We start from the raw sequence: 72,089 nt of genomic DNA, 5'->3' as shown, positions 1-72,089 counted from the left end.
GAGGGAATTTTTCCTAATTTTAGAGAAATACCATGAAATCAAGGAATTTGATGAATTCAAGGAAAACTAATAATAAAATAATAAAACAAAGGGGCGTGTGGGACCGGCTAGGGCATGGCCGTCCGGCCAAGGCCCGGTCCCACAAGTTTTCATAATTTATATTATTTTATTATTATTTGATGATTTGTGCAAAAATACCATGAAATCAAGGAGTTTTTTCATGAAATTGGAGAAATAATATTAATAATAATAAAATAATAAGGAACTGTGGGTGTGGGGCCGGTTGGGACCAAGGCATGTCCGGTTGGACAATGGTCACGCCCCACACTCTTTTCCTTAATTTATATTATTTTTTATGGATTTATGGAAGTACCATGAAACCGAGGAGTTTCCTCGAGACGAAGGAGATTTGATAAAATAAGAGGATTTTCATCAAATCATGGAAAATAATAAAAATGCATCAAAAATATAAAACTGGCGTGGGATTGACCACGACATGGTCGGTCGTTCGTGTGCCCGTGCTCCCAGCATCCTGGTCAATATTTTTAATTATTTATTATTTTCTTCTCTATTTGTCATAGGTTCATCGTTTTGTTGTATTTTTGAAATACTCGTTCGTGCGGTGACTGTTAGTGTATCTTCGTTGAATACACCTTCACCATTCGAATCGGGTCTTACTTAGAGGTAGCTCAGACTCCCGGTTGTTGATTATTTATTACTAATTGTGGAATTCAGTGGAGAATAATTCGCAAAACTGAGTAATAAGATGTTTATTATTAATTCATAGGATCAGCTGAGGATTCGACTACAAATTCAGAATAATAAAGTGAGCATTACCATTCCATGGGATCGTAGATTCGACCATAGAATCGGAGTAATTAAGGTTTATCTATTACCCTTTATGAGACCAGTTGTGGATTCGATCATGAAATCGGAGTAATGAGATAATATAATTATTGTTATTCTATGAGATCAAGTTGTGGATTCGATCATAGAATCAGAACAATTGTTATTGCCATTCCATGGGACCAGTTGTGGACTCGACCATGGAATAGGAGCAATAATAGATTATTCCGGGAATTCAGTAGTGAATGTCACGGCAGAATCAATCTTCATTAGGAATAATTAACTTTGTGGCTCTATACTAGCAGAGCAAGCTGTCTAGGAGCATTAATTATCCCGATATGAGCTTGTCGGTAAGTCATATCCTTTATATAGTCAGGGTAAACTCGTTGTTTGTTCCTGAAGATGTTATCGCTCTATATTAGCAGAGCAAGCTGTCTAGCAGCTGTCCATCTCGTGATTCTATATTGAAATAATCACTGAAATTATTCAATATTCATGAGATATGTCGTTGTCCAGTCGTGAGACTACATATATACATGTACTCTGAGAGAAAGTACTCTCCGTTGAGAATTCGATGAGAGACTCTTGTCTCGATACTCACGTCCGATTGCTGAATCGAAGTTTCGTATAATTATGAGTTTACGAATTTAGCCTTTGTCGAAAATCCTCCATCTACATTAAGTGCCCTGCTTACTGAGGAAAGCGGTGTTCCTTAGTCAGCATTAAATGGTGATTTTCCGACCATAAATAATAATACCAGTAATTGAACTTAGTCGTAAGTTGAGACGTTACCGGATTTAGAGAGCATGAGCAAACCACGACTTGATGAAGGATTCAATGTCATGATTGGAGCATCATTTGATGAGCATAAATTGGTGTTGAACCGCTGGTTTGGATGACGAGTCCGTGGTCGGTTAGGATTCGCTGGTCGGGCCCAATAAGGAAATCCTTAGAAAATTAGGTTTTGGAAATAAAATTGATATAAAAGGGATTAATATTTTTTTTTATTATTTTCCTTCACACACGGCCAGCGCCTTCATCACCTCTCCATCACCTTCACGTCAGCAGCGAGTGGAGGAAATTTTTTTTGCCGAAGCTTCGCCGCCGGCCAACTTCCGGCCGATTCACCCAGGTGCGTTTTTTTTTGTTGATGTTTGTGATCCTCATGAGTTGTTCATGCTTTGATCATGATGAATTTATATACATGTGTGTATATTAGTGTGAGTTTTATGAAAAACCCCTCGTTTTTTGAAAACGTATGTTCGTTCGATCGATAGTTTTGAAAACTAACTATAATCCCTGATTTAGGAGAGATTTTTTTAAATATGAACCTAGGTCCAGTGATAAAACTTAGTGTATGAGTTTTCATGTATACCAAGGTTTCATCATAAAAGAAGTGAATTTTCATGAAATTGGAAAAATCTTTCGTTTTAAAGACAAATAATGATGACACAAAGGAAAATATGTATGACGAACTTGTGTCCAGTGATAAAATTTTGCTTATGATCTTTCATGTAAATACAAAACTTTATCATATATATGAGATGTGAGCTTTCACAATATTTTTTGAAATAAACCTTCGTTTTAAAGACAAATAACGACGATAAAGGAAAAATAATTTTTTTTTATATATATGTATATGCAGCCGTGACATATATTGTGCAAAATATGATGATATATTTTATTTTCATGAGTTTGTTTTCATTAAATAAAATCCTCGAGAGTTTATGTATGCAAGTTGCATTAATTGCTGCTTTTTCGAAAAAAAAACCAGAAACGTGGGTTTTGAGGAACTTTCGAAGATAGACAATATATTTATGATGAAATATTTTATTGTTGTAAACTTCATAGGTCAGTTGTGTGAATGTTCACATTATGAAAATTGTGTCCGTGATTTCATGAAAAATCAGTTTCGGAAATTAAATAAAGTTTTGTTCGTTTTCGCAGTTTTCGAAGAGACGAACGATTTTGGGGTGTTAACTCTAGCATTACTATCACTATTGTTAGTGGAAGTATAAAAGGTAAGAGTTACCATTTTTGCTCGTATTTCCTTGATTTACATCTGGACGGCATACTGAAGTAGAATGTAGTGTGAACCTTTTCAGCTACTTAGCAAAGATGTCTAATTCCCAAGCTGACGACGCCTCGAGGGAAGAGATGTGCGTTGATGATGGCATCTCCAGAGATGAGACATGCATGGATGAAACTTCTTTTGGGGGAGACAAAGACGAAATCCCTGGGATTAAGAATGTCCCGAACGTAGATGATGCATTCTTTGAAAAAGATATCCCAGGAACTGAGCAACATTTGAAATCCCCAGTGTATCGTATTTTGATAAATCCCAGAACTGTTACTCAGAAGAAATTGGTGACTCCTAAGTCAGTGATTCGATTTTTTCTTGAACGAGGGGTCTTCGCCCCATCAATCATAGAGTTTAAGCTTTCTCGACGACCTTTGGAGAAATTTGCCGGCTGGGCGAGGCATATGTTGGGTTTTCCTCATGTGAGGACTATGCTCGACCAGGCGTAGGTGACGAGAGTTATTCAAGCTTCTGGAGAGTTGTTCATTTATCATGACGCAAGTGGTATTGCGGCTCTGTTTGCTCGCTGGTGCATTCCCACTCACACTTTCATATGTAGATGGGGAGAATTTACCATTACCTTGGAAGACGTGGCGGCTATGATACATCTCCCGATCACGGGCAATCTTCCTGGGGATCTTTCATATGAGGAGACCGCCGTTTCTCATGTCTTTACAGCTGCAATGGAGAAAGCGAATAAGGCTGGTAGTAAAGGATGCGATGCTTCCTGGTTGACACACTGGTGGCCCAAAGACGAGGTTTCTGATAAATCCATCGACGGTATGTTACCCATTGCTGCTTTCTTATGTTTATGGTTGTCAGAGACGTTTTTGAAGACAGTGGAAACTTGTTGAAGCCTTTTGTGATTTCCTTTGCTATTAAGATGGCTCAAGGTGAGCAACTTCCGATAGGTAGTTTACAACCTGGACTCCTTGTATTACAACCTGGACTCCTTGATTATAGACTCCAGTGTGTCGAACGGCTCTATGAAGATTGAGTGTTATGCCAACACGATGTTTCTTCAAGCTTTGATGTGGGAGCATTTTAAGAATATGCACCTACTCCACGTAATGTTCTGCAAGGACCGAATACTGATGCGCGCCATACTTTCCCTGAGAAAGATAATGTTAGGATCATGCGTTGGTCCACCAAGCAGCCTCGTTCTAAAATACATTTTATTGATGTGTTAGATGAATAATCTGAGTTCAATTTTCGCCCGTGGGTGTCAGTCCCTTATTATGTTTCTCAGCCGATGACTTTCAATAATGGAGAAGGCACGAGTTTGACGTCTGATGCGCATCTGAGTGATGGCGAAAGATCTTTCATGTTGAGTTGCACTCCTGGTCATTTGCTATCAGTCACGTTTGGAGAGCTTTCAGTGGAGGAGTATAATATTGATAGAGCAGCTCGACAAATGGGTATGGATCAGTGTGTTCCAACCATACGGAGAAGGAAGCCATCAGTTGAGCAACTCAGGACTCATTTGGATCATACTCGCGTGGAAGGGAGTAGCTACTGGTTTCCTGGTTCTGATAGATTCGCCTATGTAACCCCAGGTTATGTAGAATTCTGGGACCAGCAACTTGGGCGTTTTCGTGGCTTTGTAATATTTCCCAGACCTCCATTCAAGGATCTTCCTTCGGCTGAGATGATTTCTAGTCGACCCAGATTGAAGTATCTTTCTGGTGATAAACGAAAGTCGTCTCTAGGATGCTCTCGGGTATGTTTCTTCATATGATCTTCACGAAATTATAAGAACTGTATTCTGATTACATTACTGGATTCCACCACAGGACGGTCGTAATATACGACCTCGAATCGGTGTATATTTCTCAGAGACTGAGGCGGTTATTCATGGTGGGGAAGGCAGGCATAAAGGTTATAAGTTGTTACCCAATACCGTAAAGTCCCCAGTTGGTGCTTTGGTGAGTTCCCAATATTTCTCACTGTGACTTTCATTGCTATTAACATTAGAATCATGAAGCCAAAGTTGTTAATTTTGTTGCAGAATTTTACTCCATCGAGTCTTGAAGGTCTTTAATTTTTTGCTACTGAACAAGCAATCGCTGATTTGAGTGACGAAGAAACTGTAAGTATTTCTTCACATGTTCAAATGTGGTGCTTCATAGATGAAAATATTTATTGTAGAGGACATGTACAGGAGGATGTCGCCATGGAGATGGAGAATTCTGGAATTCAATCATCCTCTGGGAATGGGATGGAGGTAATTCCCAAGATTCGGAGCCGGATGGAAGTGATGTTCCTCTTGTCGTTGATGTGGACAACTCCAACCCCTTGGACACTTAGGAGACTCCTCAAGTAAGTATATATCCTGTATATTTTTCATAGAAGTATAAAAGTGCTGACTTGTGAATGGATGAATGAGAACCCATGTGAATATATGAAAACTTAGTCGAATTTCATCGTCAGAAAATTCAGAACCCAGCCTTTTAATAGAAACGTTGTAGAATCTTCGTCCGGAGTTGGATTTTGATGATCTGCATGTGCAAATTCAAGCCCGGAAAATTTCCAAGCTTTAGAAGAGAAGATTTTTAAGTTTTGAGCACGTTCAGAGCCTGAAAAAGGCGAAATAGTAAACTTCCAGGAGACTTCCAGAACTTTTTCAGGTTGCGCATCACTTAATATTTTGGCCACATCTACTTGCTCGTTCATCGGATTGCCATGAAATTTTGTCATGTCATAAAGGACATCCATACGAAGAGAATGGCATATGAACCATCCTAGGATTCCTTTTAGATTGCTCCCAGTTCGTCTCCTAGTACATGGCAGAGTTCAGTTTCTTCAGACGGACTCATCGTAAAATGTGTTTTCATGACTTTCATGTTATTTTCTCGTGCCTTGAATGTAGTATGATGAACCTTGATGATGTTGCCTTGATGGTATACTGTGCTTCATAATCTCCTTTGGATTCGTGACTCTAACCTCATGCAATCTTCGTATTAGGTGCTAAATACCGAAGTTGAGGATACTGGAGCCAACGATGATAACTCTAACCATTCCGGAGTTATTGATGAAGAGACAACCATCCCTGTATTTCAAGGCCATGAGAAGGTCATTACTGCTGTTGTGGAAACCCAGATGGTTGTTGCCTCAGTGATAGAAGAAACCGAGACAGCAGCGGAGAATACCGAAGGAAATGTTGCTTTAGTCGTGGGAGCCACTCCAGTGACTGAGAACCGTATAATAGTGTATGAATATCCAAATGCAGGGGTCGCTTTCGATCCTCCCTTTAACACTTCACTCCCATATCATGAACTGGTCGGTGGATTCAGCGTTCCCATTGGATATGCACGCTTGTATGAGACGATATGGAAGAAGTTCGGCCATATGATCGTTGACAGGAACCCTGGGCGTGCTTATGCTTTAACCATGCAAGTAGGCGTTATCTTACGTGTCGTGAGTGATATGCATACGAGACCCAGGAATACCGTGACTCCAGATATACTCTTTGATTGGGAGTTTAACTTGGAGAATTCAGAAAGACTTGGCCTCAACGTGAAACGGCTTCGTAAGCAAATAAACGTTATCATGGATTCATGTGAGAAGAACATAACCTTTTCGAACGATGCTGTGAAGGATAAGGAGGACAAGATTACCAAGCTGACCGAGGAGTTGAATAGGGAGAGGGCGGCTTTGCAAATCTTGAAGCATGCTGATGAGCGAAAGCCTTTTCTTGCTGATCTTTTGAACTTCTGAACTTCTGAGAGATGTGAGGTTTATACTTGGTTTTTTGATATTTAGATTGTTTTGGATTGATTGATGGTTGAGGACTTTCTTGTAGATTTGATAGATATTTTCTTTTACGAAATATGAACTGAATTTTGATAAATTGCTGAATTCAAATACTGATTGCAAGTATTGCAAATGTTTTGGAGGAATTGAAATACAAATGAAAGAAAATCCTAAATGTTAAATCCCAACGCCATGAGTGCTTCAAACGCCCAATACATTAAATGTCCAATAATTTCAGATAAACGCCTTGAGCCAATTTTCGTGAATTACTGGTAGGGTTCTGCCATCTGTGTTGGTCAATTTGTAGTATCCTCCGTCCACGGATTCAGCGACCATGAATGGTCCTTCCCAATTGGAGTTCCTTGTAGAATGAAGACCGCGTTGAACTGCTTTGAGAACCAGGTCCCCTTCATGAAACTTGTTAGGCTTGGTCGATCGTGCCTTGAATATCTTCCGCTGATTCGGAATTTCCTGTTTGATGCAATTCCTCGATTGTGGCCCATATGGACACTCGCGCGGAAGAGATTATCCAGCATAGTGTTGATCATGCTTAGCCAAGTCTTCAGCAATAAACCTCTCGATGGAGTGACCGATTTGAAGAAGTTCTGAACCCAACCATTGAGTGTAATATTTCTGAGGTGAAGTTACCCACTCGTAGCTTTTGATGACTACTAAATTATTCATGGGGAGAAGTCCTTGGACCATAATAACGTATTTGAACATTGGTAATATTGGAGCAAGAGGAGGAATAAGACTTTCCTGAGCTCAAAACCTTCTGACAAAGGTGTGCGGATTATCTCCAAGTTCCTGTGTAAGTCCTATCAGAGTTTTTACTTCTTCCAGATGCTCAAACGATAGTGCGTCCTATGATTTGTCTTCCGACTCGGAATCCTTGTCGATGACAGGATGTGTTGAAGGCATCGCTGTCCTTTCAGCATGAATCCAAGTTCTCCCAAGGACCATGTCGTATCCAGGGTCTTCCCGGATTATGAAAAACTTGGCCTCAGTGCAAATCGATCTGTCTGTAACTTTGAGAGTGATGAAGCCGTATGCGTTTCTGGAGATTCCTTCGTGGTCCCTGATTGCTATGGGAGCGTGGGTGGCTTCCCGTCGAGTAATACCAACAGCTCTGAGAGTTTTCAAAGGGATGCTGTTGACGACGGTACCAACATAGATGAACGCCCTCTTGAACTCATTTCCTTTAATGTGCATTGTGGTGAGTAGTCCCCAGTCATACATTTCTGTGTCAGTGGCTGAAGGTCCGGTGATAGTCTCTTGGATCAGCGGACGTCTTCCGGAAACGATATGGTTCAGTGCAGCAAACATGTCTTTCCTTTGAGCTTTCGAAAGATACAACAGCTCGCAGACATGTTCGATCAGAGATTGGACCGTTTCCTTGACAGGAGGTTCGGAGATGGTAAAAGTTCTGACTGGGAGGGGGTTTTTGTGCACCCCCTCAGTCCCCAGGTTGAGCTCTCTTGATTCGACCTTTTCTTTAAATATTCGCTTCAAAATTTTGCAATCACTCGTGGGATGGCTGACGTATCTATGGAAGCGACAATACCGAGGATTTTCCATGGCCTCTTCAGTTGGTTCCTTCTTGACATAAGGCAATTTTATTGCGCCGTCTTGAATCCAGGCATCGAGTAGTTCATTAACTTCTTCCATTGAACAAGGAAAATCAGGTGCTTCTGGATCTTCCGTATGCTGAGGAGGGTTTTTCGAATTCTCCTTCTTGTGTGTCTTTGAAGGGGTGGAGGAAGTATTCTTGTGTTGTGGTTCTGCTTTTCGCTTACTCCCTTCCACGACAGCATTTGTTGAAGGTTGCAGGTTATACTGCTTGTTGATCAGACGCCTGCTTCCTTGAGTGTCTTTTGAATCTTCAGTCTTTGTAGACTTTGCTCTTTCCAAAAGAGCGGGTGCAATGGTTGCTGACCTATTCGCAGCTTCGTGAAGCTCTGAGAAAGTCTGGAATCGAAGGTTTTCTAGCAAGGCCCTGTAGACCGGGAGCATGCCATTGATGCACAAGTCCACCAATTATTGCTCCGTGACGTTTGGGTCATGATAATCCAGGGCTTGGACTCTGAACCTTTTCACATAATCATTGGGATTTTCACTGACCCTCTGAAACATTCTTCCAAGGTCGGAGAGGGTGACTTGTTCTGACACGAAGAAGTATTTCCTGTAACATGCGTTAACCATTTCTCCCCAATTGTCGATGATCCCTGGTGTGATGATGTTATACCAGGTGTATGCCCTGACTTTCAGAGATTTTGAGAATTCCTTGAGATGGACGAATTGCATGGTTGTAGGCATTATTGAAGTACGAAGTAGTGAAATAAGGTTCAGCAAAATCATATGGATTAGAACCAGACATTGTTATCGAAGAAAAAGCATGCACACATGAAAACCCATAGAAGCGCCACCTCTGAAAGGTACATTTCCTTGCCTCAAGGTTAACACAATGAGAACTCTCACCGCCTTCCACTTCATAAACATGAGTATCGGACTGTATAACCATCCAGGTTAAACCCTCATCAATAAGAGCATTCATCTTAGCATCATTCTTCGGAGTGAGAATCGTTATAAAACTTTTACCAGTATTCCTCCTTTCTAACATCATCCTCATCACATCCTTACTTATCATATCCAGAAGAGCATTTGCAGGGATATTCTTGTGTACTTTCATCCAACTATTGAAGGAATTAGCAAGAGTAGAAGATGTCATTCCATACCTAAATCCCTGAAAAAGGCATTTGACCACTTCTCGGGAGGGATATCTTCAATGTAGTCTGCAACCCAACCACAACCAAGACCCATAATCGTAGCGATGGCAGTTTGGAAACCTTTGGGACTAAGAGCATACGCAACAGCTTGAAATGCATCTATAATGGCACCATACCTTTCGTCAGAATCATTAATAGGTAAGTTCATCTTAAGATGATAATAGCAGAAACTATGGAAGGCTCCAGGAAAAATAACTGGAATCGCTCTCTTTAATCCTTCTGCACGATCAGATAAAAATGTGATTGTCCTTTGATCATGATCAAGAACATTACTCAAATTTCTCAAGAACCATTCCCAATTATCATTATCTTCACCATGTACTAGGGTCATGGCTAGTGGAAAGAAACATGCACAGTGTAGATGGGGAAAAACGATTTGCTGGTTTTTAAGGAATTGAGGAGACGACCGTACGGAGGAGACTCCTCGAACCGAGCGAAATGTTAAACCTCACACAGATGCACCGCTGCAAAGGGGGTGCTTTAGATTCTAAAGATCAATCTGTAGTACTCCGGCCTAAATCAAGATAATGACCGTTCCAGAGTAAATTCGGTCACAAGAGAGGATGGGTTGATCTGTAGGAGGGAAGCTGAGAAATGTGTGGAATAAATGGTAATCAAAGATTGTGGGTGTGTGAATTCTGAATACGATAAGCTCTGAGTGATTGAAATTGCTCAACTGAGATTAGTTCCTCAATTGATGAGTTGATGATCTCGTGTTGTCAGTTTGACGTGAGATTGATGATACTGATGATGCCTCAATCATGATTTAGAGACTTATTTATATTGCTGGAATTTTAGACACCATGATCCCATGAAGTGTGATAGTTGATGGTTTCAAGGAGTGGGGAAGTGGAGATCGTGTTTGAAACCAGTTGCTCAACGTGTGGAGGCTTGGTCGATTTTCCACCCACTACCTCGTGAATTCCTTCAGCTGATTGCACGACTTGCTCACATTCCATCGTGTGTTTGAACACACGTGCCGTAGACCGCCAGACCAAAACCCTAAGTGATATCCCCCCAAAGTGACACGATTGACGTCTCGTGGTATGTTAGTCTATTGATGACTTCGTGGTTTGATAGCATGATGAGTACATGTAGTTGCTGAGTTGAACATGATGTTCTGAAACTCATGAGTTTAACATGTCGTGAGACAGAGGTATAGTTCTTACGATAAAGTGAGCAAGTATTGCTCATTCGATGGATCGTTGAATATTGATTGTTGAACCAATATTCCTTGGTCTGAGAAAATATTTATCATCTGAGCAAGTGTTGCTCATGTGATGAATTGTTTGAATATTTGATCGTCTGAGTATGTGTTACTCATCTGATGGATTATTGGCAGCGTACCAAAAATATTAATTAGAATATTGGTCGTCGAACCAAGCATAATTAATAAAATTAATGACCATGAGGTCGTCGTAAAATTATTAAGGCTGGAATCTGGAATGATGATCCTTGGATTCAGAAACCCTAATTTGATCAATTGATGATCAATTCATGGTTCGTCAGAATTTTAACCATGGGACGAAGGAGGGAACGACTACATGGGACCGTGGATCAACCATGTAGTGTCCATATGCTCACGTGAGGAAATACGAAGAACTCCTGAAGAGTTGACGATTTTTTGGTGGAAGAATGATTAAATGATGGCTTAATCATTTATTCAAAAATGCTCGTCTGAGCCTTAGGTGAGAAAACCTAATTAATTATGACGAGGAGAGGGACCGACCATGGAGTCATGAAACGGGCCCTGGGTTGTCACGTGACCGCCTGACGATCACTTCATGAAAATCCAAAGTGTTTGGAAGAGTTTTGGACCTAATACGAGCAATTGTGCAAATTAGGTCAAAACTGTGAAAATTGATGGGATCGGCTTCCATGAGCCAAAGAGCCAATCTTGGTCGGTCAAGATAGAGTGCTCGTGTCCCCAAGGCGTCCGCGTCTCAGTCATGAGAATTTTGATATTTTCTGGCATGCAATTTAGCATCCATTCGGGAAAATATGCCAAAATTAGGGTTTCGACGAAACTGAGGAAAACACCGTGAGATGATGAAAAATAATTATAAAATAAGGAATGAGGAGGCGTGGGACCGCCGTGGTCAAGGCATGGTCATCCGGTCGTGACCACGGTCCCGTGGTGCCTTTTCCTTAATTTTATAATATTTTGATGATTTTATGAAAAATTCATGAATTTTGAGAAATTTGATGAATTTTGGGAGTTTCCATGAATTGAAAGAGTTTTCATGAGTTCAAGGAAGCAAAAAATATTAAAATAATAAAACAAGGGCGTGTGGGACCGTGGAAGGCATGGTCGGCCGGCTAGGGCCTGGTCCCACGAGTTTCCCTAATTTTATAATGATTTTATGAAAAATTCATGAATTTTGAGAAATTTGATGAATTTAGGGAGTTTCCATGAACTGAAGGAGTTTTCATGAGTTCAGGGAAGAAAAAAAATATTAAAATAATAAAAACAAGGGCGTGTGGGACAGTGGAGGCATGGTCGTCCGGCTTGGGCCCGGTCCCACGAGTTTTCATAATTTTTTAATATTTTTTAGGTATTTTGATGATTTGAGGGAATTTTTCCTAATTTGAGAGAAATACCATGAAATCAAGGAATTTGATGAATTCAAGGAAAACTAATAATAAAATAATAAAACAAAGGGGCGTGTGGGACCGGCTAGGGCATGGGCGGCCGGCCAAGTCCCGGTCCCACAAGTTTTCATAATTTATAATATTTTATTATTATTTGATTATTTGTGCAAAAATACCATGAAATCAAGGAGTTTTTTCATGAAATTGGACAAATAATAATAATAATAATAAAATAATAATAAGGAACCGTGGGTGGGGGCCGGTTGGGACCAAGGCATGGCCGGTTGGCCAATGGTCACGCCCCACACTCCTATCCTTAATTTTATATTATTTTTTATGGATTTATGGAAGTACCATGAAACCGAGGAGTTTCCTCGAGACGAAGGAGATTTGATAAAATGAGAGGATTTTCATCAAATCATGGAAAATAATAAAAATTCATTAAAAATATAAAACTGGCGTGGGATTGACCACGACACCGTCGGTCGGTCGTGTGTCCGTGCTCCCAGCACCCTGGTCAATATTTTTAATTATTTATTATTTTCTTCTCTATTTTGCATAGGTTCATCGTTTTGTTGTATTTTTGAAATAATCGTCCGTGCGGTGACTGTTAGTGTATCATCGTTGAATACACCTTCACCAATCGAATCGGGGCTTACTTAGAGGTAGCTCAGACGCCTGGTTGTTGATTATTTATTACTAATTGTGGAATTCAATGAAGAATAATTCACAAAACTGAGTAATAAGATGTTTATTATTAATTCATAGGATCAGCTGAGGATTTGACTACAAATTCAGAATAATAAAGTGAGCATTACCATTCCATGGGATCGTAGATTCGACCATAGAATCGGAGTAGTTAAGGTTTATCTATTACCATTTATGAGACCAGTTGTGGATTCGATCATGAAATCGGAGTAATGAGATAATATAATTATTGTTACTATATGAGATCAAGCTGTGGATTCGATCATAGAATCAAAACAATTGTTATTGCCATTCCATGGGACCAGTTGTGGACTCGACCATGGAATAGGAGCAATAATAGATTATTCCGGGAATTCAGTAGTGAATGTCACGGCAGAATCAATCTTGATTAGGAATAATTAACTTTGTGGCTCTATACTAGCAGAGCAAGCTTTCTAGGAGCATTAATTATCCCGATATGAGCTTGTCGGTAAGTCATATCCTTTATATAGTCAGGGTAAACTCGTTGCTTGTTCCTGAAGATGTTATCGCTCTATACTAGCAGAGCAAGTTGTCTAGGAGTTTTCCATCTCGTGATGCTATATAGAAATAATCACTGAAAGTATTCAGTATTCAGGAGATATGCCGTTGTCCAGTCGTGAGACTACATATCTACATGTACTCTGAGAGAAAGTACTCTCCGTTGAGAATTCGATGAGAGACTCGTGTCTCGATACTCACATCCGATTGCTGAATCGGAGTTTCGTATAATTATGAGTTTACGAATTTAGCCTTTGTCGAAAATCCACCATCTACACACAGAAGAAAACATGTTTCAGGACTTTAAAAAATATAAAATCAAGCCAACGTCTACATAAAGTATTATGCAGCTAAAACAAAACTAATGCATAATGTCTTATGCATCTAAACAAAATGATGCATAAGACATTATGCACGTGCATAAAAAATCCATAAATCATAAAAGTGAAAACAATAATGCATAAGACATTATATAGCTGAAACAAAATAATGTATAATGACTCATGCATCTAAACAAAAATGATGAATAACCAGAAAAGTGAAAATAGTAATCTATAAAATATTATGCATATAAACAAAAAAAAATGCATAAGACATTATGAAGCCAAAATAAATAATGTATGAGACATTATGCGCATATATAAAAAGGATGCATTATCAGAAAAATTACCATTTTCAGCATTGATAGCGGTTGCAGCCATGAGGCATCCTCTAAATCTCCCTGTAAGAAAGGTAGCATCAACATAAATCATGGTACGAAGGTAACGGTAACCATGGATGCATGCCTCGAAAGCAATAAAAAGGCGCACAAACTTATTTGAAGGTGATTCAACTTCTAAATCAATTGAACTATCCTCGTTCGATTCAGTTTCATCCATTTGAACTTGAAAATCAATCCAACTCCCAGGATTTGTGCTGCGAATGGAATCTACATACCATACCAGATGCGAATACGATATGGCATCCTCACCAAATATATCCTCATAGACTTTCTCCCTTCCATTGTATGCTTGGTAATATTTCATATTGATCCCATAGTTATATTTAAAAAACTTTTTCAAATCAGAAGCTTTAAAACTCGGATCACTTCTAATTTCATCCTTGATAAGACTAGAAACAAATTTACTGCTGAGCCGGTGGAAAAGCCTTTTCACATCCCACACCACAGCTATGACTGCTAACATACTTCTTAACCTCAAGCATCCTGTTTTCAACATCAACAACACAAACCTTATACTCCCAAGGGCAATTTTCTTTTGAGAATTTTGCATAGAACCTGCTAGATTCATTCTTAGTATATACAAGAACACGCCCAGTCTTTACCTCGTATTTCTTCACTGTAATACGTACCTCTCCTACACCTCCAAAAAAAACTTTACCAACTTCACCAAGTAATTTATCCCAACCCTCAATCCTAAGAACCTTGTTAACAGGCACAGAACCATCTTCAAGGAAATTCACCATAGCTTCTTCGGGTTCAGGTTCTATTACACGTCTACTTGATGAAGCTCTACTACGATTGATGGAACAATTGCAGCCAACTTCGACAAGTAAATCAAAGCTCTTCTGACCTTTACAGTGGCAACGAGATACAAAACACTGAAGAAAAACATCAGAATCAACTCTCACAAACTTGCTTCCATCATTATAGGAAAATCGTACATGATGAGGTAATAAACGAGTCCACTTCTGGAAAACGGCTGTCTTCAAAGTCTCCAAAGTTGTGTTGACATCAAAAGGATGTGCTAAGAATTCACTGAAGTAGTGAATTACAGCTAGTGCACTAACAACAGGCATTTCACCCTGCAAAACACAAAAGAGAAAAAATCAAACATATCTATCCTGCATATTGCTTCACAAAAAATTCTTACTCAAAATTAAAAGATCTAATCAACAACAGCAAAGACAATCTACATTAACCATAATCAGATCACAAATCGACCGAATATCAAAATCAATAACATTTACATTAACTTAACAGAAAACAGATCAAAAATAGGAGTGGAAAACCAATCAAATAAAAAATAGACTAGAACAGAAGTAAAGCCTAGTAAATTGGTATATCAACATCGGAACATGAAATCGAAACAAAAAAATTGAATCGAAAAGATATACATTGATCGTAACAATTTCAAAACCTATAAAATAAACAAAAATTCAAAAACAAGCTTAAAAGATCTAAAAAACGATTCGAAAGCCTAAATTAAGCATCGAAAACCTAAAATAATAGATCCTAATCTTACAGAAACTAAAACATAGAATTGAATCAAGATTAAAAAAAATTAGAATCAAGATTGTCATGAAAACGAACGAACCTGAAGCTTGAATTTCAAATTATCTTTGTTGCGTAAATCAAATCTCTCAATCAGCTCCTTCTCAGCTCTCGATCATATTCTACCTCCTTCTCAATCTCTCGATAATCAATCCCTCGATAATAAATCTCTCGATCAGAACAAGTGAGGCTAAATCTTGAATTATCTTTGCTGAGTAAATTCAATCTCTCAATCAGTTCCTTCTCAGCTCTCGATAATTCAATCTCTCAGCTCTCGCTCCTATTCTATCTCCTTCTGAATCTCTCAGAAACTAAATCTCTGGAACTGAAACTGAGACTAAACTGGGAAATAAAAAAGAAAAAAAAGAAATTTTGAAAACTCTGGGCCTACGCCTAATTTTCACGCCGATTTTGAGTGCGCCCATGAGTTTTTGTGGGCGTGGATTTCACAGTAGGAAAAAGTGTAAGAATGGGTGTGACTGTAGTTTTCACTTAATTTAGTTAGCCTTACGTTCAGAAAACAAAGGAGGTAAACGTGACTTATTCTTATGGTCAATTAAATTTTTTACAAAGCCCACCAAACTTATAAATCACAGGCCCAATCGTAAAGATCAATGTAAAGCCCACTTTCAAAATAACGTACAAACCCTAAAAGTTTACCAACGGAAAACTAACTGTATGCTCAAAGGTGAATTTTCGCTGATTATATTTTTGATGAGAATTCATTTTTTACACTCTATCATGTTACGCTGCCAAAAGTGAGATGCATCTAATCCCAAACATAAAACACAATACGAAATCGTCAACGGATAATCATGAGTTCTAAACACAGACTCTTGATGCCAACTATAAGTTTTAATTTTATAGATCGCTAATCTAGGAAAGTTGAACTTCATGATTATCACACAATAATATACTAAAAATGTTTTATGATAAATACCTGGTAAAGCTAATTCATGGTACATCACCGATCATCTTACTGTAGCCATAATACCTTATGGAGTTCTTGGTTTCTACTTCTTGACCTCATACGTTATGAATGGTAAAATTCTCATACCCAATTCTGATGGCTATTGTGTTCCTTTTATAGGTAGAAGGAGGACCAAGTTCCTAGGGTTTAGTATTGACATTAAATCTCGACCGTCCATCAAAAAAGAGATATTAAGAATATAATCCCATAAAGAAAACCGGATATAAGTATAGCAATAATCTAGATTACCAAGATTATTACATGGGCTCAAGGGAATATTTCTAGTCATACAAAAATATTCTTACAGTCTTAACTCTATCTATGATAACTAAATAGAAAATCATGATTTTATGTGGTATTTTGTTCGTTGGCCATAATCTAGAGACTTTTCTAGGTACATTAGATTAAGAACTGTATATAGATCTATAAACGTGATTTGTAGTACACCGGATGGTGAATATGCAGATATGAAGATTGTCTAAAATGGTTGAATATAGAATTAGTTATCAGCGTTAGAAAATTAGTCGACGCAGCCAATACCGCGTAGAAACAGTCACAATGATCAATAAGTATGATCTGTTCTTGATAGGTTGGAGTGAGAACTGGAAAATAATCAGTATGCAAAACTTGTAGAGAATGTTTCCAAGTGTTTCATTTGGATTTATATACCGTAGTTTAGAGACCTTGAAAATTGACCCCAGAAGTTGTTTTTAGTGTTCATTACTTAAAAATTTTCAGAGAAAGAGAGAAGGAGAAGTGAGTTTGACTGAGTCAACTCAGTCAGTCAACCCAGTTAGACCAACTCAGCGAGTCAGATCCAATTTGACCGAGTTAGTGTTAGGGTTTAGCGGGCCGACTAGGGTTGGTTTACGGGTTAGCGGTCCAGGTTGGGCCAAACCGCGGGCTAGGTTTAGGGCCAGATTTAGTATTTTGATGTTTTCGACCCTTTATGGTCCGATTTAGCTTTCGGTTCCTTTTGCAAAGTTGTAGCATTTCTCGAGAGATTTAGCATTTGATTAAGTAGATATTAGTTTATGCCTAGAACACTAAATGCAAGGTTATAGAATCATTTATAGAAATATAACAATTAGTTATTTGATTTGTCCTATAACTGAGAGACTTGTATGAAATTATGTTATGAATCCTGTGTGATCCTCTTGGGAATTTTTTTAGAGTACTTGTGTGATTAACAGTTACTCTTTATTAACAACGATCAATCTAAAAGATGAACCAGTGGATCGTGGATCTCGAGGTAATGCATGAACAAACCCATACACTCTGATATTATTTAAATGAAAATCTCTCGGGTGATATGAATACAATAATGTGTTGTTTTACAGATTAACAAAGAATACTTATAAAAGATAATACAACATCTCTAGATTCGATAAATCTTTAGACCTAAGAAAACGAATATCTTCGCGCGCACCATCTCTTCTGAAAACTGAAACTGAAGTGGGAACGAGTGAGCACATCATCCCAAAGGGGCACCCAATGGAAACAAATAACTTTCAAGCAATCACTAACATGCTTCACAATCTAGAGAACAATCAAGTATAATATGCACATGAGTGATTTCCCCCAAATAAAATAGTATATATAATAGTACGATTCCCACACCGTACTATTATCGTAATATTGCCGACGATTCCCACACCGCCTTTTTCTCTTAATAAACATAAATAAGTAATGTTAACAATGACTCGCACGCCATCCTATTATCATCGGAAGTAAGTAATATTTCCAACGACTCCCACGTCGTCCTATCATCAACTTAGCAAGAAGCTGTGGGGAAACCACAGACACTTCTTGGAGGGAAATCACACAACACACCCATTCATTACAATCAAATATGCTCAAACAGAACAAAGATTCATTATGCTCGTAGAAAGTAGTATCTTAATGATTACAAAAAGGTTACAGAGTTCCCACCTGTTTTGATGACAAGCCATTCTTAAGATCATTAATCTAGATTTGATGTTCCAATTAGTTTGTAATATTTTTAGCTAAGCAAGTGATTAGGTTGGGGCGTCACATTAATTCGGTCTCAACTACATTCCAGTTCAAAGTTAACTGGTCCGTAGGTTTAATTCGGTCTCAACTACATTCTAGTGTCTGTAGCGGCTTAATATAGTTTAGTGTTCAATCTGGACTAGGTCCCGGGGTTTTTCTGCATTTGCAGTTTCCTCGTTAACAAAATTTCTGGTGTCTATGTTATTTCTTTTCTGCATTATGTTTTTTGTCTTTATAATTGAAATATCACAGGTTGTACGTAAATCAATCAGTAGATACGTCACCTTGTTTGTTAGATACGACTTGATTGATTACTTGGGAAATTGATTTTTGGAATTATACTCTCACACGTAAATCAGGTTCACGGACTAGTCTCTGTAGACTTTCTGATTGTGAGAGATGGAGATATAAATCTTGATACTATTCCTTGATTGAGATTCATTAAGTTGAACTCTCGGATTTGTGTTAAATTTGTCCATACAGATTGCCTACGAAAAAGGTTAGTGGTGTATTTTGGTACCCCCGCATTTTCAACTATAAAACATACATTTGCACCACCATATGTTCTTCTATGTTGGTGTAATAGGGTAAAAATTGATTCTGGAGAAAAGAGTAAAAGTGGGTAGGTTGATGAGAAACGAGTCTAGACCTAAACAAATGTACTGCACAGAAGTACATTAGTTTCGAGAGATGAATCTATACAATTATTGCCTAAACCAAGAAATGGATGTTCCAGTCTTGTTTTGGTCACAAAATGAAGGAGAAGGGTTGATCTTAGGGAGGGAGCAGAGAAGGTGTTGAGATCAGAGAGACATGCTTTATAAGGTGTGATTTTCTTATGGCTTGTATCAGAATGTGGAACTTGCTTGTAATTATAAGTTTTGTCTTCTCTATGATTTTCTGGATACTTGTGTTAGTTGTATATTCAATAGATTGAAATCTATTTTTATAATAACTCATAGTGAACACCCTGAACTCGTAGGAAGAAGAGGTTGTGGAGTAGTGAAGAAGTGGAGATCGTGTGAAAGTTATAGAAACCGTGTCCCTGTTGTGAAGGTAGGACTGGACGGTTATGCACCCACTTATCCTCTACTCGTTAATTGTCCTATCTTCGTGTCACTTTCTCATGATGGGTGTGTAACACACCACATGATGTAGTCCGCCAGAACAATAACCTGATGAACATCCCCCCCCCCCCCAATTTGTGACATGTTTGATATCTCGAGTATTTTGGTAGAAAATAACACTTAGTTGTGACTTGCATAGCTAGGTCACTTGCATGACTAAGGTACACCTGCAAGGTTAAATCTTACCTGCATGACTAGGCTTACATGTATGGTGAAATCAATATGACATGGGAGCAAGTCGTGTCACAACTAGTGATGTGAAGTGTGGTAGATGCTAAATGGTCCCACCATCATGTCATGTGAGAAGTGGTCATGAGGGGTGGAGGAATAAATACGTCATTATCCAAGCAACCTAGCATGTGTCGTGGGCCTTGTATGTAAGGCCTACAAGTAGAGAAATATTTCGACCAATCATGTGCAAGTTAGACTGCATGTGGTCATAAGTAACAAGTCAAGTCATAACAATGGGACCTGCTGTGAGTAGTACTCAAAAAATAGCACATGGTGCTTTAGGTTAAATAAATAAATAATTAAATTATTTATATAACTGATATCCTAAAAAAATCATTTGCAAGCAAGTATCTCAAATATACAACGATACATGTGAAGCATCGTTTACAAGCAAGCAGCTCAAAAATATTTGATGCTTGTAAAACATCGTTGTGTAGATGTTGATGGTGGATTTTTGACGAAGGCTAAAATTGTAATTTTGCATATTTCTGATCCAACAATCAAACGAGTATGTGAAATTCATATTTCAGAATTTAAGCATGAAAGCTCGTGCCACGATAATCTCTGACTGAGTGTATAAAGCACGCATAAATATGCAATTATTAAAGCATCTCAACTGAGCTTTCGATATTTTGTATATTTCATTAATACTGAACAATTTCAGTATTGACTTATGTATAAAATCGAGAATGATTAGACGGGTCCTAGATGGATTGAATACTAGTATAGAGCAATAACGTCTTCAGGATGTCGCGATGTTCCCTGGTTATGCAGAATAAACATTCATAACGAGTATGATGCTTCTACTACTTCATACCTCGATTCTCGAATAAATATAACGCTACTAGATAGATTGTCTGCTAGTATAGAGCCATTAATTAATTAATTTTAGTGCAGTATCAACTTTCGGGCATTTGGGCCACCACCGAGAAAATGGTGCGAGTGTACTCAGCAATAATGCACGAACGAGCACCCAAAAATATGCACGAACGAGCATCCAAAAATATGCACGAGCGAGAAAATATGAAGAACTAAGGAATAATTAAAAAATAGGGAAGAGTCTCCAAGCGACCGGGACCACCGGCCGGCCATGCCACAGCCTTGGCCGGTCCCACGCCTCTCCAATTCCTTGTTCTACTATTATTATTATTTTCCTCATCTCTTGAAACTCCCTCGTTCGAGCAAACTCTTGATATTCCATATTTTTCCAAATATTGCTCAACTCTTCAAAGACCTAGTCCCACGACTATTAGATTTTCTTTTATCAATAATATTCAAATAACATTATTTTAATATTTTAAAATAAAAATATTAAACGCACGCGCGAGGATATATGGAAACCTATGCAAAATAAGAAAGGGAAGCAAAATAATAATAAAAGAAAAAGAATAAGAGGCGCACGGCACCGGGCCCACCGACCATCTGGCAATGCCCGGGCCATGGCAGGTCCCACGCCTCTCACTTTTCTTTTTTATTATTTTATTGTTATTATTCCCACATCTCTTGAAACTCACACGTTCGAGAAAATTCTTGGTTTCCATATTTCTCCAATATTGCTCAAATATCCCAAAAAAGTCAAATGGTCCCACGACCGTCCGGGCTTCTCACGATAAATATTAAAATATCATTGTTTTAATATTCTTAAAATTTTGAACGTGCGAGCAAAGTCCTACTTTCTCATTCATGCAAAATTGAGAGTTTCAGTCATGATCAAACTCTTCTGAAAATCCAAAATATCGCTCAAATGGACAACAAAATACCTGAGATTTTCAGGAATGGACACGTGAGAGACATGGAAGCCCGTGCACCACCATGTCCGAATATGGTCGGTCCCTTGGCCATCATTACAGGCCGGTCCCACGTCTCTCCATTATTATTTTAATAATAATTCATATCTTTTCATAATTCTGGAATCCTCATTCAGGACATTCCTCCGCACGCTCGGACGTTCGTTCACCACCAATGGCAGACTCTCATGCCCATTGGTTGGTCGATATTTCTTGACCCACATTGGACAACTCTCCATCCATGGTTCTCTAAAATTAGGATTTCGAATTTACAATAATTTAATAAATGTTGAAAACTTTTATATTGATCCAGCAATCAATATTCATAATTAATGTTCGGTCCTGCTACCAACATTTTAGATTGCTTGACCGTACGAGAGCACCCTCATTGGATGACCATCAACTTGTCCTATCATCCAATACTTCATTGAATGTTACCCAATTGGACGTTCGATCGTCTAATATTCACTAATATTTTAATCCTTTGTAATTCGACATTTCATGACATAGTAGATCAGGAATGAGCACCCTAGATAACTCATAACTCAACAACCTTTGATTTCTTGTCGAATGCTCGACATACCATAATTAGTTCATGATCGAGCAATCTCATCGGACACGCATAGATCTAAATTATCATAACATCGTTATTACCTCAACTGGTAAAATGATATATCACTATTCATCAAGACTCAACGTCTGTGGATTATTCTGTCCCGGTAGACACCATGCTCAATTCATGAGTCTCATAGCATATCATATTCGTCTGTTATGCTCAACTCATCAAGGCTAAGACTCTTGGTCTAGTCAAATAAACAACTGACTAATTAAATACACGTCTACCTTGCAAACTCCACATTCATGAGACATCAATCATGTCACATGGGGGGATATTCAGTAGGGTTTTCATCTGGCGGCCTACAGCACGTGTGTACACCCATGATGAGAAATGTGAGTAAGTCGTGCAAGCATTTGAAGGATTTAGCAAAGTAGTGGATGGACAATCAACCAATTCTTCCATGCACGTGAAACCTGTTTAACCACGATTTCCCACTTTCCCACTCTTTCACTCCTCTGCAACCGCAACACTTACTGGAGATCAATGTGTTTATTATTTCTGCAATACAAATAAGTTCATCAATCCATGATTGAACAACAAGAACTCAAGTTATCAGACTTATATTATCTAAATTCAGCAGTTCACTAAACTCGCAGAACTCTCCAACACATACACAATTCTTCAATCATCATTGATATCACACACCGTAGCTTCCTTCCTATAGATCGACCCTCATCCGTCTTTATGACCTAATTGACTCTGCAATGGCCATTATGCTGGTTTAGGTCGGAGTCATACAGATTGATCTCTTGAACTCAAAGCACTCCCGTGCAGTGCATTTGTTGGTTAAAGGTATATGCAATTTCCTCGATCGAGGAATCGCTCGTCTCTTCACTTTTCCTTAAAAACCAACAAATCGTTTTCACCCATCAACAGTAGAGCATGCATGAATTAGTCGTGAAGTATCTATAATACAAAGGAAAATGATTTGTTTGGTGTTGGTAACCAAAAGTTTGGTGTCCCAGAGGAAATGATGTTGCTGCCCCTTCATGATCTTTTTTTCTCTCTTAGACTGACGTGATTTTGGACGAAACCAAGGGCTAATATGTTCATGTTTATTCCTCCATGTTCTTTATCTGTTTCAACTCTAAAATTCAATTTTAACAAAACCAGCGGCGAAGATGGAAGGAGAATCACCACCACCAGCCTCCTCCACCTCCTTTGACCTTCCACCACCACCCACCTCCTCCATTAGTTAGTTAGTTCCTTTCTTCTCCATGAGAATCTCTCTTTCTTCCTTGATTTATATTAGTGTATTACTCAAATTGAATCGTTATTCAAAATCAAATCGATATCTAGAACCAGAATCATCATTATCGCCTACCACGTTTTTCAGAGAATAAATCATCATCTTCGTAGAACAGGTTTTCCATTTGTACTCAATTAAACTTGGTAAAATTTTGGTTTTCATTTATAGGAACACTCCGGATTTTTTCCAGGTTTGATTTTTAAGCTTCCATTAATGACGCTAGTGAAGGTGCAGTTAGGGTTTTCAGTGGTGCTTTAATTTTTTGAACTCAATTGAGCTTGAATTTATGGACTTTTAAGTTTGATTGTTAGGGTTTTAATTAGGCTCTGGGTTGAATTAGTTGGTCTAGAGTCAGGGTTTCGTTTATTTCTTCATCTTCATCAATTCCTGTACTAAATTGTAATCATTATTTAATTTCGGATTTAGAGTTTATAGTTTTGATTGAATTCCAGACTATCATTTTTATTATTTTCCAGATTCAAAATTAGGTGAATTGAGTTCCGTCTAACACAAACTCTAAATACAAAATTGGGTATTGATTGAATTACTTCTAGATTGGTTCACAGACATTTTCATCAACGTCATTGAGAGTGTTCATGAGGCAGAAATTTACATCAAATTTTAGTTGTAAAGATTTAAAGTTGTTACCTGTTTGTGTAAATGTCTAAGAGAAAACCATTATTGCTTCGCGAAGCCATCATATACCTGTACTCGGCAGTCGTGATCTGCCAATGCATATGTTTTGAGCCTTTAGTGCAATAATATGCACATGAAATGTGGCTGACAAGTAGAAAATGAGTTGTCTTACTCTTAAGTCTTAAGATGTTAGGCCATCATCTGCAGGTTGAAAAATTAGTATTGATGATCATTGAATTGCTATCAAAGAAGTTGTTGTGACCTGCTGCTTAATAAAACCTGATTTTTTTAATTATGTTTTTGGTAAGAAAATATCCTAGCTATATTCATTACAAATCGGTGAATATCAACCCGTCACACTGACAAAGGCTTTAGCCATAGCACCAGCACCCTCTTCTGACCCGTGCCATTATGGCACGAGCAATCCACTAGTTAATCGACATTTAAAAGTGTTTGGCACATGCAACTCACATGGAAAGTCGCATGTGCAATTAACAAACTTTAAGAAAGCTCGACAGGCTCTTTGAATGACTGTCGGGAACTATACAACCAAGTTGTGGACGATGTTATCAGTCCATCTAGGAGAGAGATGACCGGTAGTGGTCATGTCACCTCATTGGTCGACCAACATCGAATCTAAACCGGTCAAATCAACTAGCTAAGTTGAGTGGTCGATATCAATCTGCGACTGACATCGGCGGTTAATTCAATTTTAATGGGATTTTTAGGGCCGCTCGACTAGCCTACTTTGGATAGCATTGGGAGCGAAGCATGTAGGCTACGAGCGTTCTGATTGGCCGAAATAATAGAAGGGAGATGGGTGGTCACCATGGAGCTTGCTCGATCGAGTATAACAATATCCAAGCTAGTTGAATCGACCGACCAAGTTGGATGGTCGTGATCGTTTTGCAACTGAATTGGTCTTGTTGGCACAACTTGCGGTGCTTTTGATCAGGTACCTTTTATGCATATTTTAGTTTAGACACTTCAGTGAATCCATGTTACTCAGTTAAGAACAAACATGGATATCAGGTCAGTATTAAGAGCTCAGCTGAGAACATAACATTAAATAAGTACTCAGTCGGCTTTATACTAGTGAGCAATTCATCGAGGAGCTTGAGTTTTCATGATAAAATATTAGAACACCTGGGGTTATTGCAACATGCACCTGTACTGTTCTGATAATTTTACATATGTAGGTACTGCATTACGCAGTAAATACTGTTATACGTATACAAATATTTTTGAGTTCAACCAGGCAAAGCTCATAAACATAACTACATGTATACAAGAAGAGAGGCATAGGCTCTCCCCAATTTTCTGATGTATCTCTTAAATTCCTTACAGAATATAGACATGTCAAGGTCTACTACTGCTGATGCCAGGTCAGGTAGACATACCTTTACAGTTTTCGCCCTAAGTTAAGAAAAGAACCTATCAACATCTAGATATCCAAAAATTTAAAATCCTAAGTCATGTGAGCCCCACGTTGAATGGTGAGAAAACCCCCTCTTAAAATGAAACGGTGAGAAAAACCCTTCTCTCACGAATGAGCTTTGGGCATTTGTAAACCTGGAGAGGACACTTGGCGGAACTCTATTGGTCACGGACATTTGGCAAACCCTCTTTTTTCTCACAAAATTAACAAATTTATACGGGAGTATAACAAAAAATACTGGAAAAATAAAGAGGAAAATAAAAATAAAAGCCGTGAAGAAAAAAAAAAAAAAAAAAAAGCCCTAAACCAAACCATTAATGGTCTAAAACCTAAATCAACCATCTTTTATCTTATTTCGTTTGATCCGACTTCTTTTTTGTGCTTGATTTGTCTTTTGATTAAGAACTTCACATGTCATGACTAATTTCAGGTACATGTTTGTGTTTAATCTGTTGATATGTCGTTGTAGATGGTGATGAACTGTTGCATTCAAAGTTGGAAATGAGAAATGGCCAATTAGAGTGTGGTACTTTTTTTTTTCTAAATCTTTTTACTCACGATTACTACCAAAGCCTCTTAATCAAGGTTGATGCATGTATTTTGAATGTAAGGGATGATAAAACGCAGACGGGTAGTCAAAAGGCGATAGTACAGGTATTTTACCCGAAAAAGTATATTGATGTTATTGTGTTGTTGATAACATATATATGGGGGGTTTATGAATTAGGGATGATTAACCCTTTTTGTTTGAATTGTACGTTAACTATAATTGGGCCGACCGACCGGAGGGCCCGAAAGGAGGGAGTCCCTTTTATGGTCATTTTTTTGTAAATTGAAACCTAACAAAACTGTTCAATTTAATAAAAAGATTGAATTTGGTGAGGCTTTTTTTGGTGAAGCCTTTTCACATAATTCCTTATGTATCCTAGTTTTCCTTATGTATCATATTCTTTTAGGGGTAAAATTGGAAAGCAAACTTTAATATAACATATCTGAAAATCCGTGCCTTGAAATTTTACAAATTTTATCTCGTTGGATAGGTTATAAAAAAATCTACGCAATGAGCACAAACAACAATATCAAATTTAGACTTTTTACGGAAAAATTCTGAAATATTTATCATTTTAGGCACAATTTTAGAAAATTAAATGTATATCCATTGTACAAATCACCACAAAGGATACATAAGACTTGCAGCTGGATAAAATATATTTGGGATGTCTTCATATCAGCACTACATGTTGGATGGGTTATGTCGTGTGAGTTCAATGATTTTATAAAGGGATGGAGAATGTTTGGAAACTCAGCTAGGAAGAAGCAAGTTTGGCATTTGATGTCGTTTGTCATTTGCTGGGAACTCTGGATTGAGAGAAACAAAAGAATGCATGGGGAAGGCTAAAATCCAAAGATGAGTTGGTGCAAGCAGTGAAGATGGATATTATACTGTGGAGTTCTAATACAAACGTCTTTACGGACTTTTCTGTTAACCAAATACTTCACCGCTGGGAGGACATTATGGATATGTAATCTTTTTTCTTTGTTTGGGTTGTGATCTTTTAGATCATTGTAAATACCTTATACATTTTTTCTCCTTTTCAATATATTCTTCCTTTTCAAAAAGGATACATAATACTTTATGTACTCATATTATGGTTTATACATCAACTAATTTTCCGTTGCAACTAATAAGATGTATGTACATGCTTCAAATATATATATATATATGAATGCACTCCCTCTGTTTCAAGAAAAGTGATACTTTCACTTTAAGACACAATTTTCGAAAATTGAATACATAGTCATTATGCAAACCACCACAAAGAATGCATTACACATAATTTTCCGTTTCTGAAAAAGTGATATTTTCACATTGCATTTCAGGAAAAGTGATACTTTCACTCCGTTTCAGCAAAAGTGATACTTTCGCTTCGTTTCTGAAACGGGACGAAAGTATCACTTTTACTGAAACAATGCGAACGTATCACTTTTTTCTTAAACGGGGCGAAAATATCATTCTTTCTGAAACTGAGCAAAAATTTCACTTTTTCTAAAACAAGGCGAAAGTAGTCGCAGACATACCCCATCTTCAGATTCTTCTTCGGTCGGCCCTCCCACCGTGACAGCGGTTGTACCAGTATTATTGGTTTCTATCTTACTGTTTCAAGGAAAATCGGCCCATCGATCGGAAAACCTTTCTAGCTGTAACTGCAAATGATAATGTACTAAAATTATTGGAATCCGGTGATGGACTTCGTTTGATGCGCACATTTTATACGTTAACTGGGGTTGGCTTCCTGAAGTTTACATGAGGTGGTCCCTAATATTTTCATGTCATGCAGCCTGCAACATATCAGGTGTAGCAAAGAATGGATGATCAACTGGATGTTCCACTACCTATATTGGATGAAGCGAAGACTTTGATTAGTTGTTGTGCCTTGAATATTTTAAAATAGGAAAGAATATTAAGCTCCAACCATTTTAAGGCATTTAACCATTAAATGGAAACGTAAACTCCCAACTTAATTGAGGAAAATTACATTCGTTGCGGCAGCATTCACCCAGTTGGCTTCATATCGATGCTCAAAGACGACGGGGTGAGACGAATCCGAGCCACACCAAATCAAAAATCCTAAACATGTATTGGAACGGGGTGAAGCAAAGTCGAGCCACCAAATCAAAAATCCTAAACACGCATCGGAGCGAGACGAGCCACACCAAATTAAAAATCCTAAACGACGAGGTGAGGCGAAGCCGCATCACACCAAACCAAGAATATGATTAAAAGAAAATTAATGATGATGAATGGTTTTCGTATCTGCTCGGTGCGTAGCATGGGCACAAAATCTAGTTAGACTAAATCACCTAAGTGGATTTGTGTTTCTTTTGCGCAAAAGGAGAATTCCATTCCACGTACAATAAGAAAGGAATTTGATACTTCCTCTGTCGTAAAATTTTTGTCCTCTATTCTATTTTCGTCTGTCCTAAAATACTGTCCAGCTTCTGTTTATAGTCATATTTTTTAGTCAAACTCTCAAATATATCCTTCAAACTTTTACAATTATAAAATTATTCCAATCTCAATATTAAACGATATCTTCTTCAATAGGAAACAAATCTACTAAATCAATCCATAAAGATTTTTATTTTTATCTTCTATTTAAATATTTCTATAAATATTATAATTACCAATGTATTTTTCTTACATGATCCATATACTCCTTTTAATTTTAGTAATAATATATCATTTAATAGGGGTAATTTTGTACACTTCTCCGGTCTCCTTAATATCTTGACTTAGTCAAAGCGGACTAATAACGGAGTGATTATTCTTTTTCAACTGCGTGATTCTAGTGGATTTTTGTTAGAGAGAAAATCATTTTTGTAAGAGCGAAAATCATTTTTGTTGCGGAGTATTCTTGGTGCCACTTGCACACTAGATCCGGGGCCATCCAATGGTTTGAAATTGATTAAACTGATTATAGTTCTGAATGTGAGATGGAAAATCCTCCCCAACCTTTACCAAAAATGAATAAATATGCCCGTACGGTTTCCGCACCGGTTAACCCCTAGTTGGCATGCATATTATAGGTATAAATTTAGAAATAAAAACTCATAGACTTTACCAAAAATCTCCCCAAGATAATGTTGTCTCAGCATCTCGGTCCTAATTGAGACGGACTGAGATCCGAGATCGACTATTGTATGTACACCTTTCATCATCCACCACGTGTACAGAAAGAGACACGTAGAAGGCATGCAAAACAAGATATCAAAACATGATAGCAAGCATCTCATCAGAAGATGCCACCGGTCAGCAGATCCGACGGTCAGGGACAGAGGATCACAGAGGTATGATGGCTCAGAGGAGCACTAGATAATACCCCTTGGGTGTTAATACACCCAATCCCGAGGAAGATCTCAGATCAACGGCTGAGAGGAAGTTTGACTGACACAGATGTGACCATACAAAGAGACACTTGCCTGAAACGAGCAAACATCCATCTACCCGCATTAAGTACCAAAGAGATATACACGTGTCAATCATCTCGTGGAAGAGGCGAGGATAACCCTTCGTATTCAAGCTCAGGCCGCAGCATATGCCGAAGACCTCTGCGTAATGGGCACAAAGCACAAGAAGATAAGATTACAACGGCACCTCAGAAGTAGGACCCACGTTCCAACCCTATAAATACCCCTCTCCACTAAGAGAGAAGGGGTCGACAAGTCAAGAACAATTATAAGAGAATATAGGAGAGAGAAATAAGAAGAGTAAGGAATCCCCCTACTTCCGCAGACCTATGTACACTCTAAAGTCATTCGACTATCTTTGTAATCATTCAGTACATAGTGAAACACCAGCCCCGTGGATGTAGGCCTTAGTGCTGAACCACGTAAATCTTTGTCTTATTTACATTTTAGCACTTTACATTCAGCGTTGAACTTCATGTGCTTTACATTTATACTCGACTCTCTGTTTATTCCTTTATACGAACATTATTTATGATAATATTCGACTAGACAATGACAAGCTCGAAGGCTTCGAGTCGATGAATCGATATAATCATCCCCTTTACACATACAGCGTACAATTCTAGAATTAGACTGTATGCGAGCATTGTTTGTGAACACGTGGATGGCTTCGTGATTTATGTGTTCACAATCTGGCGCTAGAAACAGGGACTTTGTCCCGGTAAAAGATTTATCTTACCCTGTGATTTCACCTTAAACGCGCATTATGGTTGTGCCCTATTCTGGGTTCAGCGTGCTTTCAAAACCTTTTTTATTCTGGGTTCAGCGTGCTTTCAAAACCTTTTTTATTCTGGGTTCATGGTCTTCATTTTCACAAACACCATTTCAAAGCAGACACATCCACGGCTATCTATCACAGATTCGCACGTGAGGCGTTTTTCTTTTAAAACTAAGACTTAATAATCCAGATTCATGAGTTCTTGCGACGGATCTTCCTTTTCAAGAGTTTTCCTTTTCAAAAGTAGTCTGAAAACAAGGTCCATGATTGTTTATTAGAGGATTTGTATTGCGAAAACTAGACCGATGGAGTCTTTATGTTTCTCTTTTATTAAGGCCCTTGGGCAGCTCATTTCCTTCTATTCCAATAATTTTGCGGATACGAATGGCACTAACCCGATCCTCGTGGATATCTTTGGTTCTTTTTATTTATTCCCCTATGCAGAAAAATACAAAAATGGAAAAGATACTAGAGGCAGGAAAAACCAAAGCCTCATCAAAAGAGACACCGAAGATTACCCCGGTCATGACCCAAAGCAAGCAGAAAGGAGACAAAGCTAAAACAGCTACTCAGAGACAGGATGCTGCGGAAATCACCTCGTCTATGAACACTAACTCCATTGCAGTCGCGGCTCTCAAAGCAGCAGCCATAAAGAACAACGTAACTGTTGTGGCCCTCCAGGCTACAGAAGCTAACAAGACTTTGGTTTCAAACCAAATCCATCAACAAAGAAAAGGGGTGGCAGAATCTATGACACATCGGCCCGCACATCCACCAGTCTTCGGAATGCCGTCAACCAACGGTCAGAATCAAACCGTACCAGTGGTTTTAGCACCGCTGGTGGAAGCTCAACCAAGGGGACCAAACTTGGAGATACCAACAATTGAAGTTGATCCCCTGCCACCCTTAATACACACAGTAGACGAAGGGGGAACTATGGCCGTAGGGGCACAAGCCGGAATTCCCAATCAGGGATCAAACCAGTCCCACCGACTGATGGTAGAGCTCGAAGAATTGAAAAAGAGCCAGCAGGTCTACGCAGATGTCGTAGCTCTTCTGGCCAGGGAGAACCAAGACTTGAAAGATAGGATTGCCCAAAGCATGAAGACTAGCCAACAACTGGACGAAGCAAATTCTAAAGCACCAGAGCCTAATCGAGACCGAAGAATCATCCTAGCAAACGCCGCTAGGGGAAGCAGTGCATCCGATCCGGAATATTCCGCCGAAGACTTAGACTATTATGACAGTGAAGTTCGAAGAAAGAAACGCTCAACTGAGCATGAGAACGTGGGATATTACCGCGCAATGGAGGAGCTGCGTGATGAGATGATGGCTGAGATCAGGCAGTTAAAATCCAGACAAGGCGGAGGAAGGCTTGAAGAGGTGATGAAAGAAGCTAACTCCATGCCCCTAACTCATCTCCTGGAAAATATCCCCATTCTGTTAAAGTGCCATGTCCCAACTTTTGAATGCTATGACGGATCCAGTGATCCCGCGGCACATATCCGGTATTATAATCGTCTCTTAGCCTGATGGAGTCAAAACGACGCCGCCCTCTGTAGGTATTTCCCATCAAGTCTGAAGGGATCGGCTTTGTCTTGGTTTGACAACCTGCCACCTGATTCCATCAACTCCTACGATTAACTCGCAGAGAAATTCTTGAGAACCTACATGTACAACAAAGCTGTCAACACCGGAATGGATAAAAAAATTTCTCTGGCAATTGGTTACAAGGAGAACACGAGGGAATACACCAACAGATGGCACAAGATCTGCCAAGCCATAGGGAGTGTGGATCCCGTAGTAAGAATCAACTGCTACAAGTCGGGATTAGACCGAATGAGTCCACTATTTGTTGAGATCCATGGAAGCGTACCTAAGACAGAAGGAGATCTTCGAATAATTATTGAGAAGTATGCTCGTCTTGAAGAAATCCAGCGTGAGAACCCGAGGGCACAAACGCAGAGGTCTCACCGTACCAATTCCGCAGAACAACCAGCGGGGCCAAAATAAATAACTCAGTGGAACGACCGCACGAAGATAAGAAGGAACGAAGAGATGAACGACGAAAAGACGATCGAAAATTCGAAGATCAGGTTTACACGAAGCTCAATGCTAGCTACGCTCGGATCTTGCGAGAGATCAAAGGAAGGGAAAATTTGGAGTGGCCGTGGTCTAAGGGAAAACATCCCCCAAGGACCGAGAAGTCTAAAGATTACTATGAGTATCATTGCTTCAATGGACACCAGACCGAGAAATGCAAAAACCTCAAAATAATGATCCAAAAATTGATTGATGCTGGCGAACTCAAGCAATACATACGAAAGGAGCTCACCGAGGACAGATCCAAAAGAACCAAGCAAGTCCAACTTCCAGAGGGAAACCGCACAATCAACGCCATCTCGTGTTCCGAAGCCGCAGGGCCCTCACTTACAGCGCAGATAGGAAAGAGGCTACGAAAGCAATTCGAAGACCACTGCGAATTATATAAAATTGATGGCGTAGAGGTGGAAGAGCACGAAGAGTGGATGGACGCACCTATCATCTTCGATACTGAAGATATCGAAGAAGATATGGAAGACCATAACGATCCCTTGGTCCTCACACTACCAGTGGCCGGATATAACCTCAAAAATATCCTCATCAACGGGGGAAGCTCAGTGAACGTTCTATTCTACGACGCCTTCAAACGGATGAAGCTCCATGATGAACAGCTGATGACCTCTTATTACACCATCTACGGGTTCAACGGAGCGCCCACAAAGCCATTGGGAGACATCGTGTTGCAGGTGAACGCAGGGCCCATGAAAGTAGAAACACGATTCAGCGTGGTATACGCCTCATCCCCCTATAACGCCATTATTGGACGAAAGTGGGTACATAAACTCAAGGGAGTGGCAGCAACTTACTACCAATATCTCAGGTTCCCTACGCCCGAGGGAGTAATGGAAATCAAGGGAGATCGTGTCTCTGCAAAAGAGTGCCAGGCCACTTAGGATCCTATCAACAACGAACAGGAAGAGCAGCGAAAAACCCGAAGGATCAAAAATAAAGAAGCTGCGAAAGAACAGGCCATAGACCTGTTCCTCAAGAAAACCGCAGGGAAGGGCTTGACAAAGGATGATAATGTCCTTAACACAGAAGCAAGCACTTCAGCAGCCAACGAAGGACAGAAACATACCAAATAGCAATTAAAGAACGTCCCAGTCCTTGGGGACCCGAAGCCGGTGTTCACACCAGTGGAACCCGTAAAAGAAATCAACATAGGAACGGAAGAAAACCCGAAGATGATCAAAGTAGGGACCATAATGGACGAAAAAAGATAAGATTCCTTAACCAAATTACTTAAAGAATACGCGGATATATTCGCCTGGAAGTTACGAGACATGCCGGGGATTGATCCGAAAATAATCCAACACGAGCTGCGCATCAAACCAGGCACGCCACCTTTCAGGCAGAAAATAAGAAAAGTTGCACCAGAGTATCATAAGGCAGTAGAAAAAGAACTTCGGAAACTACTAGAAGCAGGCTTCATCAAGGAAGTCAAATACCCTACATGGATCTCCAACATGGTCGTCGTTCCTAAGAAGAATGGAGGGGTTAGGATATGCATCGACTTTACTAACCTCAACAAGGCATGTCCAAAAGACAGCTATCCCCTACCGAGCATAGATCGACTGGTTGAAGCAGTGGAAGGGTACGAAGAGCTGTCATTCATGGACGGATATTCTGGTTACAACCAAGTAGCCCTGGCAGAAGAAGATCGACTACACACAGCATTCTACACCCCGCATGGCCTTTATTGCTACACTAGAATTCCCTTTGGACTTCGAAACGCAGGGGCAACTTACCAGAGAATGGTCGATGCTATTTTCAGGCCATGGATTGGTAGTACCCTAGAAGTCTACGTTGATGACATGCTCGTCAAAAGTAGGTTGCGCAAAGATCACCACCAGGACCTGAGAGATATCTTCGAAGCAATGAAGAAACATCACATGAAAGTAAATCCAGAAAAATGCACCTCTGGTGTCACCTCAGGGAAATTCCTCGGATATCTGGTAACAAAAAGGGGTATTGAGGTAGACCCCGCGAAGATTCAGGCCATAGTGGAAATGCCATCTCCGAAGAATTTAAAAGAAGTGCAAAATCTCAATGGGTCCTTAGCAGCCTTGGGCAGATTTATTGCCCGATCCTCGGACAAATGCAAATATTTTTTCAATATTCTCAAAAAAGGGAGTAAGTTTGAATGGACCGCAGAATGCGAAGAAGCCTTCCAAAGAATAAAGGGACACCTGGCTTCAATTCCAATCCTGCAGAAGCCTCATCCTGATGAGGTTTTGGCATTATACATAGCAGCGACAGAAGACGCAGTTAGCGCAGTGTTGGTCAAAACCAATACGAAGATAGAACAGCCTATTTATTATGTCAGCAAGACCCTCAATTCTGCGGAAAGGAATTACACGAAGATCGAACAACTCATCCTGGAATTAGTATGGGCTGCTCAAAAGCTGAGAACCTATTTCCCAACTCACTTCATCCGTGTCCCATGCAAAGCACCACTGGAAGCAGTCCTCAAAAGCACGGGAAAAGTAGGTAGAATAGCCAAGTGGAACACCCACCTGGACCAGTTCAACATCATTCATGAAATTCAACATTCCCAAAAATCCCAAGTTTTGGCGGATTTCTTAGCAGACCTCCCCCTAGACAACGATGAAGTGATTAGGGGAATACCAGAAGTCGATGAGGAAAGCAAGGATCCAGTTGATGTCCTCGAACCCGCGAGTCAAAGACAATGTGAAGTCTCCGTTAACGGTTCCAAAAATAAGGAAGGGGCAGAAATAGGCATTGTCATCACCACCCCAACTGGAGAAAGGATCGTACAGGCACTCAGGTTAGAATTCAAAGAGCATACTAACAACATCGTCGAATACGAGGCAGTCGTACATGCCCTCCGCTTAATAATAGAGATGGGGGTAACTGATGTAATATTGACAAGTGATTCGCAGCTTGTCATACGACAAATAGGGCTCGAATACAATGTGTACGACGACACCCTCTCAGCTTACATGGCCTTGGTACAAACATTGGCATCACAAATTCCGAACATCAAGTTCCGGCACCTATGCAGAAGGGATCTCAGGCACGCGGATGCCCTAGCATATATATCATCCATGCTGAAGGACAATAGTATCGAAGCTATCAAAATAACAAGGGTATACGAGCCTTCGATTGCATCACAATTTTCCTTTGCTACAAATCAAGATACAGTGGAAGAAAATATCGAAGATCAGGTGGGAGAAGACATCCGTGACGATTTTGACGAAGAAGATATCCTGTCAAGAGCAAATCAAGACGAAGATTTCAACAACGAAGATGATTGGAGAATGATGATCCATGTGTTTCTCAAAGATGGAACCTTACCCGCGGATCACAAACAAACCAGGAAAATACTCTCCAAAGTAGGAAGATATGATCTTCGGGATGGGATCCTGTACAAGAAATCTTTCCTCGGACCGTTACTACGTTGCTTATCCAGGAAATAGGGGCATCGAATTCTAAACGACATCCATTATGGTGACGCCGGGAATCATAGCGGCATGAGATCACTAGCCGACAAAGTAAAAACGCAAGGATATTACTGGCCCACAATGATACAAGATGCTTCAAGAATGTCCCAACGATGTGAAGAATGTCAGCGTTTCGCCAAAAAGATACACGCACCAGCAACAACGTTGAATTCTGTGGATAGCCCGTGGCCATTTGCAAAATGGGGCATAGATATCGTTGGGCCTTTCATCGAAGGATCAGGGAAAAGGCGATTTTTGATAGTAGCCACGGACTATTTTAGTAAATGGGTGGAAGCCAAAGCCTTAGCCAGGATCAGAGACGTGGACGTGTTTACTTTCATATTCCAAAACATTATTTGCAGGTTCGGCATACCAGCGGAAATCGTGTACGATAATGGTAAACAATTACAGGGAAAAAACATAGACATGCTCTTCGACACTTTCAAAATAAGGAAAAACAAGTCCACCCCCATATACCCTCAAAGCAACGGACAAGCGGAAGCTACTAACAAGACCCTCGCCCTTATCCTCAAAAAGCAATTAGATGAACACAAGGGGCGATGGTGTGAAAAGCTACACAATGTATTATGGGCATACAGGACAACACGAAGATCTGCCACTGGGGAGTCCCCATTTCTCCTCACTTATGGAGATGAAGCAGTCATCCCAACAGAGATCCTCATGCCAACCACAAAGACCGAAGCATGGGAGAAAAATCTCACAACAAACATGATGTTAGAGAGACTGGACGACCTGGAAGAAAAGAGGGAAACAGCATTGCAAAAGATGGAAAATTATCAACGGAGACTAGCGAGAGAGTACAACAAAAAGGTTAATCTTCGAAATTTTGTAGAAGGGCAGTATGTGCTAAGAACAATCCCGCAGTATCAACGAGAGAAGAAATGGGGAAAGTTAGCACCTACATGGGGAGGACCTTTTATAATACACGACATTGCGGGAAACGGTTCCTACTATCTTCGCAATCTGAAAGACTAGGTCCTCCGGCACCCTTGGAATGCTAAATGGCTCAAACTGTACTACCCATAGGAACAGCGCAGCTTTTCATCTGCGTGAAGCACACCAGAAGAAGAAGGCAGCGTAACCGCTTTACATGTTTCTATCTATGGACGAGGAGTAGCAGGCCTCAACCTATCAATCAAACAAACTTTTTGGGAAATCTTCAAGCAAACGAAATGGTCAAAATACCCGATGGGTGAACACATGTACATTACATAATAAATTAACAATATTGGGGAAAGTAGTTAATCTACAATCTCTCAGGGCTCCCCTATCAGTGTCTATGAGTGTAAGACTAGGGGGAAGGCACCCAACAGAAAGAGATACCCAACCAATTTTAAGGCAGCGGGTCGACGGAATGGGTGCATGTAAATATTTCAAATAAGCATTCCATATCCTAGAACGCTGCCTCGGCCCCCACCGTTTGGGAATCCTCTGGCCCAGGATTCGCCAGCGGGGTGACAGGTCTCAAGACGATCACGAAGGTATTTACCTTCGGTGTCGCACCCAAACACTCTCAACTTTTTACAAAGCAAGTTATTTCTAGTTTAACACTTCACAATACTTCAAATAAAAATGAATTAATAACGCAGGTATGCCAAAAGGATAATCCATTTCATAAAGAGTTGATTACAAGATTCAGCAAATAAGATAAAGCAGGAAACACATCAAAAAATGATCCGAAATTATATAATCAACAAGGATCAACTTTCTATGACTAATAAAAGAAATCTACTTGGACGATACAGCTCCATCAACAGGGTTGTATCTGCGAGATGAAGGTACGCTACCACCTGAAGAAGGCCCAGAAGAACCAGGCAAGGGCGCGGGAAGGGGACGACGGGGATAATTCTTGACAAGACCATGTTCGACTTTAAGATCAAGTTCAATCTTATCTAGGACTTTGTTGGTCTCTTCAGCCAACTGACATCGAGCTTTATAAGTGATAACAGCGGTCCGCTGGTTGGCCTGAGACAGCAATGCAGATAGGCGTTCCGCCTCTTTGGAGGCAATCTCCGCTGCTTCCTCACGAGACGCGGCCAACCCTTTGAAATAGTTGGCTTGTCCTTCCTGCTGCACTAAGGCAGATTGAGTTTTTTTAAGCTCATCATTTGCTGCGTGAAGCTGTCCCTCGAGTGCTGAAAACAAGAAATACCAAGGGGTTAAAACGAAGAAATAACAGAATCACACTCGATAAAACGAGGTTATACCTTTGACATTAGCCGAAGCCTCTTCATACTCATTAACAACTGCGTCCCGAGCCTCATCAAGAAAGTCATATTCGTCGGATAGTTTCTTATAATCCGTGTGAAGGTTCGTAAGAGCAAATTTACTCGCGTCTAAGTCTACCTGCTTCATTGAATCCAAGTGACGAAGATGGTTGACTTCGTCATTCATCTCCCCCATCCTTTTATGGAGTCAATACACATTCACTTCAAGATCACTTTCAGATTCCACTTGGCGAGCAACATCAGCTCGAGACGCTGCTAGGGCTTTACTAAGAGCACCAACCTCAGCCCTAGCATTATCTCTTTCCTCGGAAAGATGCAGCATACTATCCCTAACCCGGGGCCTAAGAAAGAACGAGCCTGTTGTAACTCTCCTTCCAAAAAGTGCACTCTAGCCTCTAAGTCCGAAGCATGTCCTCGAGCATCACGCAGGTTGTCACGCGTCCATAGCAGCGTACCATTAAACATACAACGGTCATGATTGTACTTATTTTGCATATCAACCATCAGTGTTCGCTTTTCACGCCACTCAGCTGCTAAGGCGTTGTGCTCATCAGCACGAGCATTCCACTTTACGGCTTCGCTTTTCAATTTACCCACCAACTCTGCAATGCGGGATTTCTGTCGTTCCCTTTCTTTCCGAAGCCATATGAGCTCGGGGACTCCACCCACTGACGATAGGGTGTAGAGACTGAGAGAGAACACCAGAGTACAAATAGGGAATCACGAGGAGTAAAAGACCAATAAAAAAATACGAACCTATGAAGGACGATACATTTCTGCGAGCTTGCTCCAATTCGTTGCGTACTATAGCAAGTTCCGAACGAAGGCTCTCCTCGGTATTACCCAGCCGCTCCTTTTCCTTCAAGCGACCCTTCAGTTCACTCATTTCCATCTCGGCCGCAGATAGTTCTTCTTCTCTATGACGAAGCTTAGCCTCCAACTTTAAATACTTTGCTTTAAAGAATTGGTATAGAACATGGTTACAATGTTCGCTCCTCATCATCTATGTCACAAACGACAAACATTATTATACCCAAGGGATCGGATATCGCGAAGAAAACAATGTTCGTATATCATGAGGGAATCAGTACAAGGACTTACCTCTAAGACACGATGCTGGGGAAAACCGTATTGATACCCATCAGCTACGGCCATCATATCAACAACAGAGGAGGGAGGGTCAACCACTAGGTTAGCTTCTGAATCTCTCAGATTCTTCTCCCACATCTGAGCAACGCGGACTTCAGAAGACACTTGCATCATCTGACGAGTATAAGCGTCATAATTCTTCTCACCGAGGACCACCGGGGCAGGGTTGGGGATGAACAATCAGACTTTTCTTCTTAAGCCAAGCCAAAATGGCATCTTCGCCTTCAGGAATTAGCGAGTAAGGGAAATCCTCTGAAGGAGATTCAACCGCAGACTTCCCTTTGGCTGTTCTCCCCTCACTCGCGCAAGTCTCGACATCACCAGCCTCAGTATGACCACCGACGTTTTCAGCCTGCTGACCGGTGGCATCTTCTTTACCAATATCCCCAAGCACATCCCAATAATCATTTGGGGAAAGCAATGAGAAGTCTTCGGAAAGACCCATGGCAGCATTCACATCAAAGGATTCCCCCGCGGAATATATCCTACCGAAAGAAAATTCAGGGGAAATAACGGTCAGAGTACCCACACCAACAATATTATCGCCAACAGGGGCAGATCCACCCCCTCCAGTACCACCAACGGTAATATTTCCCTCAGACTCACCATCACCACCCGCGGCAATTCCTTATTCACCATCACCACCCGTGGAAACTTCTTCTTCACCATTACCACCTTCGTCATCAGGGTGAGAAGTGTAGGTACGCTCTTCTCCATCGGACATTCTTCATCCTCAGCATACCCTTCGTTTACAGGACTCGTAACCTCCTCATAAACCTCAGCCTCACCGGTAACCACAGTAGAAGATTGTTTGGGTCCAAGTTTCTTCTTCTTCGACACCTACAAACCAGTACACATCCCCACAAAGGCTCATTTTTTCCCTCACTTCAAAAATGAAAATAATTTCAAGCAAGGAAAAAGGGGCAAATAGAATAGAGAATATAAGAAGAAACTATACCTTGGAAGCAGCAGCACTCTTTGTTGGATGGGTAGCACCAGAACCCTCCTTCTCATTTCCATCAACGACATCAAGACCATAAGGAAAATTCATGCCCGCGAAATTCGGACGCCAAGGACAGAAATCTCCATAACGAGCAGGAGGAGTTTCACGAGGCTTGCTGTTTTCAGAAGGACGCCAACCGCGCGGACCCGGAATCCAACCATAAGCCCAAGGACCAACTACCTCAATAACAGTAGCATGCCATTCATAATCATGGTCACGCTTAATCCTTTCACGAGCAGGAAAGAGTTTCCGTTTAGCAGATCCCTCAGTACCAGGAACATACTTCAGCTTGGCATCACTCACCTCACTCAAAAGACGAATTTCACCACGGGGAGCAACAATATTACGAAGACTAACACTCCACGGCTTACGGTTTCTACTGTTGACATAATCCCCAAAAGAACTGTTAAAATTCTGAGGAGTGTACCACTCTCTCTCAGCAGGATTTGGAACATAGCAGGTCATCATAGTCTCTCCCTTGCTTCGCAGGTAACATTCCTTCAGTGAACGAAGATAATTCCCAGATAGTTGTGACACGGAACGATTATGAGTGTTCGTGGAAGAGCCTTCGCGACTAGCCAACACGTCATAATAAAAGGAGTCACCCGACTTATATAGGGGCAACATGAGACCCGCCTCGAAGGCTCCAACCGTAGTCAACAGATGAAACTCGTCAAACTGATACTTAGCAAGGAGCTCGTAAGTGATATCATCGTCAGGGGCATAGAAGCGAACCTCAAAAGCTTGAAGTTCATGTTTTTCCTTGAACATCTCAAGATCAATATGCTTGAAAGTGACTTTCTTCTTACCAACTGAAATGTTGCGTATCACGGGGACAGTTTCTTCTTCGTCTGCGGAATCAGAAGTAGGACTCAATTCCGAAGCTTTCCTTTTAGAAGGAAGATTTTTAGACGGATCAAGTCTCGACATAGTACCCTTGGAGTAATTCCCTTTAAAAGAAACCGCGGGAGGAGGCGGCAAAGATTTCTGCGGAGGCACTGAAGGAGGAGCCATTGAACGAAGGGGCGGAACATCCAGTGTTTCAGTACGAGGAGGAGGAGCCCGCGTACTCCTAGAGTCATCACGAGGAGGAGCCTGCGTACTCCTAGAATCTTCACGAGAACGAGAAGGGGCGCGATTAACATCATACCTAGATCCAGAAGGACCCTTCGGCACATCCCCTTTCTTAGTAGGCGCAGCCTTCGCACCAGAGGAAGATGAAACCCTATGACCCCGAGGATCCGATTGCGAAGACTTGTAAGGACCTTCCCCAAGTGGAGATCTGTCAAAATCTCGATGCGGAGGGGATCTTGGCGGACTAGACTGAGGGGTTTGGTAAGGAGCCCGCGGACGATCAGACATATCTACAAGGAAACACAAAAACAGTTTAGAGAAGAATACGAGGAGATCACTAAAGATCAAAAAACCCATAATTGATGGTTCATCCGGATAAACATTAAAAACCCTAAGAACTAAAAATAACCAGAAATACTCCATCCAACTCCAGGGATAATACTTAGATACAGACTCACAGACTTTGTAACAAAGAACAGGGGTAAACATATATGCTTCGACATGTGTGTTCTTCATCACAAAACCAACAATACAGCAGCAGGAAACAAACGGGTAGATACATAGATAAATCAATGATGAGCAGCTAATGAAAAACCCCATACCTGTATAGAAGAGGACGACAAGCACCAACCACAGTCGAAGAAAGGAGGATCGGAGATATCAAAAGCTAGTTGTCTACGATACAGGGGCAACAACAATCAAGAGAGAAAGAGACAGAAAATTGAATGTTGTTATCTTCCTCACAAGAATGACGATAATAAATGACTAAAGAACAAGAATAGAAAACAAGAAGAGGATGAACACTGACAAGAAGAGGATACAAGTTTTTTTTTCACATTCTCTTTCCTATTTATGAAGCTAGAGAAGACAATAATTGTTCCTCGTACCAATGAGCAGTTATGGGGAAAGTTAATGCAAAGTGGGAAACGTGTAGGACGACCTTTCTTCTTCTAAATTGCAAAATACGCCCAAGTCAGAAGAAGAGGGGAAAATTGTATGTACACCTTTCATCATCCACCACGTGTACAGAAAGAGACACGTGGAAGGCATGCAAAACATGATAGCAAGCATCTCATCAGAAGATGCCACCGGACAACAGATCCGACGGTCAGGGACAGAGGATCACAGAGGTATGATGGCTCAGAGGAGCACCAGATAATACCCCTTGGGTGTTAATACACCCAATCCCGAGGAAGATCCCAGATCAACGGCTGAGAGGAAGTTTGACTGACACAGACGTGACCAGACAAAGAGACACTTGCCTGACACGAGCAGACATCCATCTACCCTCATTAAATACCAAAGAGATATACACGTGTCAATCAGCTCGTGGAAGAGGCGAGGATAACCCTTCGTATTCAAGCTCAGGCCGCAGCATATGCCGAAGACCTCTGCGTAATGGGCACAAAGCACAAGAAGATAAGATTACAACGGCACCTCAGAAGTAGGACCCACGTTCCAACCCTATAAATACCCCTCTCCACTAAGAGAGAAGGGGTCGACAAGTCCAGAGCAATTATAGGAGAATATAGGAGAGAGAAATAAGAAGAGTAAGGAATCCCCCTACTTCCGCAGACCTATGTACACTCTAAAGTCATTCGACTATCTTTGTAATCATTCAATACATAGTGAAACACCAGCCCCGTGGATGTAGGTCTTAGTGCTGAACCACGTAAATCTTTGTCTTATTTACATTTTAGCACTTTACATTCAACGTTGAACTTCATGTGCTTTACATTTATACTCGACTCTCTGTTTATTCCTTTATACGAAACATTATTTATGATAATATTCGACTAGACAATGACAAGCTCGAAGGCTTCGAGTCGATGAATCGATATAATCATCCCCTTTATACAACGTACAATTCTAGAACTAGACTGTATGCGAGCATTGTTTGTGAACACGTGGATGGCTTCGTGATTTATGTGTTCACAACTATATTGAGCCCCATCAATTTCCCTATTCACATCCATTTCTTCTCTCTTGTTAACAATACTCCTACACTTCCAACAGGTTAATCAAGTGATTTTGGAGCAAATACAATACCTAAGAACCATTTTTTGGGGACCATGATTTTTTTAAGGGGACCATGGTTTCAGTTTTAGGAGGACTTTTAGAAGTAAAGTGAAGCCACCCCTTATCCACATATTTTAGTTAATGACCAAAATGCCTTTATATTATTTTTAATTATTTTTTTTAAATATTTTTTAAAAAAAAAGAAGAAGGAGATTTTAAGGATTTTTTTTCTTGAAAAATAATTTTTAAAAAAAAAATTATATATATATTTTTTAATTTTCTAATTTTTAAATTATTTTTTTTTAATTTTCTTTGGTCCGACAAGTACAAATTCCAAGTATTTTTCTCGCAAACCCTTTAGCGATATGCGAATTCGGGGGATTTTCCCACAAACCCATTGCTTTTAATTTGTTTTTGATTGAAAAAATTGATTAGAAATTATCAAATTAGGTTTGAAATGTTAGTTACATAGTATTGTTCGGTTAGGAGTAGTTTAAAAAATCCCTAGTTTTCTAACTGAACTCCCTGAAACATAGAACACGAAGAACACATCCGTTGGAACGAAAAATTTCCTTGCAAACCGAACTCATAGTTCGGTGCGTTCGCAAAAATTTTAGAAATTTTGTACCTAACCGACCTTTGAGTTCGGTCTGTTCGTAATTTTTTTAGAAAGTTTTTACTTAACCGAACTCTTATCTGAAAATACACTGAACATGGTTCGATTATATTCATTAAAATCTTTGCAAACCGAACTTTCAGTTCGGGCCGTTCGCAAAAGTTTTAGAAATATTTTACTTAACCGAACTCCTATCTAAAAAAACTTTTATATATTTTTTCTTTCTTAGCCGAACTTCAAGTTCGATTAGACTTATTATTTTTCCCCTAGCCGACCCACATACAAAAAAATACAAAAAATAAAATAAATAAATATTGTAGAAAAAGATATTTAAAAAATTTGAAAAAAAAAATAAAAGAAAATTTAAAAAAATTTAAAAAATTAATGAATTAAATAAATATTTATTTAATTAATAAAAAGGTAACTTAATCATTTCCACCTTTTAGGTCACCCCTTGTAATCATAAGAAAAATGGCCTAATCAAATCATGGTCCCCTCAAAAAAGTCATGGTCCCAAAAAATCGTTCATAACTAAATTATACAGTACAATGTAATGGGAACACAAAATCCAAGTAACAGTTGGAAAAGGCTATCAGGCCCATAAACCACAAATTAGTGACACCCAAAGCCCAGTCCTTGAGAACTAACTTAATAAAATGATAAAAAAAACCTGTAAAAAATTTAAATTACACAAAATAAAACATTCAACAAAAAACATGTTTCTTTGACAAGAATCCAATACATTTTATTTTTTTGCCTACATAACCTTTGACATGACCAAGATCCACCTCCACAAACATACAAGCAAACAATTTTCTAATGATACATCTACTTTGCATGGATGTTTGTCTGACAGGTACTTGTACAATTTTTATTGTCGATAAATGGCATCAGTGATGATAATTACCTGCTTTGAGGAGTGCCCGATCATCAACAGTCTTTGTAAAACCTAAAACCTCACAAGAATAACAAAGAAGAAAGATGATTGTCGAAAAGCCTCCCTTATGGGTAAGCATCGGGAGAGACTCTTTCACTGATCGTTGAACCGAAATTTGGCCCACCTTTGCGATATTGGATAAGAAACTCAATGGGGTAACCTTTAATCTTATGTGGTACAATTCCCAGATCAGCAAATTTCAAAGCTGCCAAGTACACCAAAAAGGAAAGAAAAAAGCAGAAGCGTAAGGTAATTGTAATACCGAGGTTTTAGATGCACAAAACAGACAAATTACAAGAGGATAAAAAAACGATGAGACAACATGAGCTTTTCAACACTGACCATTTTCAGACACAACTGTATCTACGGAGAGAGCATTGAGCTGATCCAGATTAAAGATCTCAGGGACAGGTAGAGGACATGGAACTTTGTTCAGCAATATCTCTCGAGGAGAGGCAATAATCTGCAACGATTCTAAGACCAGTCAAGTAGTTATTCGATAACCCAAATATTTTCTAGAGTAAATGTACATGCATACCTTCGCAATGGGGAGAGGAACCTTTACATAGCGTGGCCATTCTCGAATAGTCTCATACATCAGCTCTGTCTGCAACATGGATAAGAGGCTTAAAAAGAGCTGAACAAGACTCTATTCTACCAACTTAGAGCAAAATATACTATACTAGGAAGAAAAATTTACCAGTTCGTGCATAGAGTAAATATCTGGACCACCAAGTTCGTAAGTTTTACCCATGCTTGTGCCATCATCTTTCAAGGCCGCAATAATTGCAGCAGCAACATCAGAAACAAACACTGGTTGAATTCTGCAAGAAGTTAAATCATTAAAGGTACATACAGATTTAAAAAATCATCTTCTCCAGCAAAGGTTAATTGCACTATATTCATGCGTTAAAAATAATGCATGACGAGAATAAGCATACTTAGTAGATCCGTCCCCGATAAGCGGAAGGAAGCTCCATTTCTTTGCAATAAACGCCCACTTATTTAGAATCCGATCTTCAGTGCCAACCATAGAGGCTGGCCTTAAAATTGTGGCCTGTAGAACACAGTACATTAACAACTAACAGAACATTATAAATAAGGGGTAACCTGATAAAGTAAAGACATGCCTTGTACTAGTGAAATAACAGAAAATTCAATACCAGGTGAATCGGAAAGAGAAAAGAAAGAGCAGGACGAATGGATAAAAACCAACATTCATATAAGATACCATCATGCAATCGTTATAATTAGTGTGAATTAACAATTATCAAAACCATAGTTTGAATATACTGGCATATTATGCACTGATTAGTAGCAAAATGTAAGGCAGCAATACAGAAACAAAAGACAGAAATAATCAGGTCATAGTAAGAGATAAGAGGATAATAGGTTAAACCTCAGGCAGTTCTCGCAGTATTGCTCCCTCTGCAGCTGCTTTAGCTTTTAGCATTCTGGAAGATGATGATGGTGATGCCCCTAAGCAAGAAACTTGTATAAATCTCATGATACCGCCATGTTCTTTTGCGATCTGCACCGATTTAAAAACTTATATTTATACTTAATAGATAACAAACTGGTAAATATTGTGAAATAAATGCTCAAGCACCTAGTCACAAATAAATACATCATCAGCCATTACATCTACACTGTACTACAAGAAAACGTGAAAAAAAACAAAATTTGGAGTGTCGACACGTAGGACACGGCTCAGTTACCTAGGAATCTGTTAAAATAATAATAAAGCAGATCTACCATATATATTTGACACCTGTTTGCATATTGAAGAGAATATACCAAAAGATATTTATTTTCCTTCCTTAGGAAGCTTCCTCTTTTCCCTTTGACTAACTAAAAAAATCTGACCATAATAATCTCTTTTCTTTCTCTCTTCCTTCCTGTCTGTGCTATGTTCTTCTTCTTCAAAAAATTATCTGATCATCCTCTAGAAAATAACTAACCAGTAAAGATACTTTCAATAATAATCTGATCATCTTCCTATCTATGATAAACTAGTTATCTATTTTGTATATGCCGTGTCCCCGTTTTCTAGTTTTTTACCATGTCGTGTCAAGGTAACGTTTTGGACACAAAACCCGGACACCGTGTCCCGTGTCCTTGTAACACAGCATATACATGATACCTAGACTAGAGTAAAGAAATTATGATACAGCTTGTAAGAGCACTCCTTCAATTTAGTTGGATGAATTAAAACTAAGATACTCTTTTACTTTTACAAATGCCAACTTAGTGCCCTTCCCCCCCTGAGAAATGGTCTAAATCATATACTGTACTGACCAAGTTGTTTTCATTTTTTTTTTTTTTGTTTCTTTCATCCAACGCAACCGTATTGAACTTTTATATTTCATACATCATGAATCACAGGTGTTAAAACCTCATATGAAAAATACACTTGATAACTGCAAAATTATGAGTTGTATTAAGCTTTTATATTCACACATCATGAGTCACAGGTTCTAAAGACCTATTATGAAAAATACACTTTACAACTGCATAATTCTCGCGCATTCAATCCAAAAGAAGCCAACCATCAGAAATTAAGCAAAAAGAAGAAGAACGAAAGCATGCAACCAAATTCTGAACAAGGACTTACAAATGCAAGCTGCTCCGCCATATGATGGTTCACTTCCTCAAAACTGTAGTTTCTTGTCTCATACTCCCTTCCTGCCAGCATAATGACTTAATTAGCCCAACGAAAAAATCAAACTAAGGAGCAGATATAAACTCCAAATATACCAACCAATAAGATTGATGACAACATTCGCCTTTGCCATTACTGCTTTAATCGAATCTTCATCTCTTGGGTCATATTTCATAGGTACAATCTGAATACAGCATCGAATTAAGTTAAAATGTAAGACATGATGAGAAAAAGAAACCAAAAGAACAGAACCACATAACCAACACAAGCAGTTAAAAGCTATAGTTGTACCTGGCCTAAGTCACCCATCAATTTAAGATGTCGATGAGAATCCTCTGAACCTCGGAAAGGAACTAGCACTTGAGAACCCATTTTAGCTATGAAAACAAACAAAAACTTAGAATAACAATAAATCAAAACACATTACTACAAATGGAGTAAAATAAAATACATTCTAATTACCTAGTTGTTGTACAACATAACGTCCGAGAAACCCTGTCGCTCCAAACACAGTTGCAACAATTCCACTGCCAATTCAAACACTATTTATTTCAATTCAAAAATTATTCGCCCATATGATATCTTATGTTGCAGCACAAAAGAAGAAGTAGTAGTCTTTTATCGAATGAAGAATTCTTATCCCATACCCAATATCCTAAATGAAATATACCAAGTTCAAAGGTTTAGCTCAAATGAATGAATGGAAAATGAACTGACCTAACAGATGATCTTCCACCAGTACCTTTACGGATGAGATGCCCAACTCCTTTAGTAGCAATATTCGATCCAAACCGCGGATGATCATATCCATAATCTAAAGATTAAAATCAAATTCTAAATTATAAGATCTCATCAAACCCTAGAAAAAATTGAAATGTAAGAAGAAATGAGAGACCATAGAAATTAGACGATTTACATACATTTATCAGAAACAGGATAGATTGATTTGAGAGTTGATAGCGATGGTGAAGGCTTCAAATACTGGTGCCCTAATCTCCTGGCGCAGCCCTGCATCATCTCTTTGTTTTTCCGGAACGAAGAAGAAAAATACAAAGAAGACCTGCATCTTTTGAGGGCTGGGACTTGGGAACCTGGGATGGGAGTGATATGGGGTTTCCACGCTAACCTGCGCGTGATGCGTCAAATAAAGAAATCTGTTTTTGAGCTGCTGGCTGGGTAGCACTCACGTGGACACAAACAAATTCTTGAAAAATTAGGATGCGGACGTATCATGAAATTATTGATGTTTTCCACCAAATTTAATTTCTCAACAATGCTAAGAAATTGTTGATAAATAATAAATTTATGTAAGAACAACATACATAATGATGAAATAATAGGTTCAGTAGCCATTTATATTAAAATAGTTTGTGACATGTGTATTTGATGTCACAGATGTGTCTGACGTAAAGACATGTCCGTCCAAATATCGGACACGAGTCTGACACGGATATGTGACCATTTTAAACGTGTTTGTACTATATAGGTTGCTGGTTTTTCTTAAAGGACTCCACGAGATGGTAAAACGACTCATTATTATGTAGTAAAGACAAAAAACTTTTATCCTAATATATAATGGCTAAACCGTCGTTGGTTGGTTTTGAAATGACGAGGGTACAAAGTACATCATAATCTTTTTGATATCAACCTATATGACAGATACCTTGTATGATCAAATATAGACAGAAACTGTCAATAAGATAACTAGATTACTGCTCAACAGTGTGGTGGACGACTAAATTTTCGGTCATCAACCGAAGAAGAACATCCATTGCTAGTAGTTTGTATTCTGCAAGGAAATTTTTTAGCAATGCATATCAGTTACTAAAACGCAATACATGATCAATTTTGGTTTAATTTGAAGCAATTGAGGGTGAAATCGATTGAGTTGATCTGATTTGATGGGGTATAAGTATAATTTGAGACCCCAAATCTTTAATTATCAAATCAATTTTATGAAATCATGATCAATGTTGATCCAATTTGATCGAATTAGATAAAATCGTTGCAAATTCGAATAGACCACGGTTTTTTGAAGGTTTTTAGGTTGAAAAAATTGACTACCTATTCGTGTTTTGACCGAGTTGATGGTGTTTACCGGTAGTCGGAGGTTGTACCTCTCCAATTACGAAATCAATTTTGAAAATAAATGATCAATTCTTATTCAATTGGATCGATTAAAAAAAATGTTGTGTGCAACTACATTTTAGCCCCCATAGTGACAGTAAAAGGACTCCCTCCCTTCGGTCGGTCGTCCAACAACCACAAGGTATAAACTTAGTATATAATACAAGTCTGAAACCGAATCTGACTATAGGTAGGGCTGTCAATAAACTTCTGAAGCCTGAGATCCGTTTCCGAAAATTTGACATCCTATAAGATTTAATCTGATGTATCGGATTTCAGAACCGGAATAATTATCGGATTTTACCTCCTTAGCCCAACGGAACCGGATTAGGAAGTACCCGACATCCGATACCCATGGGTATACTAGTAATTCCAACCCCCAGGGTTAGATGTCGAGAGTAGGGTTACTCTTCTCTTCATTTTTTTCTTCTCACCTCTCTTCTCAGTTCTCACTTCGTCGACTATCTACCAAAATTTAATCGATGATGGATTTTCTACTTCTTCTTTATACTCTAATCTCTACCAAGATTTCATACTCCTAAGTCCTAAAATTTCCCTTTATCTGCAAGCACAATATCTTACTCTCTGCATCAAACATCAAAACTGAAAAATCAATTTCAATGATTTAATGTCTGAACTTTTATGAATTTACTTGTTGATTCTTGATTTCACAATCACACAAATCAATCGGGTATGATGATTCATGAAACAAATTCAATCACCATCTGTCTCAGATACAAAATTAGGGCAAAATTTTTAGCGCAAAAATTTGGGTTTAGTTTTCAGTTGTTATTTGCTAAGATTAGATATGTGTGTGATTAGGGAATTTGGGTTTAATTTCAAGTCTTTATTGATCAGTTTTGATCCTTTTTCTTCTTAGCATTTTTAGGGGCCACTCAAAAGGAATTAGGGGGCAACAATTTAAACCCAGCCAATGACACTAGCTAAGGGATACCCTATAAGACATTGAAGTTACCTAAATCCCCTTCCAGTATTAAAACCAATAAAATCCTAATCTAATTCATTTCAACTCATTCCAACTAGTCTTCTTCTCCTCATCTCTCTGACTCCCGATTGTGGAGGAAAAAAAAAATCCCTCGTTATTCAATTCCATTCATTTTCGTCGTGAATCGCCAAATCAAAACATCGTCGATTCGTTTATAAGACGATGGGTAAGGGTAATGAACCCCAAAGAGATCGAACTAAAAAAGTTCCTCGCAATATCAATCCAAATGTTGGAATTTTAGCAAGAAATAAAGAGATTGTTGCTGAAAAACACGAAGAACGCGAAGAACACGAAGCCGCGGATGTAGTTGGTGGTGGTGAATCTGATAGTCAAACACTCCGGCAACTTCAAATGGACCCAATTAGGTAAGATTCTATCATTTTTTGGGTTTATGTCGCTTTAATTCGACGAATCGAGAGAAAAAATTCTAGGGTTTTCTGTTTTTTCCCAGATTCGGAAGATATGCATGCTTTTTAACTCCCGACTATTCTTGTTCTTCATTTCTCAAGAACATCGACAGTATTCGGGAGATAGATTTATAGGTTAACTTCTGAATATTGTTGGTCATATCTTCCTATGAACAAAATGGATATAATCGGTAGATTAAAGACTTTTTTGACTTCCGAATATATTGATGTAGAGACACAGTAATCGGAAATACACATACTACCGAATATGTATATTTTGAAAAATTCTCAAAATTGTGATTTAGGTAAAATCCCATTTTGGGGCCAGTATATATTCGGAAGAGAATATAATGTTCTATACTTCCGATTGTAAAATGTTGAAACTGAAATTGTTTTGGGGACATATTTCATTCGGTAGAAAATATTATTAATGACCTCCGATTATATAGGATGAAAAACTTGGAGTTTCTGAACTCCAATTGATGAATATTCGGTAGCAAATATATTTGCTTATCTTCCGATTGTGCTGTATTCGGAAACAAAATGTTTCCTTTTACTTCCGATTGTGTACATTCGGGTTTTATTTGTGTAATTTGTCTTCCGATTGTATAGTTTGTAAATGTTGTTCCTTATTTTGTTGTTTAGGCAAAGTCGAGCTAAGCAAACCCCCAAAACAGGCGACTTAGGGCCTCGTCGAGAAGAGAGTGAGAAAGTGTCAGCTAGTGCTAGGAGAGAAAGGAGTGCCAAGGGAAATTCAAGTGCTCATACACACGATGGAATGTGAGCAAGTCGTGCAATCAGTTGAAGGAGTTAACAAAGTAGTGGATGGGAAATCGACCAAGTCTCCGCACGATGAGCAACTGGTTTCAAACACGATTTCCATTCCCCACTCTTTGATTCCATCAACTGTCACACTTCATGGGATCATGGTGTCTACAATTCCAGCAATATAAATAAGTCTCTGAATCATGATTGAATATACAAGAATCTCACGTCAAACAGACAACACGAGATTAACAACTCATCACCTGAGCAATTACTCTCAACAGAGATTCAATCATTCAGAACTTATCTTATTCAGAATACACAACACACCTACAATCTTTGATTACCATCGATTCCACACATTTCTCAGCTTCCCTCCTACAGATTGACCCATCCTCTCTTGTGACCGAATTTACTCTGGAACGGCCACTGTCTTGGTTTAGGTCGGGGTACTACAGATTGATCTCTCAAATTCAAAGCACTCCCTTATTGCAGTGCGTCTGTGTGAGGTTCAACATTTCGCTCGGTTCAAGGAGTCTCCTCCGCACGGTCATCTCCTCAACTCCGTAAAAACTAGCAAATCGTTTTGCCCCATCTACAGATTGGCAACCACAATGGGAGATCATTCTCTCGGTTGCAATCTCACAACTCCACAAGATGGCTGGTCTTAGGTCTGGGTTAGTCACAGGTTTCAACTCAAACGGCGGTAGCACTAGCAACAACAACGACAACGAGGATATCCCGGGAACGATTCCGGCCTCTAACACTGACGGTGGTAATGTTACTCCTCCTCACGTCAACGCGGAGGGTCATCCTTTGTTCAGCCGACACCCTGAGGAAGTCAGAGGAAATCCACCACCTACCATTGCTGATCTCATCAAAGTGCAAGAGACTCTTGCAAAGAATCAAACCGATATGGCTACAACACAGAAGGAGCTACTTAATCAAATGAAGTCTCTCACTGATACAATGTCAGGGAAGACCCAAGGAAAAGGAAGAGAGAATGAAAAATCCTCAGACGCTGATCCCGAGGTAATTCTGATTCACACAGTAGATGATGATGAATTCCGCAAAGCTGCGGACGATTCAGCGAAGGAATCATCAAACTTCATCACTCGGGAAGATTTGGAACGCCTTCTGGAGAACCGTGGAAAAGAGAAGACCCCACATGTCCACCGTCACCAGCCTCCATACACTGTTGTTACGCAAAGGATTCCTCTTCCAAAAGGTTATATCTCTCTAACCTTTACTTTGTACGACGGAACAGGCAATGCTTGGGAACATGTTTCTCGGTTCCTGGAAGCCTTGGGTGAACATGAACATAACCATGTTGTTCGCCTCAAAGAATTTTCAAAATCCTTGAAAGGCAAGGCATACACCTGGTACAACAACATCGCATCAGGAACTATCAACAATTTGGGAGAAATGATTAACGCCTTCTACATAAAATACTTCTTTGTGTCAGAGCAAATTACTCTCTCTGATTTTGGAAGAATGTTTTAGAGGAGCAATGAACATCCCAATGACTACGTGAAAAGATTCAGAGTCCAGGCCTTGGACTGTCATGATCCAAACGTCACGGAGCAACAACTGGTAGAATTGTGTACCAACGACATGATCTCGGTCTACAGAGATTTATTGGAAAATCTTCGTTTCCATACCTTCTCAGAGCTTCATGAAGCGGCGAAGAGATCGGCAACTACTACACCCGCTTTACTGGAGAGAACAAAAGCTACAAAGGCTGAAGAGCCACAAGACACTCAAGGTAGCAGGCATTTGATTAACAAGCAATACAACCTCCAAGCTTCCGCAAATTTTGTTGCATAAGGGAGCAAACGTAAAGCCGAGTCACAACGCAAGCATGCTTCTCCAGCTTTTCCGGAAGCACAAAGAAAAGATAACCAATCTTGAAATGCACGAACCTCAACCCTACATCAACAAACGGGGAAATGATCATACAGATTCTAAGCTCCCTCTTTTCATTAAACAAGTGATCGATTTATTGGAAGTTTGGATTCAGGTTGGTGCAAGCAAACCGACATTCATCAGGAGGCATCTTACTGAAGAAGAAATGAAGAATCCCAGGTATTGTTGCCTTCATAAGTTCACCTATCATCTAACAGGTGACTGCAACATTTTGAAGAGATGGTTTATCCACAATAGATTCAACTGGGGACTGAAGGAGTACACATGAATCCTCTCCCAATCATAACCTTTACACTTTCTGAACAACCTATCAAAGAAGCAGTTCAATCCTTGTTCGAACGTAGATTGCTCTATCTTTCGAAGGCACAAAGGATAGACATGTTCACAGCACTGAACTACATCGTGTCAAGAAGTCCATTTCGGAAATACTTCCTGAGCCTCCAGCCACATACCAAGATATGTACGACTGGGGACTGCTTACCACAGTCAATCTCAGAAGAAACAAATTTGGAAGAATGTTGATTGATGCTGGCACCGCCATAAACAAAATTCCACTGAAAACCATTGGATCCACATGCATCACTCGACAAGGAGCTACTCATGCTCCCATCTCAATCAGAGACTTTGAAGGAACGCTCGGAAATACTTATGGCTACATCACTTTCAAAGTGAACATAAGTTCAACCTGGACAGAAGCCAAGTTTCACATAGTCAGGAAAATCCAGGATATGACATGTCCTTCAGATGAGCGTGGATCCAAGTTGAAATTATGGGTACTTACGAAGCGCCTTTGGTTACACATCTCTCCAAAGAAGAAAGTTCTGATCCATAAGATTTGGCGGACGTTCCATCATCAGAGCACTTGGAGGAATTTCGAACTTTGGCGAGGTTGAAACAAGAACCTGCAAAAGGTGCATAGACATTCATCCAAAGGTCCTGCACTCAGGAAAGTCTCATTCCTCCCATGTCTATGTCATTTATTTCTTAAAATGCTATTCTAGCATGGGGACTCAATTCTGCTAGTATCTCTGCTATTGCAATATGCTATAAGTGGGTAATCTCACTCCAACAATATTTTACCAAGTGGTTGAATCTGACATTTCTCCGAATCGAGCATCTCACTGAGACATACATTACTGAGATGGTGTTCAAGCACGAAAAAAACAATTTGGGCATTTCTCCATAGCCTTGTACAAGTGTCCTTGCGTACCACAAAATCAGAAAGCTTTGATGTCCGCACAAATGTTGAATCCCACTACCGCAACGAAAAGAATGTTGAATCAATAGAGGATACTCGAGGCCGAGACGATCAAACCTACGACATCAGACGCTTAAAGGGTGTGAAGCCTCAACACTCGAGCATCTAAGAAAATCCTTACAACAACTGTCAATCACCTACTTCTCCAAGGCCAACTGAAAATCAAAACCTCTCATCTCTGAATGCTACATTCTTCAGAAGCCTTCAAACTGTACTCCCAATCAAAGATTACACCTTCGATAATAGCTCCTCTATCTTCAACACAATATCTCTATGGTGACACACTGATTCAACACCGACACGATCAAAGTTCAATCGATAGGTCTTCATTATCCCGTGATAATACTTCTGGAGCAGATGCAACGTTGGCACAAACTCCTTCAACACGCTGGGGACTTGATCTTATTGAACAAAGTATGCTGCTGCTATTTGCCTCAACAACATCAATTCCCTGACAAAGCCACTTCGCGGCTCACTGGATGGAGAAGCAACACTATGTTGATAATCATGGTTCTAGCCTTCTCGGTCTCTGGAGCAACTCCAACCATGGTATCGACATCAACAAGGATATTTGGAGGAGCTATGTCCATGGTCTCAGCATCAACAAGAATGTCCGGAGAGAATTCAATCAAGATCTCAGCATTAACAACGGTCTCAAGAGCAACATCCTCATGACAAAGCTCAATCAACTATCCATTCTCTACAACCTAAGTCTGGAAGTGTTACTCGATGGATCATACTTCTCCAAGCACTAACGACTCATATCAATACGTGTGGATATGAAAACATGTTAGCATCAAAGTATTCCCGAAGCTTGCACGACGGACAGGCACAAGCCAAAGTCTTCTACAAGATGTTCTCATCACCTCTACAAATGAGATACAACATGCTTCATGGGTTTACAAAAACGTACCAATGGGTGAGGAACGGGACAATGCTTCTTCAACAAAAGATGTTCGTTTATGTCTCTGATACAACATACCAAAAGGGCGCATCAATCGGACATACAAGCTGAAAGATATGGCCTTTACCGTCAGGTCTACGAAATCTGAAAAATTTGTACGGGATTACAAATTACAAATGTGCATCCTTCGTTGTCTGACCTCTACAACTCCAAATTGAGTGATTCTTTTCTCATGTGATAACTCAGACTCTTAGATTTAAAAGTTGGGGTCAAGCGTCGAATTCCGACGTCGTATGAGGTTCCTACAGCTTCCAGAGCGTACATGCAAGCATCAATTCTTAGACGGGATTCATAACTTCCACAGTCGATCGGTGTCCACCAGGTCTTTCCACCAAGTACTTCATCAAGGTACCTCCAACTTCGACCACCTAGGTCTTTACATCATTTTTTCTACCTGGGTTCTCTATCCAAGTCTGGCCAGAAGAAGAGAAAACGAAAAGGGGAAATTCAACAAGATACTGGGGACTGACGGTCCACTGATCATGACGATCAGTTTCACAGTCCAAGACCCGTGGCACCAGACTCTCATATGTTAATCATTAATCCTAAAAGGAATGCTACCACCGAGACATGAAACCATGGTCATTACATCATCCCCTTTCGAGAGCAACCTCGGCTAGGGTCCCGTGACCAGGGTTTCAGAAATGATGTTTCTACGACTGACAGAAACAAGATGGCACTGCAAGCACCATGCTCATGTATCAATCAAGGGGTTCAGATTTCAAATTAATAAATGGCATTAAAATCCTTCTTCAAGTGTTCAAGACACGAGCGAATGGTCTAAAGACACAACAAGGGCGTTTTACAACAAGCTCGTCTGAAACGATTTTACCCTATCTTGCACAAAGGGGTGATCTGGGAGAAATTGGTGAATAATCTAAGGATGGATCATATACCATTCTCTTAGCATGGATGTCCTCTACAACATAACCAAAATTCATAGTAATTGGATGAACGAGCAAAGAGATGTGGTCGAAACATTGGACTACATGCTAGCTGAAAAGTTTCTGGAAATCTCTTGGAAGTTTACTGTTTCGCCTATTTCGGCCCCTAAACATGCTCAAAACTCGAAAAGATTCTTTGCTAAAGCTTGGAAATCTTCCTATGATGAAAAAATATGGGTAGACCGCGGAAATCCGACATCGGACGAAGATTCTACAACGTTTTTACTGAAAGACCGACTTCTGGATTTTCTGATGACGAATTATGATGAAGTTCATCGTTCGTCCACATTTGAATCAGGATCTACACCATCAACGCAAATCCTGACTTCATCTCCAGCCCATAGTCTCATTTACTGAAGTCGGCGGTGCTTCTACCGATAAGGGACGACTCCCAGATGATCGAGAGACATACAAAGTACCAGCTTTCCAGCGTCTCTGAAAGGTTGATTCACCTCGGCATGAACATCTGCAGAAGTCTTCATCTTTTACTTCATATTTCTGGAGCGTTCTCCGGAAGATCCAGAAGGGTGGTTGTAACCAGAAGTCGCCACTATCTGAGGCGAAATACATGGAGTCATGGATGTACCGATAACAAACACGGAAAAAAAATGGTAACAATCCAACTCTTACCTATTTACAATTTCACTATCTGTAATGATTATAACGTCGGAATTTTGAAAAACTTGCTCGTTCCTTCAAACCTGCAAATACGAGCAAGATTCATTATTCAAAATCATGACTTGATTTTCACAAAACAATGAACAACCCACGTGAATTTTAACATTCACTGGTTTTTCAAAAATTGGGCAGACGTCCATTCTACAATTGTGAAAACTCACATACAGACATTATTTCACCATGTATAATTGTCTATTTTCACCAGTTGTTCAAAATCAAAACATTGATTTTATAAAAATATATACATATTTTAACGTGAAACTCACGTAAGTTTGAACAATATATATATATATATATTGCTCCATCGCATGAGCATCTGTCTTTGAAGCGAGAGTATAATTTTAAAGATTTCTGAAAGCTCGAAGATAAAAATTTTCATGAAAGCTCATAATCAAAATTTTATTACTAACAGACGCACGTCTGTTCAAAAAAAAAAAAAAATTCTCTCGTACGAGCATCCACCTTCGAAACGAGAGTTTATTCCACTTTGTGAGATCTCACATATTTAAAAAATAAAGTTTTGTTTTTCGTGAAATCTCATAGACAAAATTTTTATCATTAGACTCCGGTCTATTTTGTTGTTTCTTAAACTAACGAACGAACGAGCGTCCGCGCTAAAACGGATTCCTTTCTTTGGCCCGGATCCTTGAATCCTAGACCAACCAAGGTTCCACCATCGAATCAGCGGTTCTACACCAATTTATGCTCATCGAACGATGCTCTATCATGCCACTGGGATCTTCATTCAAATCGTGGTTTGCTCTTACTATCAAAATCCGGTAACGTTTTAACTTATGACTAAGTTCAATTACTTATATTGTTATAACCGGAAAATCACCATTTAATGCTGAATGAGGAACACGACTGTTCCTCACTAAGCAGGGGACTTAATATAGATGGTGGATTTTCGACAAAGGCTAAAATCGTAAACCCATAATTATACGAACTTCTAATCCAGCAATCAGACGCGAGTATCGAGACACGGGTCTCTCATCGAATCTCTGACTGAAAATACTGTCTCTCAGAGTACATGCAGATATGTAGTCTCTCGGCTAGGCAACGTCATATCTCATGAATACTGAACACTTCAGTAATTACTTTTATATATATTCACGAGATTGGACGACTCCTAGACAGCTTGCCTGCTAGTATAGAGCAATAACGTCTTCAGGATACAAACAACAGTTTTCCCTGACTATATAAAGGATATGGCGCTTCAACTAGATCATGTCGCTCAAAATAATTAATGCTCCTAGAAGATTGTACTAATATAGAGCCATCAATTAATTATTCCTAAATTCTTGGACTCATCCACTGAATTTCTGAAAATATTCAAATATTTTCGTAATATTTCGTTACTTCAATCTATGGTTCTTCCCAGCAGAATTCCATGGGTTAGTAATAAATATTCAACATACGGGCGTCTGAGTTACCTTCGAGTAATCCCCGACTCAAAAGGTACAAGTGTATTCGACGATGATGCACTAACAATCACCTGAACGCACGAACGAGTATTTCAAAATACGACGAAACGATGAACCTATGCAAAATAGGAAAGAAAATAATAAATAATAAAATATTGAGCAAGGCGTTGGGGGACTGGGCCCACTAGCCGGTCGGCCGTGCCGTGACCAGTCCCACGCCAGTTTTATATTTTATCATATTTTTGTTATTTTCCTTGATCTTATGAAAATCCTTTCATTTGAACAAATATCCTTCGTTTTGAGGAAACTCCTCAGTTTCATGGTGTTTCCTTCGCACCAAGGAAATAATATAAAATTGGGAAAAATGTCGTGGGGTCGTGTATATTGGCCAACTGGCCATGCCTTGATCCCGGCCGCCCCACACCTCATGGTTCCTTATTATTTTATTAATATTTCCCTAATCTCATGAAAACTCCTTAATCTCATGGTATTTTCATAAACCATGAAAAATATAATATAAAATTAGGAAAACTCGTGGGACCAGGCCCCAGCCGTCCGGCCATGCCCTAGCCGGTCCCACACGTCCCTTTATTTTATTATTATTATTTTAAGTTTCCTTGATCCCATGAAATTCCTTGATTTCATGGTGTTTCTCTCAAATTATGAAAATTCCTTCAAATCATGGAAATAATACACAAAAATTACATAAAATTAGGGAAACGCACGGGACCGGGCCCCAGCCGGCCGACCATGCTCAAATCCGGTCCCCCACGCCCTTATTTTATTATTTTAATATTATTTGTTTCCTTGATCCCATGGAAACTCCTTCACTTCAAGGAAACTCCTTAATTTCAACAAACTCCTTGATTTCATGATATTTTCATAAAATCATGAAAAATAATATAAAATTAGGAAAAGGCACCATGGGACCGTGGTCACGGCGGCCGACCATGCCTTGGCCTCAGTGGTCCCACGCCTCATCATTCCTTCATTTTATAATTATTTTCCTTCATTTCATGAAGTTTCCTCAGTTTCAGCAAAACCCTGATTTTGTCATATTTTCTCAAATGGTTGCTCAAACGCACGCCAGAAAATATCAAAATTCTCAGGACTGAGACACAAAAGTTTTGATGACGTGAGCATGTTACCTTGACCGACCAAGGTTGGCTCTTTGGCTCGCAAGGAGCCGGTCCCACGTATTTTCATGATTTGACCTAATTGCACGTATTAGGTCCAAAACTCCTCCAAATAATTTTGGAATTTTCATAGAGTGATCGTCATTCGATCCCATGACCATCCAGGGCCGGTTTCATGACCACTTGGTCGGTCCCTCACCTCTTCATAATTAATTAGGTTTTATCACCTAAGGCTCAGACGAGCATTGTATGAGGAATGATTGAACCAACATTTGATCATTCTTTCACCAACTCTTCAAGAGATCTTGGTATTTGCTCACTCGAGCATACGGGCGCTACATGGTCGATCCCTGATCCCATGTATCCGGTCCCTCCTTCACTCCATGGTTGAATTTTCAATAAACCATCAAATTGGTCATCAATTGATCAAATTAGGGCTTCTGAGTCCAAGGATCATAATTTCAGATTCGAACGCTAATAATTTTGCGACTATCTCATGATCATCATTTTATTATACTCGGTTCAACTATCAGTATTCTAATTAATGTTTTATTTTGGTCACGCTAACAATAATTCATCAGACGAGCAACACTTGCTCAGATGAGAAATATTTGCTCAAACCAAGGAATATTGGTTCAACCCTCAATATTCAACAATTTATCGAATGAGTAATACTTGCTCGCCTCAACTATCAACGTGATAATTATACCTCTGTCTCAACGGACACATTCAATTCATGAGTCTCAGAACATTTTACAAAATCATGTTCAACTCAGCAAATACATGGACTCATCGTCCCATGAAGTCATGAAGTCAACAACTGACTAATTACACCACGAGACGTCAATCGTGTCACATGGGGGGATATTAACTAGGGTTTTGGTCTAGCGGTCTACGGCACGTGTGTTATACACACGATGGAATGTGAGCAAGTCGTGCAATCAGTTGAAGGAGTTAACAAAGTAGTGGATGGAAAATCGACCAAGTATCCGCATGATGAGCAACTGGTTTCAAACACGATTTCCATTTCCCCACTCTTTGATTCCATCAACTGTCACACTTCATGGGATCACGGTGTCTACAATTCCAGCAATATAAATAAGTCTCTGAATCATGATTGAATATACAAGAATCTCACGTCAAACAGACAACACGAGATTAACAACTCATCATCTGAGCAATTACTCTCAACAGAGATTCAATCATTCAGAACTTATCTTATTCAAAATACACAACACACCTACAATCTTTGATTACCATCGATTCCACACATTTCTCAGCTTCCCTCCTACAGATCGACCCATCCTCTCTTGTGACCGAATTTACTGTGGAACGACCATTGTCTTCGTTTAGGCCGGGGTACTACAGATTGATCTCTCGAATTCAAAGCACTCCCTTCTTGCAGTGCATCTGTGTGAGGTTAAACATTTCGCTTGGTTCAAGGAGTCTCCTCCGCACGGTCGTCTCCTCAATTACGTAAAAACCAGCAAATCGTTTTGCCCTATCTACAAAATCAATATTCGAGCATATGAGAAAATATTGCTCATTCGATGAAATACTGACTATTGAGAGTTGAATCAATATTCGAGCATCTGAGCAAATATTGCTCATTTGACGAATTACCGAATATTGATAGTTGAATCAATATTCGAGCATCTGAGCAAATATTGCTCATTTGATGAATTACTGAATACTGATAATTGAATTAATATTCGAGCATCTGGGCAAATATTGCTCATTCGATGAATTACTGAATATTGATAGTTGAACCAATATTCGAGCATCTGAGAAAATATTGCTCATTTGACGAATTACCGAATATTGATAGTTGAATCAATATTCGAGCATCTGAGCAAATATTGCTCATTCGATGAATTACTGAATATTAATAGTTGAATCAATATTCGAGCATCTGAACAAATATTGCTCATTTGATGAATTATTGGTAGCATATACAAATAAAATATTGGTAGCTGGAGAGCATTTGTTCGAAACCCTAATTTTGACCTATTGCTGATCAATTGATGATTTACTGAAAATAAGTCACTGAGTGAAGGAGGGACCGACTACATGGGATATGGTCAACCATGTAGCGCCCAAGAGCTCGAGTGAGCATGCACCAAAGTCCTTTGTTGACCAGTTGGTGAAAGAATGATCAAATGCTGGTTTAATCATTTATTAAAAAATAGTGCTCGTCTGAGCGTTAGGTAATATAACCTAATTACGGAGAGATGATGGACTGACAAAGGGGTCATGGGACCGGCCCTTGGTGGTCATGGGGCCGGCTGACGGTCGATTTAGCAAATCCCAAGTTGATTGGAGAGAGTTTGGACCCAATATGAACTGTTGAGAGATAATTAGGTCAAAATTATGAAAGAGTGTGGGACCGGCTCCTTACAAGCCTAAAGACCGACCTTGGTCGGTCAAGGTAGCATTCCCGTTTCACCATACTGCCCGCGTCTTAGTTCTGAGAGTTTGGAATTTTCTGGTGCGCGTTTGAGCAATATTTTAGATTTTTAGAAAAGTTTGATCTCGACTGAAACTCTCGATTTTGCTCGAATGAGCAAGTAAAACTTTACTCGTGCGACCATTATTTTGAGAATATTAAAATAATAATATTTTAATATTTGACGTGAGAAGCCTAGTCGGTCATGTGACCATTTGACTTTTTGGCTTTTTCATGGTTTGAGAAATATTTGAGAAAATATTGAACAACTAGGGTTTTCGCTCAAACGATGGAGTTTCATGAGATGAAGGAAATAATAATATGAAAAAATAAGGGATTGTAAGGTGTGGGATCGGCCACGGAATAGGCATGGCCGGCCGGGTAGGTGGCCCGGTCCCGTGACACCTTTCCCTATTTTTTACTATTTTTTCATCATTTGAAGGAAAATTCGGAGAAACTAAGAGTTTTGCTCAAACGAAGGAGTTTTCTCAAATGAAGGAGTCTTCATGAGATGAGGAAAAATAACAAAATAATATAAAATATCATAAAGAGGTGCAGGACCGGCCACGTCGGCATGACCGGGCGACCGGTGGGCCCGGTCCCCTTAGGCGACTTTTTATTATTTTATTGATATTAATTTTCCTCCCTATTTTGCACAGATTTCCCCGCTTGTCCATATTTTTGAACTCTCGTTCGTGCGTTCGGGTGCTCGTTCGTGCATTATTTGCTAAGTACACTCGCACCAATTTTCTCGGGGCTTACTCGGTGGTGGCCCTGATGCTCGATAATGAATATTTATTACTAATCCATGAAATTCAACTGAGAATCAGTCATGAAACAGAGCAATAAAATTAATTGAGTATCTATTACTAATCCATATAATTCAGCTGAGAATTCTTGGAACAGAGTAATGAGATAAAATTGGTATCTATTACTAATCCATGGAATCCCGCTATGGATCAGCCATGAAACAGAGTAATGAGATAGAATAGATTATTTTCTAGGAATTCAGTTGATGAATGACACGCTAGAATTAATCCATTTGCAGAATCGAGATATGAGATAATTGAAGCATCATACTCGTTCTGAGGGGTGTATATTCAGGGAACAACGTGCAGCGTGACGTCCTGAAGGCGTTAAGCTCTTTAACAAATATTATGTTTAGGAACCGATCAATCATCATGAGATTCTATACACGGTCTCTCTACGTAGTCAGGGAACAACGAGCAACGTGACGTCCTGAAGGCGTTAAGCTCTCTAACAAACATTATGTCTAGGAGCCGCCCAATCATTTTGATTCTATGTAGAGGTGATGATGAAATGTGTGAAGCATCAAACGCTCAGCTGAGAGGCCTTTCGAGAAACATATTCATCATAGCTCTGAGAGGAATGTTCGCTCAGTCAGAGATCGTGAAAAGGTTCACGGATCATAAAATATGAATCGTCACATACATTCCTGAAGCCGGGTCAGTAACATTCAGTATCATGATTTTACGATTTTCACCTTTATCGAAAATCCACCGTCAACAACTCTAACAATTTGTCGTGTGTTTAATAGTATCATCAAGATGCGATTCGTCTACTCAAACCCACCGCCGCACCAACAAAAATGCTTGATTGGCTTTTATCCGGTGAATATGAAAGGTTCAAGACAATTATAGCCAACTCGGGGTTAGCTACTGCTGCCCAGAATTCAATGTTGGAACATGATCGTGTGGTTATATCGACGTTTGTGGAGAGTATGTATCCTGATACGGACACCTTCTACATGCCGTTTGGGGAGATGACAATTACCCTGAATGATGTTGTGCAGATTCTTAACCTCCCTGACCAAGGCACGGCTGTGAAGTTGAACTACACAAAGCAGTTAACTTGGGCACAACTTTATGCTCTAACTCAAAAGTGCTTTGGTTGGGATGAAGATACATCAAGAGAAGAGTCCATGAGGCATGAAAGTTACAGAATTAGACAGATCAACACTATCGTTTTGATGAATTTGTTCTGAGGCACCTTGGATAAAATACAAAAAGGAACGTTAACTGATGAACAAGTGGAGAACGCGGCCACCGCATATCTCCTTTGTGTATTGGGATGTGTCATTTTCCCCAATATTACTGGCAACCGGATCGACGTCAACCTTCTACAACTTTTGGATCCTATCCATGAAGTTGGTGACTACTCTTAGGGCACGGCATGCCATGCATTCTTGATGGAAGAGTTGAGAAAGGCGTCGAGGCGAGGAACTAGCCAAGTTGGCGGGAACATGGCTCTATTGCAGTTTTTTTTTTAACTCTATAAGTCCATTTATAGTTATTCAGTAGACAATACATATGATGCATATTCTGAACTCCAAATGATGCATATTCGGTAGGCATTAAATATGTTTATCTTCCGAATGTAGTATATTCGGAAAGCAATACTTCCTTTTTCTTCCGATTGTTAAGAATCAGAACTTAGTGTTGAGAACTTATTACCGATTATATAAGCTAAAAAATTTGAGTTTACTGAACTCCAAATGATGCATATCGGTAGGAATTACATATTTTTAACTTCCGAATGTAGTTTATTCGGAAACACAATACTTCCTTTTTCTTCCGATTGTTAAGAACCGGAACTTAATGTTGAGCAATTACTACCGATTATATAGGATCAAAAATTATAGTTTACTGAACTCCATATGATGTATATTCGGTAGAAAATACATATGTTATCTTCCGAATGTGCGATATTCAAAAATCACCAACTTCCGAATATATATATTCAGTTTCAATTTATGTACTGTTACTTCCGATTGTTTAGAATCCATTTCCTAATACTTGGTTTTTTATCTATATAGGCATGGATCGACCACTTCCATATCCTGAAGGATAGTTGGCCAACGAGAACCCGGAGTGGCGCAAAGGTACTCCTAGAGGAACAAAGTATATCTTCGATGACAACCGTTCTAGGTCAAAAGAGCAGGAGTTGATTCGCATGAGGGAGATTATGGACCAAATGATGGACTCAGATGTATGCTTTGACCCATACAAGGAAGACCGAGCTAGTGGGCATATAAATTCTCGGTCGGACTTGTCCCTTTATTTTGGACCGTTGTGGCACCCCACAAGATATGTGATGTACAACCCCTCAAGGGTGATGCGACAACACAAGTATGTACAATATCAACCAATGGATCACTTTGGGGATTTCTACAAATTTGAGTTGGAAAACTGCTCTTCTAGTGGTGACAATATCACGATAGTTCACTCAGGCCCACCTATCGTTCCTGATAACTAGGATAAGAGAACAAGTTTCATTATCGACTCTGGTAGACCTGGCACCCGAGGTGATGAAAATTCTCCAAGCTATATGAGTTGGTATAGGAAGGTATTTCATCCTCTTGTTATCCGTGAAGTTAAATGAAAGGCTACTTCGGCGGGGTCCTGTTATAATTGTATCATCAAAGACAAACCAAATGGTTATGATAGACTGGTGCGTATTCTTATAACACTTTTCGTTTATATTGTGGCTACAAATCTTAGGTAATAACTGTTTGATGTTATGTCATTATGTATAAAAATAGGTGAATAGGTTCAAGCGTGTTTCCAACATGTTAACTGCATGCATGAGGAACAGAAATCACGTGCCAGTTGAGAGGATAAATGAGGCTAGAGACCTAGTTGATAATATGGATAATGAAGATTATGCATCTCAGTTTGGGGAGAAAGGCACGAAGAAGCCTCCGCCCAAGATATCAGTATCAAAGACGGGTAAAAGAACTCGAGCTTCATCGAACGTTGTAGGTGCTCCAACTGAAGGTGCTCGAGATGAAGGTGCTCAAGCTGCTGGTGCTCAAACTCATGGTCGTGCAGGACTTGGAGGTAGTCATGGTCGTAAAGTTAAAAAGATAAAATAAATGACAAATTTATGTTTCATTGTATTTATAGTTTGTGTTGGATTATGTCATTTTTAAGGTTTGGATCGGATTTTAAGTTCTTAAATCATGTTATATTTTGTGAATGGTTAGTTTTATGGATTATGAATGGTGTAAGAATTTAACAATGGTTTGCAAGGGACTCAAATATAACATCATTGAATTGTAGAATTTTGATGCACAATCGGGAGATTTGTTAATGTACATATATCTTCCGAATGTAGAAAAGTAAAAATATTTGTCAGTCCCTGGTAGCAATCAGAGGTCATGTTAACTACTATATCTTCTGATTATTACAAGTTCAAAATTTGAAAAATTTCAGTTTTCTCAAAAATCTGATTTTTGAGCCGCTTTATATTCGGAAGCCATAAAATTGAAGTGATTACCGAATATAGTAGTTAAGCATTTCGAAATTCCAAGGCTTATGGTCGTTCCAAAATGCCAAAACCTAAGGATTTTGGAAGGTTTGGATTTTTGAGCCGCTCTATATTTGGAGGTTTGGTTAACTAATATGTCTTCCGATTATTACAAGTTCAAAATTTGAAAAATTTCAGTTTTTTTCAAAAATCAGATTTTTGAGCCACTTTATATTCGGAACCCATAAAATTGAAATGACTACCAAATATAATAGTTAAGCATTTCGAAATTCCAAGGCTTATGGTCGTTCCAAAATGCCAAAACCTAAGGATTTTGGAAGGTTTTGAATTTTGAGCCACTCTATATTCGGAGGTTTGGTTAACTAATATGTCTTCCGATTATTACAAGTTCAAAATTTGAAAAATTTCAATTTTTTCAAAAATCAGATTTTTAAGCCACTCTATATTCGGAACCCATAAAATTGAAATGACTACCGAATATAGTAGTTAAGCATTTCGAAATTCCAAGGCTTATGGTCGTTCCAAAATGCCAAAGCCTAAGGATTTTGGCAGGTTTGGATTTTTGAGCCACTCTATAATCGGAGATTTGGTTAACTAATATGGCTTATGATTATTGCAAGTCTCATAATCAACATTTAACGGTTAAAACTAAACCTCCGATTATAGAATATTTAATGTGTTGATGAGTCTCATGCTTCGTACACTCGTGTTGCACCTCGCCTCAACGGCTAGTTTTTTAAAAAAAATGAGTCGTTGAAACTCTAATCTATATAAGGAGGGTATCCTCTTCCCATATATGCAACACAACTACATTTTAACTCTCTCCAACATCAAAGAAATCATCTTCAACATAATGGCCCAACCATTCATTAATCCTACGGAGTTCAAGATGGAAGAAGATTTATCTTTATGCAGGCGCTATGTTCAATTCTATCCAAGGCGAGGAGAAGAACGTAGGCAAGGAGGTGTAATGGGTATGAGTTATTTGGGGAAAATTCACGAAAAATTCTGCGTCGACACCGGTAACCCAAATAATTGTCACTCCGCTGATCTTTTCTGCCGAGTTGGTTCAATAAACCGACATATCGAAGAATTCGTCCATTTAACTTATCTTGTGAATCAATATAGATTGAAGGGTGAAACCAATGATGAGGTTATAGCACGATCTCTCGGGGAACGGAGGAGATGGAAAAGATCAAACTTCTGTTATGAAGCTCATTTCAGAATCCTTAAAGCGGTGGACAAATTTAATCTGTTTAGGGCTCGTCCAAGACATCCATAGCGCTAATCATAAGTCATTAGAATAGAATTGTCGAAGTATAATCGTTATGTAACATTATGAAATTCAAAATTTTAACGTCAATCGGAAGTTATTTCGTTATGTAATCTACCGATTTTGTCAAAATTTTCAAATTTTTATTACAATATGTTTAGAATCGGAAATTAGTATGTTAAGTAATCTACCGATTATACTCCAACGGATATTTATTTCAAAAAAATAAATAAATAGCCGTGCCTCGAAATACACACACAATCGGTAGAAAGAAAATAATATTGTCTAACGATTTGTGTTATTGAAGAAAATTAAAGCCTCTGAGTTCAAAATGCATAAAATCTGATTATGATATTCGAGAGACAATTGTCTAACACTTTCAACCGATTGTAGTTCATTATTGTTACCACAGTGTACATTGTATCTGTATACTCGTGTTACACCTCACCTCAATGGCCATATTTTCAAAAAAAAAAAAGAGCCGTTGCGACTCTCATCTATATAAGGAGGGTAACCTCTTCTCATTCATGCACCAAACTACACACATCTGGTCTTGTGTATCCTACAAGAAGATCTTTCATCGTCTACTATTTCTAATTCATTCTATATCTCATATTACAATCATGGCAACATTTGACGCATCTGAAGATTTGGCCATTGTCAGAACATGTACCACGAAACAAGACGTGAAGATGTCATAAACGGAAGGTTAACACCCGAAATATTTTAGGAGAGAGTTTATAGCCAATTTGTGCGAGAACATGGAAATTCAAAGCAAAGATCCCTCCAACAAGTTCATGATCGTTTTCGACTTCTCCAAAAAGGGGTAAATGATTACATAACGATACAAAAGAGGATCTTTAACACTAGCCACTTAAGCTTGTCGATCCAACAATTTGTAAGTATTTGCATACTTCTTTTATAAAAGACCGGGTGGCTATATTTTCTTACTAAACTATACAGACTTAAACCAACAAATATACAAACTTAACATTCTTTTATATTTGTTGGTTTATGTAGGAGACACTTGCAAAAAGGCACTACTTAGAGGAACAAGGAGAAGAATTCATATATGATGGAAGTTATGAATTCTTGAAGGCCGTGGCCACATTATAGAGTTTGGCACAATTTGGATACATTCGGAAGTTATTATCTTATCTTATCTATCGATTCTGCGAAAATCTCCCTAAATTATTGTCTGAAATTTGTTATAATCGGAAGTTAGTATGTTATGTAATCTACCGATTCTGAGAATATTTTCAAAGTTTGTTTGTCAGAGTAAGGTTATAATCGGAAGTTGGTATATTATTTAATCAACCGATTATGGGAGTGTTCTGATAGGTGTCTAAAACACCTAAGTTTATATATAGTATTTATGCTTTCTTTGTTATTTTCTCTGTAAATTATGTACCTTATGTTTGCTTTGAGTGTTATTAGGTGTTTTGGAGTCATTGGAGCGTAAAAGGCAAAAGGATCAATTCACATGCGAGCTATACTTGGAGCGGGCTAAAGTGCGCGGCAAGGAGGTGAAGAATGAACTGTCAGTTCCTCAAAACTGACAGTTGAGTTGAGCAAGGAATTAGGCTGTCAGTTATCTGAAACCGACAAGCCATGTTTGAACTGATTGGCCCTTGTTATGCAGTGGGTGCCCTTAGATTTTCCTAGTTCACTAGCACTGGAATTGGATCGGGGGTTTTCTTTTATTCATTACACTCACCTGAAATTCAGAGAGGAAAGAAAGGGAGATGGCTGCACATTAAAGTGCTCTGAGAATCAGTAAGAAATGATCAGGAAACGGAGATATCAGAAAAGGAAGGAGATGTTAAGAGTGAGTCGAGGGTTGATTGAGCTCGGGTTGTGTTTATTGTGCTGATTTCAAACCCTAGGAACCAGAGAGAAGATTTGCTGCTGAGAGAACTGTTTCTGAAATCGAAATCAGACGGGTTCAGAGATGAAGAACAAGGGTTTGAAGAGTTTGTAAAGAATTAGAACATGGGTCTGTGTTGGAATCGTTATTAGAGAGAAAGAATGATGATGGCTGTTGATGGAATTTACTGAAGAAGGAATTTGGGGTTTCCGCTGGATTTTGCTGCTGCTCTCGATTGAAGATGTTTGAGGTTGAATTCGCTGCCAGATGAATTCAGTTAGGTCTGAATTATTGCCAGGAATGAATAGATTCAAGGGTTTGAAAGATTTACAGTAATGGAGGAAGACAATGGTTGCAGGTGATTGCAGGAGAAACTGGAGCTGGTTGTGTTAACCGTATGGTGGCGAACCTGATATTGAAATGGTGTTGGTGGCGTTTAAGCCTGTAGTTGTGATGCAGCTGAAGCTAAGCGTGAGATGGAGTTGTTGTTGGTTCATATTCGCAGGAGATGGCAGGGTTTGCAAGAAGCTACAGCACTGAGGTGCTGCTATGGAGTTGTTAATTGAAGCACTGAATTAGTTGCAGTTGGTGGTTTGCAGTCGAGCAGAGATGGCAGTGGTGCTTGACTTGGTGGAAATGGGATTACAGCTGAAGCTGAAGGACATGGTGCTATGGGCAAGTGAGCTGTGACTGGAACTCAGCATTGCAGGTGATGCTGTGATGCTGCTGCCATGGATTAGGTGGTACAAGAAGCTACAGATGATGGTATTGAGATTGCAGTGCTGTGGATGGAGTTGAGTGTAGTTGCAGCTGTAAGCAGGTGGAGGAGTTGCAACTGCAGAAGTATGATACTGTAAAGGAAGTGAGCCTAGAAGCAGCTGCAGTTGCAGGGAAAGAACAAGGTGAAAGAGAGCTAATACAAGAGCAGAATGAGCTACAGGGAATGTGTTGATTTTGTGGAACTGAAGCTTAAATGGATGAATGAGCTGGTATTGCAGGGTTGTAACTGAAATCGAAACTGCGGAAATGAAGCAGCCATGGTTGCCGTGGGTTGTCGCTGTTGTGGTGATGAACAAAGAAGATTTGGGTTTGATTTTGAAGCACCAGAAAAGAGGAGCAAGAAGGCTGGAGTTGCTGCAGTATGGCGATGAACTGAAGCGGCTGAAAGTATGGCCTGAGATAGTTTTGAAGTTGCAGAAACGGTGCGAAAATGCAGTGAGAATGGTGAGCCAGTGAGCCTAGCCCGAGATGCCGGATTTCAGAAATAAGAGTGTAGATCATAAAGTTTCACTGAATCGTAAAGGGGGTATGTGTTGGATGCAAGAATTGGCCATGGGATATATGAGTTTGGAGTCGCACTTTTGGGCTAGTTTTCGCACAACTTAGGAATCGGCCTAGATGATTCTTTGGTGATGTATTGCTCAGAATTTTGAATGTATGAACTGCAGGAGATGGCATTGTTGGTGGATGGAGCAAGTCAGGACTATGGAATTTGTGGGAGTATGAATGAATGTGAGTGTGGTGATAAATGGCTGGAGTAGCTTGTCAGTTCCATGTGGCTGACAGGCCAAATATTAATTGGACTGATGGGCTATTGGATTGGGCTTGCTCTAATTATTTGGGGTCAAAGTCAGACGTGCAAGTGGATGAGAAAATCGTAAAAGGCAAAGATGGATATAAAAACAAAAGGGGAGGATCTCTAAAAATCTAATCTCTTCTTCTATTTTTGTTTTAGGGTTTAGAAACATGAAAGCTTTTCTTTTTCTTCTTGTTATGAACTCCATGAACATGAACTAGAGTTTTATTATTGGTTAATGATTAAGTTGGATTTCACATAACATGGTTTTTTGGTTTAATGAATTAGTTTTGTCTCATATTTATCGTTCATGATTCTCTGAAAATATAGTTATATGATTGACGTATTACAAC

At 39.4% G+C, this 72,089-nt stretch overlaps 1 protein-coding gene across 1 annotated transcript; it reads right to left on the bottom strand.

Moving 5' to 3' along the window:
• Positions 1-44,686: 44,686 nt before the first annotated feature.
• Positions 44,687-48,730, bottom strand: LOC113318736 (NADH dehydrogenase [ubiquinone] 1 alpha subcomplex subunit 9, mitochondrial-like). Its single transcript, XM_026566961.1, has 12 exons — positions 48,570-48,730; positions 48,367-48,463; positions 48,112-48,176; positions 47,941-48,026; positions 47,749-47,833; positions 47,602-47,672; positions 46,387-46,518; positions 45,929-46,044; positions 45,688-45,811; positions 45,526-45,594; positions 45,330-45,450; positions 44,687-45,192 (listed from the first exon to the last, which is right to left on the bottom strand). Exons 1-12 carry the CDS (start codon positions 48,664-48,666, stop codon positions 45,053-45,055), a joined length of 1,203 nt encoding a protein of 400 aa, XP_026422746.1. The 5' UTR covers positions 48,667-48,730; the 3' UTR covers positions 44,687-45,052.
• Positions 48,731-72,089: the final 23,359 nt, after the last annotated feature.

Source organism: Papaver somniferum, chromosome 10, assembly GCF_003573695.1.
Source record: "Papaver somniferum cultivar HN1 chromosome 10, ASM357369v1, whole genome shotgun sequence".
Lineage (NCBI taxonomy): Eukaryota > Viridiplantae > Streptophyta > Magnoliopsida > Ranunculales > Papaveraceae > Papaver > Papaver somniferum.
This window is presented reverse-complemented; position numbering and strand designations above follow the sequence as displayed.

Bases quoted from the DNA above. Each gene is read 5' to 3' on its own strand.
- LOC113318736 (XM_026566961.1), bottom strand. From the start codon at position 48,666: ATGATGCAGGGCTGCGCCAGGAGATTAGGGCACCAGTATTTGAAGCCT. The intron at 47,834-47,940 runs GTACAACTATAG...TGCTGTATTCAG, and splicing joins TGATGGGTGACTTAGGCCAG to ATTGTACCTATGAAATATGA. The intron at 45,451-45,525 runs GTATGCATGTAC...GAATCGTTGCAG, and splicing joins TTCCTCTCCCCATTGCGAAG to ATTATTGCCTCTCCTCGAGA.